The sequence below is a fragment of the Mustela nigripes genome, chromosome 3, assembly GCF_022355385.1.
Source record: "Mustela nigripes isolate SB6536 chromosome 3, MUSNIG.SB6536, whole genome shotgun sequence".
In the NCBI taxonomy this organism is placed as follows: domain Eukaryota; kingdom Metazoa; phylum Chordata; class Mammalia; order Carnivora; family Mustelidae; genus Mustela; species Mustela nigripes.
This window is the reverse complement of record NC_081559.1, coordinates 139,586,395-139,650,143: the sequence shown is the minus strand read 5'-3', so window position 1 is coordinate 139,650,143 and position 63,749 is coordinate 139,586,395. Positions and strand designations below refer to the sequence as shown.

The 63,749-nt window shown below is 36.0% G+C and overlaps 1 protein-coding gene across 2 annotated transcripts; it reads right to left on the bottom strand.

The window, feature by feature from the left end:
- Positions 1–5,140: 5,140 nt before the first annotated feature.
- Positions 5,141–47,284, bottom strand: CRISPLD1 (cysteine rich secretory protein LCCL domain containing 1). Of its 2 annotated transcripts, XM_059392890.1 has the most exons (15): positions 46,638–47,284; positions 45,304–45,623; positions 24,648–24,766; positions 24,160–24,292; positions 22,968–23,083; positions 22,167–22,267; positions 20,135–20,275; positions 19,898–19,958; positions 19,724–19,790; positions 19,388–19,518; positions 16,266–16,309; positions 16,100–16,172; positions 11,277–11,352; positions 7,595–7,725; positions 5,141–6,266 (listed from the first exon to the last, which is right to left on the bottom strand). In XM_059392890.1, exons 2-15 carry the CDS (start codon positions 45,559–45,561, stop codon positions 6,215–6,217), a joined length of 1,503 nt encoding a protein of 500 aa, XP_059248873.1. In that variant the 5' UTR covers positions 45,562–45,623; positions 46,638–47,284; the 3' UTR covers positions 5,141–6,214. The 2 variants fall into 2 exon arrangements, with proteins under 2 accessions (XP_059248873.1, XP_059248874.1); XM_059392891.1 differs by lacking the exons at positions 22,968–23,083; positions 24,648–24,766; positions 45,304–45,623; positions 46,638–47,284 and having other exon boundaries at positions 24,160–24,227.
- Between the last annotated feature and the right edge of the window lie 16,465 nt (positions 47,285–63,749).

Here is a 63,749-nt window from a genome sequence, read left to right as displayed (position 1 = left end):
CTTGACCCATATTGCAGATATGGGTCTTGACCCATATTGCAGATATGGGTCTTGACCCATATTGCAGATATGGGCTCTGCTATTCCCAAAATAAACCTTTTTTTCTGGTAAAATAACTGGCAGTTGTATTTATTTATTTTGTCTCTTTTAAAGATTTATCTTTATCTTTATTGTTAATATTTATCTTTATTTATCTTTATATAATTTAAGATAAATTTTATAATTTATCTTTATCTTTATATAATAAATATATTTATCTTTATCCCATTTATTTATTTAGAGAGAGCTGTGGGGAGCGACTGAAGGAGAGGGAGAGAAAGTCTCAAGCAGGCACCCTGCTGAGCGTAGAACCCTACTTGGGCTCTACCTCACACCCTGAGATCACAACCTGGGCCAAAAAACAAAAAACGGAATCAATCAACTGTACCACTCAGGCACCCCAACTGGCAGTTTTATTATCAAGATTAACAGACTAATTAAATTAAACCTGATTCATCCAAAAGTAGACAAGAAAAGAGGAGTAAATGGATAAAAAACAGAGGAACAAATGGAAAATATATACTAACCATAAGGGGTAAGTATATTTCAGAGCTGATCAAGGAAAAATATATAACCACAGATGGAAAGAGCACACACAAACTTTATTGGACAATGAACACTTCTGACTTGTTTGCATGTGTGGGGGGACAGCCCTCTCACAACATGAGACTGATGAGAAGCAGACGGGGGAGGAGAAGACAAGGGAATATAAACAAGGGGCCAGGGGAAAGCACGAGGGACTTACATGCCTAAGTGATGTCCCTTAGGAGCCCCGTGGGGCATTTGTCTGGTTACTGGAAGCCTCCTCTGCAGTAGATGACTTCTTCAGGGCATGTGTTTATGACAAAAAATCTTCACACTTCGTACTTATTCTGAAAAAAAGATATTTACATAAAGACATTGGACTGTCTATATACCTAACATAAAAGATGCTGGCTATGGGAGGGGAAATAATTATTTAGAGCACAGAATCCAGAACCATATTTAACAGTTTGAATCCTGGCTCCAATATTTATTTTCTGGGTGATTTTGAGGAAGTTACTGAACTCCTCTTGTCATCCACAAAATGAACATGATAGTAACACTACTCTCCTCACAGGATTATTGTGGAATGTGTGAACTGAGGTAAAAACTAGTTATGACAATGCTGGCATAAATAAACACTATGTGAAAAGGGCTATTATTAGTACTATTTTTAAAAACCATTTGATAGGCTTCACTCTTTGCCTGGTTGCTTTGTAATGTCTTTGGGAGTATATATGTGGTAAAAGATGTATTTTACTTTTTAAAAAATAAGTTCTCATGCAACAACTAAATATACTCCTAAACTGACACATTTAAATGCCTAATTAGGTTTATTTCTTATTAGAGTGGTACTCACCCTTACATGTACAGTACTGGATTGCATTGCTATGACTTTGGATATTTTCTGAAGTTTGTAAGCACGTATTCAAAGTATTTAGGCATCAGGACTCTAACATTTGGTCTATGCTCTTACTCCTGGCTGTATCTCAGGGAAATATAGAAAATATGATTGGAAATATAAAGAATTTATTTGAAATTAGTCACAGCTCTATGTGACTTTGGCCAAGGTAGTGCATATTCCATTTTTTTTTTCATCAGCAAAGTGAGAGAATAAATGGTAATTAGATGAACTCTAAGTAATTCATCTAACACAGCAACAATCTGTAACAAATGTAAATATTTACGCACACATAAACTCAACACACAACATAGGCAGAGGTATTCCAACTATAGTTTTCAATGAAACCTAAGATTTTTTCTTTTGTTTTGTCGATTAAAACCATATCAAAGTTATAGGACAATTTCCAGCACATCTGTTCTGGATTATATTACCATAATTGTTTCCTTCCACTGAACATCTCAGCAGTACCAAAGCAATAAGCCAAGTAGGAGCAAAAATCTTATTATTAGGCAGTAACAACAGTCTCCAAATCTTTTCTTCCTGTACAGTAAAATACCTGAAGTCAAACACTTCTCGTGGAATTCTTCAAATTAAAATAAAGGTCATTTGTACTTAACAGCTATAAATGAACACTCACCTCTCAACTTAGCGCAAACACAGGATCTGGCTTATTTTTATTACTCAAAGTCCAGTCTGCACCCCATCTGGGTCTGAGCAGTGGAAGATAGAGCAGGCCATAGGCAGGGACTTCAGGGGAATGCACCTAGCTGCCAAGGTCCAGAATGCCCCAAAACAGAGCTGCCTGTTCCCCCGCTGCCAGATCTCACAGGAGCTCCATAGTCTCCATCCAGGGCACTATAGGGTGTCTGCTGAGGCACCCTATAGTGCCCTGACTATAGAGACCTGACTCCCACAATGTCCTGTGTGCCCGCCCGGCACCTCGGGCTCACGTGGCCCTCCACACTAGACATGAGGAAAGCAGCAGGAGGAACCATCAGCCCCACGAGGATGGCTGGCGAGGCTGGGGTGGCCCCTGTTAACCCAGGCCTAGAGTTCCAGGATACCTAAAGGAAGAGGCTGGGACATTGAAATCTGCACCCGCGATTCGTGCTGACTTGGCACCCAGCTTCCTGAGATCTTCGAGAATCTGGGTGGCACAGAGCTAGGACAAGCCAAAGGCGCGAACATGTCCAGAACATCGGGAACTGCCAGGGTCCCTTCTCCACAACAGACGTGCTAAAGCCGTGAAAACCAGATCTTGCAATATCTCAGGGCCAAACCTCGCGTGATCTCAGAAGCCCGGGCGGGTGGCTGGGGATAAAAGAAACGGAAGGGAGCTGTGAATTACAATTGCGGGACAGGCCTTATGTCAGCAGGACCTTATGGAGTATGATGTAATCACCTTTCCAGACTCAGAATCCACGAGAGAGAGGGCCTCCCCTAGTGCCTTTCAAAAATTCAAAGTGATCTAATTTAGGCCTGCAGTCTAACAAGTTAATGAAAGGATCACATTATTTGGCTAAACTATTTTTTCAGCTCCTGAAAATTATGGTGCCTGGGTTGAAATATCACCTCAGATAAGTGTTTTTTAAAAATGTAAACAATGATTCTTTGTGCAGTAAATTAGTTTGAGCTTCAAATCTGAAGTTTGGTATGTTTTCAGAAATAACTGTTTGTTTTGCTCACTAGAGTCTTCGAGAGTTTACAGTTCTTTTAAAAACATTTTAGAAATGCTAGAGAAGGCAGTATTTTGAAATATAATATTGAATAGAAAAGCATACATTATAATAAGCCAACTATCTAACAGATTAGGAGAGAAATCTTTTTGGAGAATTCTGCTTTGCTTGAAATACCCAGATCACTTTTATTAGATGCAGGACATTAAAGAAATAACACATAGTCTGGTAAACTTTAAAAGTTGAAATAATGTTAATATTAATACCATTTTATAAGCATTGACCTCTGTTTTAGATCCACATTTAGAATGTTTATCAATGATGGGGCGCCTGGGTGACTCAGTGGGTTAAGCCTCTGCCTTAGACTCAGGTCATGATCTCAGGCTCCTGGGATGAAGACCCGCATTGGGCTCAGTAGCGAGCCTGCTTCCCTCTCTCTCTCTCTCTGCCTGTCTCTCTGCCTTCTCCTGATCTCTCTGTCCAATAAATAAAATCTTTCAAAGAATGTTTATCAATGATCTATCTTCATTAGCTATAGTGTATTCTGCTGTGATAATATGCAACAATATTCTTTTATGTCCTCAAGGGAAAAAAATTAAAGATTGTTGTAATATTCATTCAGCAATAATGACCAATCATTTATAGAATGTAAAAATCAGTGAATCTCTCGGGTAAAGAGTTAATGTCACAGTTCTCAAGGAGCTTATCACTAACTTTAAAGAACTAAATCTAATACAAGTCAAAAATCTAAAAATTGTTATGGTGAAATTAAAAGGACATATTAGAGAGCATTACTTAATTCTTACCAAGAGAATTGTAGGAAAATTCCTAGAGGATTTCACATTAAGTGCTGATGGATCAGTAATGTAGCATAGCAGATACATAGTTTCCCCAAGGTAAGTAACAAAAATGACTATAATTATATTAATAATAAGAACATATGTTTACCACAATCTATATGTGTGATGTGAAGTAGGTTATACATCTGTTCTTAGAGCAATCCCTATGAGTTGTTATTCATCCCATTTTTCAGGTGAGGTAATCAAAGTGTAGAAAGTTAAGAAACTTACTCAAGGCCACACCTTGTGTAGAAAGGATAGGTAAACAATATGGAGCAAGACTAAGGAGGTTCATAAATGTTTTTATAAGATGATTTGTTTTTCTCAAATAATGGAAACTTATGGAAAAGTGTAATTCCAGTGAAAGATTTAAAGATAGATTAAAAAGGAACAGAAAGAAACAAAATGAGACTCCAACTGGAGACATTGTAATAGTACAGGAAATTGATGGTGAGTGTCTAAACTAGGGACAAATATGAGAGTCTTTATACTGACAAAAATAAAACTACTGGGGTGGGGGGAAAAATGGGGAGCCAAAGATGAATCTGAGTAAAGTTTACATTTCAATCATGCTATGTAAGAAGGTATAATGTGTCTTTTGGGAAAATAAAGTGTTCCCACAAATCTGCTTTAAATTTTGGTGTTTTTAATCTACAAATGCTTAAGTTTTGACTACCTATATTTTGAACCACTTAATTTCTGGCCAGTGCATGGTAAGTGGTCATAGTATTATTTTCTTTACCATTTGTTCCCCAGCAATGGTCTATATGAGCCTCTCCTTTATTGTTTTTCTATTATCCAGCTCTCTTGATTTTCCAGATCTCTGGCTATGACTTATCTCCCCCTTTTCTGCTCCTAAATACATAGTCATTTATTTTCTGAAAATATATGAAGTATTTACTGTCTTGTCAATTTTTTATAACTACTTTATATCTTTCAGATTCTATCCTCATTTTATTCAAATTTTCCCTTGATACAATGCTCCCAAATATATGATTGTCTCCTCTTTCATATACAAATAGCTACTCAAGTTGACTTTGCAGACTTCTGGTGTTGAGGATGTTATTTGTATTAATGTCAATAACCCAAATTTAAAAGACTTAAAATAATTTTGCTAATTTAAAATGATTTCTTGATCAAAATAAGGAAGGGACTAAAAATATTTTGAAACATGATTAATTTTAATATGTTTACAGGGAAAGAGTAAATCCACCAGCAAGAAAAAAAAATACCATAGTTAACATTTTACAGGTTTTTAGTCTCAAAGCACAATACATTTTTCATAGAAACAAATATATCACCATCATAGGTACCATAATATGGCAACATTTATAAACAAGGCCATTTACCATTAATAAAACCAGTGGCAATGGTGATACAATACATTAGTTTATCTTTGTTAAAATTTTTACTATTATACTTCCTGGCCTGCAGGAGTATTTGCCAGGATACAAAAGAAAAATGTGTGACCTCACTTTGAACAATACATAGAAAGCTCTGGCTGCCTTTGCTTAACCCTATATTTACTATATTATCACTAGGAATGTTTTCATACCACTACTCTACCATGGAACAATAGTTCATTCCACTTACTATTAAAGCCATTCCCAAGGAATCAAATGTTTTAATAGATTCATTTGGAGATTAAGTAATTATTTTATACAAAATAAGAAGTACAATATCAGGACATAATATTTGATATGCCTAAACTTAACAGAGGAGAAAAACTATACCAGTATTAAGTGGAAAACAATTTCAGATTATTTGGAGTAGGTAATGGCAGAGTATTGAACTGGGGAAAAATGTGATAATATGGTTCCTCTCATTTTTTAAGAATTGATTATTTTTAAATGCACCAGATGATTTTCTGAAGTCCATTCACATTCACTGTTTAGATTCATTTTATTAGTGGCATATACAAAGCACCATATAAAATAACATGTGAAATGTAGAACAATCATGACTATGTAATTAACTATAGAAATAACTGCTAAGAAAATATAGCAATATTTAACACAGGATTTCTAAAACCATTGCATATTCATTATTTTCCCATAGTTAATAATGTCCCATGTTTAATTTTTACAGAATTTATCAAGATTTATAATGCATTTGGTACTTTTTGGGGGGCTGAAAATAGTTGATATCTTCTGTACAGTAATGTTACAATTTTATACAAACTTCAGAAATATGGCATTGAATAGTCTTTATGATCCTCTTCCGAGTGTTCCATTTCACACAACAGCAAATACTCTGAATGCCTTTCCTCCTGGAGGATTCTGTAAACTACAAAAAAATACAGAAAGTATATTGATGTCATCTCCACATATAATCCTCCAAATAAATCATGTTTATTTATGACAGTCAAGAAAGCAGCTCTATGAATCCAGATGGCCAGCTTTCTTAGACTACTATAGTTTATAGTTATTGGAAAGCTTGAGTGAGGATGACATAATTCTTTAAATCTTGGTTGTATGCTGGGCTGCAAGTTTACTAAAATTTAAGGTGCACAGTGGTAATAATAGTACTTTATATGTAATGTAACAGATTCCAGATCACGTTTTCCTGTGTTACCACCTTTGATTTTAATAAAGCAGAGTTAGGCAGCTGTTATTCCATTTTATTGGGAGAATATTAAGATCCAGGTTTACAACTGACCAATGTGGTTAAAAGTTAACTGCAAGTTAAGAAGACAGTGATACTTAAATAATACTCTAGAGTACTATTATTTTTGAGTACCTACTATGAATTTCCCAGACCTATAACAGACGCTAAATGCCAAGTTGTCTTTTTATTAAAAATGGCACTCAGATGGTTATGTGGAAGGCAATCTACCTTACATAGCACCATCCTTGGGGCCATTTATAGAAACTTAATTGTATATGTGAAACCTCCACTGGCAATTTTAAAGAATCCGGTAAATGTCTAAAAGTTGGGAACTTTTTTTTATCTATACAATATACATGAGTGTTAAGGTTTTTTCCCCAAGTACAAATGATTTGAAAAAATCACTATAGGTTCTTTGCTCTTAACTTTAATACTTGATAAAGTAAGTCATACTAATTTTCCCAAGCCACTAAAATATATACTACTGATGGACTGAATAGTATAAGACCAGAAGACATTCATTTATGTCATACAAGGTATCCAACTTCTAATCAAAAAGAATTTGTTTTTTGTGAAAAATCAGACCATTCTTTAGCAAATACTTTGTCATATAAAAGGATTAGAGAAATATCCAGTGCCCTTCTCAACTAGAAATAATTACATATAAAAACTAATCTAGAAAATCCAAGAGGATGAAAGAAATTTCCTTATTATAAAATCAATTAACAAAAGAGTGATTCTGACTCGTAATCCGAAATTCATGTTGATTTTTATAAGCCTGTAGGAGACAGACATCTCTGGTACTGCAGCTTTTCCCATCCCTGGATGACCAATTATTACACAGCGTGCAAAGGAAACACACTGGCACAGCCACAGAACTCCAAACCCATATTAAGGTGAGCTGGTTGTAAAGCAAGCGTAAAGGGGTATGTGTGTGTGTGTGTGTAGAGGAAGAGACTGTAAATATATAAAATACAAAATATATATGTATACATTTTAAAATTTACCTTTCTGAGAAGATTCCATTCTGAAAAGAAGCAGTGTAAGTCTTTCTTTTGTCCACAGGCATGACATCAACATAACCACCGTGATTTCGAACCACTCCAGCATGGACGGCTGCTCTGCAGATACTGGACAGCTGAAGGGACAAGGAAAATCCCATTGTTACTAGGAAATTCCTGCTGAACTTATCCAATCTACTCTTGTATTGGACTGAAGCCGGTGACACCTGTTTCTATATGGACAATCAGCGGTTACAGGTTGATGGTTTGTGCAGAAAGGAATGTTTCAAAAGTCACAGTCAAAGCCAATTCTGAGTGAGTCTGAGGCAGATCTTAAGCGTAGCTAGGACGGTAAATTCCCTTCACCATTAAATCGAACAGACACTTGCCTTTCCAAATAGCAGGCTTTGGCTATAGTGCAGCAATCAGATGCAAATTTACTCCTTTTATCTCTTGAAGGGCCCATTTATCATTCTCAAATTTCAGCTTTTGGGAGTCCCTACTGGAGCCACTCTGACCAGATATTCACGGGCTTATTATCTGTACCTCTTTTATGTTCCATTTTGACTTATAAACAAATCATAGATCTGTATGTCTTTACAGTCCCTTTTCCAAAATACAGGTGTGTATTAAATGGGGAGCTTTCTTCTATTAAGTAATGTAATCTACACACAGCAAATTTGCTCAAGAAGAAAAATATAAAGAACAATCATAGCTTCTTACCTATATTTGCAATTGTCTATCACTTTGGTTTGAATGGTCTGACGTGAAGTGCTAGGAAAGTGCTATGATTACACTGTACCAGTTATATAGTCTGAACTGAACTGGATTTCTATGGAAGAGAAAATTATTTTCAGGCCCAACACTTTAAAATGATTAACTATGGATTTCTAGAAATTGGCTCTTTTCCTTTGTCCCCCTAAAGTCTTCTCCAGACTTTGACATTTGCTTTAATCCCAATGTTCTGCCAAAATTTGTCAGTAGCTACATACAGCCTGAGGAAATCCCAAAAAATGAAACACTTGAACTGTTTCAGGATAAAACAATGCCCCTCATATCCGAGGGGTCTTTTCTGATCCCACTGGTGTGTTCCTTTTTTTTACCTCTATGCACATGTGAGCGACTTAATGTGCTTTTTAAGTTCACATAAGCATGTGCATCTTACATGACCTTGCTTTATTACTGTGCTCTGAACTTTGTGGCATCAGTCAGAACTTATTAGATCAGAGAGTCTGAATGCCAAGCTGTTTAATCCTTTTCATGTTTTTGCTATGTCACAAAATACCATATATCCAAAGCCTCGTATCCTTACTCCAAAGAGGCATTTTATTCAGTTTAAAGTCCCTCATTGTATTAATTTTGTATCCAATATGGTTCATAACAGATGAAATTAAAAACAATTCTGTACACATTTCAGTATTTTTCTTGCTCTGTTAAAAGAGTATCATCAGCATTTTCCCCAAGGCAATAAAAGTGCTTAGATATAACATTCACTAAATCCAAGCACTTGATATGTTTTGAAACTATTGTTTTGCCCACAACTATGCAGTCAGCAGGCATTCCTATTTCAGTTCAAAGGTCAGAAGAGATTTTCTCTTGATACCCATGCTTCGTAAGAATTAATATATCATGAAAAGAAAAATAATTTATCTGTGAAAACAGTGGAATATTTTTAATGGATGCAGAAATTAACTTCATTTGTAACAAATGAGAAAAGTTCAAAGCAATAGAATGTACAAGTTGTAGCTATATAAACAGAGAGAGAGAGAGAGACAGGGAGGGAGGAAGAGAAGATGTCTTTCCGTATCTTGTATTTAAAGAGACAATGTATTTTGTAAGGGGTGGGAAGACTGGCAGTTAATGCTTAAGTCTCCGACTCTGCACTAACCTCATAATAGTAATCTTTTTATTTCCAACTTACTTTTAAACGGATCTACATAATAATACATAATCACCTATATTCATTGCACTAAGGAAGATAAAATGATCTCTAAAATGATTTCTAATAAAACATTAACTCTAGAAAAATAGACGGCTGATGGATATAGAAGTGTATAGGGTATTTTGAAAGATTTTCATGAGGCATGACAAAAATTTTTAGAAAAGTTTTGGTGTTTAAACAGGTAATCTAAAAAGAATAACTTCTTTTGAAATCTTTGATGATTTTAGATAGGTTTATTCATTTACACTTATTAATTTATTTTTTCAACAAATATTTTAAAGATATTTGCTTAATTTCTGATGTCCTGTGTGCTCTAAGTTTGTTAAGGCAGGATGTAATACTGTTTTGTTCACAGGCTGGCTCACATCAAATTGTTGATTAAAAAGCGATGCATGAATTGCCTAGCTGTCACCTTCAAGGAACTTCAAAATAATAAAAGAGGTGGAGAAACAATCCTAACACTAACAGAATCAGCTAACTGCTAAAAGAGGAAAAATAAAGTTATAGGGGCCGAAAGAAGGGTCACATTACATATGTATGAGGAGATCCCCCAACACACTCCACAGAGAAAGTGGTAATAATTTAGGATGTGAAGAATGACCATGATTTTAGCAGACAGAAAGATAAGAAGAAAAGCACAAACATGAGGATCAGAAAGTTAGGATACCAGAAACACATTTAAGCTGTAGATAAGAATAGTGCAAAACTGAAGCCTGGGAAGGACTCAGATGTGGAAAAAATCTCAGAGCTAATGCTGAACTTCAAAGAAACAAAAACAAAAACAAAAAAGCCTGGACTTCAATGAACTTACCAATAGAAATAAGGTGATCAATACTATTTCAGACCGCTTTTCACGAGCCTATTTCCATAGTATTTTATTGAATATGTATTTCAAAAGTGTATTATCTGAATTTGTTTTTGCATCTCTCTGGCTTAGAAACTGTAATGGTTTCTAAATGTCTGCCACATAAAATCTAAACTCATCAGCATGCTATCAGACTCTCCAAGGACATGTTTCAAGAGCCAGATCCCTCGATCCCTCAAATCAAATTGGCTGCAGGCCCTTTGAAATTCAATGCTCACCTGTTCAGAGACAAGCAAACCTATGTGTTATGCATGCATCTTACCTGCTGTTCCCTCCCCATCTTTGTAGATGCTGTTCATCCCACCTAGGTTGTGTCCCTAATCCAATTTATCAACCCACACTTGAAACGTGGCTCAAAGAGCACTTGTCCCTATGGAAGCCCTCCCAGTTAATAGTCCTTGTTCAACCCAGTAACGTTGTCCATTATAACCATCTCAAGTGGTTTCCTTCTGTATGTATTTTAATGTACTATCTGTTCTTGATTGTATGCTACTTTTTAAATGTTCCTTTGCCAGCAAAAGATATTGTTCATATACCTGATAATTTCTTAATTATCAAGTTTACACTATAAAATACTGAAGAACCAAAAGGAAGATTTAAAAAAGAAAAGTCAATTTTCCTTCAAATGACTCTGGACTATTTCCTATGTGTCTGATATACAACAAATGGGTAAGACATAAAAATTTAGTAAAAATAAATTATTATGCACTCATATGTGCATACGGATAGTCATTTTTCAGTGTTATTGCTGACTAGCTTCTCTGAGAATATGTATATCCACATAGAATCTGTTCCCTTATTCTATATATAAATGTACATGCATTAATGCGTGTACAAATATATACATGAATACTGAAAGTTGAATAAATTAAGATACTTACATCAGAATAAACTCGAGTTCCAATTACACGAGCATAATGCGGATTTGCCTGCATACAGTTACGAGGACAATAGACTCTGAAAAATATATATATAATACTAAGTAGCTGGTTACTTCAGTCATTCTCACTAATAAGACCACAAACAAGCATACACAACAGTTAACACCATTCTCGAACTTTCTCATCTTTTTTTCTTCTGAAATAGGTCCATTGTATAAGCCAGGCAGTAGATGCAATTGCTTCTGCTTAATTTACTCACTTCCAGCTTTTGGCACAAATGTGTTCTTTTCTTTTTTAACTTAGCCAAGAAGCTTTCTAATTTCTGGATTAACCAGAAAGAAACATCAGGGTGCATCCCTGAGTATCTGGGAATTGGTACCCAATGTGTCTGTAGAATTTAGTAAACAGGTAACTTGAAAAACATGACTCATTGCCTCATACTTCTTATAGTTTGTTTCTTCTATGTTCACATCTTTGGTATCTCGTCTAATTTCATGGTTTTACTCATGATTATAAATTGTTGGATTTCCAAATTTCTATCTCCAGTTAAGACTTCTTAATTCCAAATTTGTATGACCTATTGCTTATTCAATATCTCCACTTAACTCTTACAGTCATTTCAAACTTAAGTGGGTTCAAAACCAAATTCCTAAGCTCTTCCTCTGGCCCCCCAAATCTGTTCTTTCTGTAGGCTTCCTACAATAAAGGGTAACTCCATTACTCCAGGTGCTCAGGCCAGAATCTCTTAGTCTAGCCTTGATGCCTCTCTTTATCTCACACCTTACATTCAGTCCCTCAGCAATTTCTCTTGCTTGTATGTTACAATCATAGAATTCCTCAACACCTCAGTTACTATAACCCTAGACTTCATGGTATCTAGCTATTGGTTCTTCTATGACCTCCCTGCTTCCAACCTAGCCCCATCCACTCTTTTGTTCCCCCCACTTATATAAAAGCATACAAGTCCAGTCATATCATTCATCTGCTCCAAATACTCCAGTGGCTTTCCATCTCTTTCAGAATAAATGACAAGATCCTTACAATGATCAACAAGCCCTACATTTCTTGCCCCCCCACCATTACCTATCTGACCTCATATCCCCCTCTTCTACTTTCTCCCCCAGCTCCAGTCATACTTGGCTCATAGTTATTTCTTAAACATACAAAAAACAGGCTCTTCCTCAGGGCCTTTGCACTTCTCTTTCTCTGTGCCTAGAATATTGTTTCTCCAGATTTCCTATTGCCTTCCTCATAACTGATTGGCTTAGCTCACTTAATAACATATCCAAAAGCCCTTTATTTAAACATCCAATTAGATTTAAAAATCCAATTATCACTGTTTAATCAATCACGTGTTTAAAAACTCCACTCCAAGAGTTTAAGAAACTACCAAGTGGCACTTTTTTTTTTTTTTAAAGCAATGGACTCTTCAATTCACACACATGCACACATACACAAAGACACTTGTGTACTAAAAGGAAATTAAAAACTAAAACTGGAAAAAATTCATTTTAGTAAATAGTAAATCAGAATTTCAACAAAATGACTACACAAAAATCACTGTCTGATGAAAGAATCAATGATTTTCCTAAAAGCATTCTAAAGAAACATTTAATTGCTACTACCTTTACCAATTGAAGAAACTCCTTCTTAAAAAAGTTCTTAAGAGATAGCTGCATTTCTTATTTCTAAAATCTATATAACATTGTACACTTTAGAGTATACCTGTGAATTATAACTTCTAAAGTAGAACCATTTAAATATAAATAATAAATGAGTCCAAGTTTCTATAACTTTAAAGAGCTATTTTTATAAAAGATGCTATAGGGGATTTCTAGAGGAAGAAAGTTGTCCCCATTGGCTGAGATATTTTCCCCATGTGTTTGAGAACAATTGGGCATCCACTGCCCATCCTATGGCAGTAAAATCAACTCCTCTGCCTTTAGGATCACACTGAAGGCTCTACCTTGACTATATTTAGCACTTAGTTTGTGGAAGGCAAAGGTCATAGCTCCAGACTGAGTTAGTATCTACTTAGGCAAGTTCAGGTCAAAGAAAGACTAACAGAGGTTTTTACTTGCTTGTGTTCTGATCTCTGGTTTTAACACCTTGTTACGTACTACTGAGAATGTAGATAGTGAGTGACCCGGTTGGCATTCCTTTATATACAATTTAGTTATAAGCTTTGAATAAAAATGTTAACACATTTTAATGATACCTGCTTTTACATCTTGAACAATCAACAGGTTTCAAAGACTGTGTCATTTGTAGATATATGTAAATCAGGATATGATTTCTGCCCTCCACCTCTGTGGAGGTCAGGAAAAAAAAAAAAAGGATTTCTAGTAACTCACACAAACACATGATATTTACAAGATTATGGAACTAAATAATAGAGACTTCTTATTTGGGGCTACTCTGCCTGCTACGGAACCTTTCAATGACACAATGGTACAGGTAAATATTGTTTCTTCATGCTCATCTTGAGCTAATTTCCTTTCATTTATTTGTTCTTGGCATTTTCTCCAGAATAGATTTATGTCTCAACTTATTTAAGTCATATGATATTCTGAAACAGATGTACCAACCACATGGTTCCTTAAAAGTTATAAAGTGTTATATAAATCATACCATTATAGCATAATTTGTGAAACTATTAAAAAATTGTATGAGAAAAAAAAGACAACACTTTGTTTCACTAGTGTCTAAAAGAAAATGGTGGGGTGGGGGGGGCTTTCCTGACTACCTGAGGTCAAAATTACGTATATCATTACTTCAACCAAATTGTTATGTTGGTAACAGTAAAAGGTAAAATTAATTTTTTTTTAAAGATTTTATTTTTTTTATTTAGAGAAAGAGAGATAGAGAGAGTGCACGCACAAATGGGAGAGGGTAAAGGAAGAGAGAACCCCAAGCAGACTTCATGCTGAGTGCAAGGCTGAGTCTCAGGACCCTGAGATCATGACGTGAGCTGAAATCAAGAGTTGGATGCTTAACCAAATGCCCACCCAGTGCCCTGGTTAAATTTAATTTTAAAAATTTCTCTCATGGGGGAATATTTCCCCTCCCTGGAGTAACCAAATAAATAGGAAACATTTATTAACATTTCACTTTAGTGATTTTTATTTATTTTTTTTTAAAGATTTTTATTTATTTACTTGACAGACAGAGATCACAAGTAGGCAGAGAGGCAGAGAGTGAGGAGGAAGCAGGCTCCCTGCTGAGCAGAGAGCCTGATGTGGGGCTCGATCCCAGGACGCTGGGATCATGACCTGAGCCGAAAGCAGAGGCTTTAACCCACTGAGCCACCCAGGCGCTCCAATGTGATTTTTATTTCTTTTGGAAAAATATTGCTAAATTATTCTGCAGATATTAAAATAACCATTTACTGAGTATCTACTAGAGGGATGCTTTATGCTGGGATGCTCTACAGAAATTATCCTCACTGTTTGGTCCTCATAAGCCTGGTCAAATGGCTGAGATAGAGCTTAGCATACTACAGTACACAGGGAGTATTTAATAGTATTCATAAATGGATAATTCTAAAATTTTTGTTTTTTCTATCATATGATAATGGCAAAATTTACCAGCTTCACCTACCTTAAGAAGTAGCATCACAGTCTTTTATTACCTTATGAACAACCCATCTCATTCTTTAAGTAAAACACCACTTAAGTTTCAAAAGATTCAGTGACAAATCTTTTCCAAAACAAACTTTACCATAAAAAGTAAGCTCCCTCAATTTTTAGTAATTACAGTTTATCAATTACAATTCTATCTCTAAATCTTATTATTGGTTTTTAGAATTAACATGTGATTACTTTGTATTAATGGAGGAAATGTGGATAGAAATAAGACTGGAAGAGAAGAGATCTATTTCATTTTTCCTATGTATGGTTATAACGTATGGCCATAATACTTCTAACAGTTTTCACCTTAGTGTGGTCAAAATAAATGAAGTACTTTTCATTATTGTATTATAGATAAACTCCATTATAATTTTTAAAAAGATAGTATGCAAAAAATAATAAATAAAAGAAAGGCAGAAGATGGGCTTTTTGACTTAGCAATCACAATTAGATTTATCCAATTTAGAAACTGAATAGCAATGCTTAAAAATATGTTACATCATTATAGTTTTTGTGGTAACAATTTGTTATAGACTAACTGTGTCTCTCCAAATTCATACGTTGAAGCCAGCTCCCAGTGTGACTGTATTTGGAGATGGGCCTTTATGGAGTTGATTAAGGTTAAATGAGATCATCAGGGTTAAACCCTGATCCCAGGAAAGGAGAATCTTCTCTCTGTCTCTGCCTTTGCCCCTGTCTCTCTCTCTCCCCTTCCCTACCTCTCCTGCCCTGTGAGAACACAGAGAAAACGCAGCCATCTGCAACAAGGGGATAGGCTTCAGAAGAAACCAAACCTGCCCACACCTTGATCTTAATCTTCCATCTTCCAGAATTAGGTGAAAATAAATTCCGACTTCTAACACCATTCAGTCTGTGGTATGTTGTTATAGCACCTGAGCAGACTAAGACAGAAGTCTTCACAGCACATGTGAACATGAAGAATACATCCAGCAGCTCTGGTATTATGGAAGAGCCAAAAGCACTCTGGGCTTTGGAGAAAGCGCATGAGGAATGCCTAGAGTGCAGGTAGTTTTTCGTGACCCACCGCTCCCTTTGGCTTCACAGCTCAAGACCATGTACCTTTCAAAGCTTGCAGACAGCAGAATTCCAGGCAAGAACAGTTATCAGAGAGTAAAAGCCCTAGCAATATATGTTCACTGGTCGAGAAGAATGAGAAAAATTAGAAAACATTACCTTGGGCAATGTGAAGCAGGCTTATGAAATGGACAGAGCTGTTCCACCGTTGTTTCACAAGTGATGGCCTGGACTGAAGAATTGAAACACAAAACAATAAACAAATCTTTGGCAACAATAACATGCAACATAGTCATAAGAAAATAAGATTTAAAAAAGGACTAACCTGTTACTTTAGAGACTGTGAAGGAATTAGCAGATTGATATTTGCTGAAGATAAAAACATAAACATGTCAGTCAATTTTTAGATGCATCATCAACATAATTCTTGGTATTATTTAGGTCTATGAATACTTTGTTTCCTCTTAATTTGATTCTTATTTAAATATCCAAATAAGTAGTAGTATAAGAATACATCCTCTATTTTTTTTTTTTTAAGCTTTGGTCATTTTTTAAAAAATTTTTTTCAATTTATTTATTTTCAGAAAAACAGTATTATTTTTCACCACACCTAGTGCTCCAAGCAATCCGTGCCTTCTATAATACCCACCACATGCTACCCCAACCTCCCACCCCCCCGCCACTTCAAACCCCTCAGATTGTTTTTCAGAGTCCATAGTCTCTTTTATGCTAAATCCATATTATCTTCAAGTATGAACCAAATCAATACAAACCAAATTAATCATTCTTGATATTAGAAAATGGTCTCTTCTCATGATCAGTCTCAAAATATACAAATAACAGCATAAAACCACACAGATTTATATCTATATGTTTCCTATTAAAATTAAAACTCTAGGGGCACCTGGGTGGCTCAGTGGGTTAAGCCTCTGTCTTTGGCTCAGGTCATGATCCCAGGGTCCTGGGATCCAGCCCTGCATGGGGCTCTCGACTCAGCAGGGAGCCTGCTTCCCTTCCTCTCTCCGCCTGCCTCTCTGCCTACCTGTGAACTCTGTCTGTCAAATAAATAAACAAAATCTTTAAAAAAAATTGAAACTCTAAATATATTAATCCCCTGTCACCATAGAACCAAACTATTTAATTTCTTACAATAGTAAATACAAGATAGTATTGTAAAAAGACTATTAAATCATAAGTATGTTAAAGGAATGTGTGTTATTCATTTTTGTCCCCCCAAGTATATAATAAAATGTCTGTGATGAATGAATTCCTCCTTATTATATGCTTCATGAATCATTAAAAAGCAGGAATAGAAGAATAGGTATACCATTATATATCAAAATTTTAATTGGTTTATTTATACCCAAATTTTCAGAAAAAAAAAATCTATTACAAAAGATAAACTTATTTGTAATAGTATTGGAATGACACACCTTCACATTTTAAAAGAATTTTCGTAATAAACATAATCAAAAACTAAGTTCATTCCATAGTTTGGCTATTGTGGACATTGCTGCTATAAACATTCGGGTGCATGTGCCCCTTTGGATCACTACGTTTGTATCTTTAGGGTAAATAACCAGTAGTGCAATTGCTGGGTCATAGGGCAGTTCTATTTTCAACATTTTGAGGAACCTCCATGCTGTTTTCCAGAGTGGTTGCACCACTTGCATTCCCACCAACAGTGTAGGAGGGTTCCCCTTTCTCCATATCCTCGCCAGCATCTGTCATTTCCTGACTTGTTGATTTTAGCCATTCTGACTGGTGTGAGGTGATATCTCATTGTGGTTTTGATTTGTATTTCCCTGATGCCGAGTGATATGGAGCACTTTTTCATGTGTCTGTTGGCCATCTGGATGTCTTCTTTGCAGAAATGTCTGTTCATGTCCTCTGCCTATTTCTTGATTGGATTATTTGTTCTTTGGGTGTTGAGTTTGCTAAGTTCTTTATAGATTTTGGACTAGATGTCCATCAACAGATGAATGGATAAAGAAAATGTGGTATATATACATAATGGAATACTATGCAGCCATCAAAAGAAATGAAATCCTGCCATTTGCGACAACATGGATGGAACTAGAGCGTCTCATGCTTAGCGAAATAAGTCAAGCAGAGAAAGACAACTATCATATGATCTCCCTGATATGAGGAAGTGGTGATGCAACATGGGGGCTTAAGTGGGTAGGAGAAGAATCAATGAAACAAGATGGGATTGGGAGGGAGACAAACCATAAGTGTCTCTTAATCTCACAAAACAAACTGAGGGTTGCTGGGGAGAGGGGGGTTGGGAGAAAGGGGTGGGGTTATGGACATTGGGGAGGGTATGTGCTTTGGTGAGTGCTGTGAAGTGTGTAAATCTGGCGATTCACAGACCTGTACCCCTGGGGATAAAAATATGTGTTTATAAAAAATAAATATTAAAAAAAAAAGAAAAACTAAGTTCAAACAGAATAGTAAATAGGATAAATGTTGTTTAATCCAACACCCAGTATTTGGTTTACTAAAGGTAATAACTTCTATTATTCATTTAAGGTAATTAATAAATATCTGCTGAATTACTTAGCTAATCAATAAATGCTTCTATACAGCTTTTACTTAAGAGAGTAATTGCTAATGACTGAAAACTACAGATAAAGCCTTTAAACAAAATTATATACAGAGAATGTTATTCTACCAAATTTGCAAAGGTTTTTAATAAATTCTTATCATTATGAATTCTCTACTGTGGAGTTTCATGCAATTCTATAGTTACAAAGAAAAGAAACTATGTCATATATCTTAAGAAGAGGCATTCCATATGAGGTTTAATGTTTGTTTTTTTACATAGAAGTAGGATACTAACAAAGTTATTTCAGGTCAGATTTTTCTAATTTCTATAGAGTGTATATCAAAATATATAGTCTTCTAAAATAATGCTTCATATATTTAATGTAAGAAACATTTCAAAATTTAATGCTTTTATGTTTAGTTAAATTATTTAGATGGACAAAAGTACATAATATATTACATATTTAGAGAACTTTTCAAAATGCTCTTTTACGTATTAATCGAATTTATCTTATTAACAAAGTTACTGTTGCATGAAATAAACCATTTTCCATAAGCAGAGCAGGCAGAATATGCAAATCAATTAGACTTCTCTGGGGTATTTTCTTTTATGGCTGAAAAAAATCTGTTGCTTCACATCAAAAAAAACTGTAAATTTGTACATTCTCAGTCAAACTCCAGAAAATGTGGAGCTTTAGAATGTTCTTTATAAGTAAAACTGCTCAATTTTGAATTTACATACTTCAGCTCCTTTTCGTCGTCAGAAATTACTGAGCTCAAATGAGCCTTGACGATTACCAACTTCCACATAAATCCTTCTATGCTGGGCTCTGAAAGAATTTGTCAATTCATTATTACAATTTAAAATCATCCCATCCAAAAGATCATTTGTGTACTTACCCGATTGTTTGAATACCATTTCTATTGGATTTGATGAAATAATGTTTTCTTCCTTGTCTAGTGATATCTACCCAACCGCCATCATTGTCTATTATGCCATAATGAATTGCAGCTCTACAGATGCTGGATTGCTTGGAGAAAAAAGAAAGGAGTAAAGGACATTAAAATACCAAGAGTTCTCCATAGGATACGTCTAATAACTATTTACATGACTTTAAGTTAAACATATTTGAGCAAAATATCTGTATTTATATAAATTATTATTTTTGCATTTAAAAAAATCAAATATTATGTAAAAAGATCCTATTCCCAAATGATGATATTTATAGTACTTACCATTTCATAGTGTACACTGCCAATAACTTTAGCTTTACTATCCAAACAGCCAGCCGGGCATTCATATCTAATGAAAGTAATTGAGAACAAAATTCAGTTTCTCTGAATGTCAGTGCAAAATTAAAAAAATCTCCTATTTTGTCAGGTAATTTTGAGAATAATAACAAATATTACCTATTGCAGGTTGTTCCTTTGCACTGATCTCTTAATCTTACTTCACAAGAAACAATTTGGGCTGAAAAAAGAAAAAATACCAAAATAATTTAGATAATGTAAAAGCTGCTATATTTCATCACATATAGTCTAATGTCAAGCTTCTGTCATTCTCAAACTGTCCCAATTAATAAAATAGAGTTGCATGTGCCATTTTTGTAAACTTTAAAATTTGTGTAAATTATGCAGAGGTCTTACACATTTGCTGTGTGCTTATCACTTCATTTCTGTTACTATCATCTGCTCTTGTCTGAACGTGGGTGTCACGGACTTGTGACTGCTGCCGTTCAATTTCATTTGTTTCTTCTTCTCGAGGAGGATAATAACTGTCTGATCCTTCTGTTAGAGAGAATAGATTTAAGAAATATGAGCCCACCTTAAATGTACACAAATCATCAAATAATAACAAACCATTAGATGCCTGGGTAACATTTAAAACTAGAAAACTAAAAAAATCTGTAGATTTTTTGGCACAGGTGTTGTTGGCTTAAGGTGGTGATCTTATCTACTGCATTGTAAATAAAATAAATGTATAAGGCTTTGAACTCTTGATTCATTTATGCTTCCATCTGGCTAACATTAAATAGAGTCATTTCTAAACTTGCTTTATATTTGAGCGTGGTATCAGTGATTGCCTTTCATAATAGAACCATGAAGTCTACACTGTGATCTAATGATGTAAGGGCTTGTGTATTTGAATTTGTTTTCCAAAATGAAATCATATTTTTAAGAGAATCACTTTTAAAATTTTCCAAAGGGTCACATTTAAAATTCTCCCAAAAAGAAATTCAGCTTAAAGAGGGCATGCTATGCCCTTCTAATTTACTACAATGTCAGTTTCCATGGAAATGTTTTTCTCTTTTAGAAGGAAATCCAATGTGCAGAAATTTAAACTTAACAATGGAGAATTTAATTTTTTTTTCCAGGTTGACATATCAAGGGTTTAACGGTGGCATAATGTGGAATGGTGTGTTATTTTCATGTATGTCCAAGAACTCAGAACCTAGAAAAGGAAGTATGAGTTCAGAGGAGAGTCAGTTTTAAATAAAATAGTGGTCACTGGTGGAGAAGCAAGTAGGTTGGAGGTTTAGAGATGGAGAAAATGGAAAACAGACTCACACACAATGAAAATTGCTTCCAGGAATGAAAAACGGCTCATATACCAGAGTAAAATAAATCGTGACTTCTTGTCTGGTCATTATAGTAATGGGCACTCAGTCATCAGGGAAAAGACACATCTCTTATGAGTACTTAAAAGGAGCTGCATTAATTCATATTATTTAAAACACAACCTACATTAATCTTCATTCAGTCGTCATTAAGAAAAAAGTACAAGGGAATAGAAATGTTCACTGGGATGCCCAGAAAGAGTAGGATTTTCACAAAGCTTTATCATACAATTCTTCTCTTCATGTGCTGTAAGCAGGACATCAAATTTATATGTATATTTTAGCACATCAGATGCATTTCAGAGCACTACTTTTATAACAGTCTTACAATACTATGAGAGCTTTTATTATTGGTTGTTTGGGCCTGAGAATTCATATATTCTGCAATAAGGAGCACAGAATTAGTATATTTCTTTGAGCATCATTTAGTAAGTTTCATGGATAGGTATTTTGGCAAAAACTCTTAAAGTGTTAAAAACTGTATTAGATTGCTAAATCCTTCAAAAATTAAGACACTTATAAAAATAATTCTAGTCAATAATATATTAAGGTGGCTTTTTTAAAAAAAGATTTATTTATTTATTTATTTATTTATTAGACACAAAGATAGAAAGAGAGAGCACAAGTAGACAGAGCAGCAGGCAGAGGGAGAGGAAGAAGCAGACTCTCCATTGAGCAGGGAGCCCAAAGCAGGGCTCGACCCTGGGATTATGACCTGAGCTGAAAGCAGCTGCTAACCAACTAAGCCACCCAGGCACCCCTATTAAGGTGACTTTTTTAAAATGTAAATGTGTACTTGTCACTCTGAGATAATTCCAAAGTAGAATTAGAAGTGGTTACCTGAAATACAGATGAAACTTCCCTTTAAAAACACATTTGATATAACAGACTTATTAATATTATACTTTTAAAAATATTTATAATGGCTTCAAAATATTTTAAATAGAGTTCTGGGAATTTTTAATGTAATAATTAAATATGCTTTTTGCCTTTTAAATACAAATTAATGTAGAAGTTGGATTAAAATATGAAACTGAATATTATGACACAATATCACATACCTTTGTAGCACAGATTTTCTCTACAGCCTCCTCCAAAACTAGGTGGGCAAGCAGAACAGGGCCGTCCATGTTTATAGGGTGCATGACCCCACCAGTTTCCCCTTAAAGAGATGATCCACTCTATTAAGAGTTAATCTAATATAGCATAATTTATAAGACACTGAAAATTTGCTATTTTCTAAGTAATTATTTTGGCGTATAGATTTAGAACATTTATCTTTCATCGCAGAGTCCCTTCAGTTACTAGGTTTATATATGAACTGTTGCCTCATTCTTTTGAAAATATTTAAGTCATTTGTTATGTATATTGTTAAAAATTACAAAATTAAACTTTCATAGAACAATAAGCTGTTATGGGATATTCATCCATATTCCACTTGTTTTAATGAAGAGAGTTTAGACTTAGATTTGTCCCTATGTAAAATTGTAATATTTTCAACATAGTTATTCAGTGGTCTTTACACAGGTAAAAATACATTTCTCAATTATTCTATAGTTTTTCATCTCTAAGAGATCTAAATTATTAAAACTACTTATGTAATATAGCATAATGAGTAAAACTGAAGACTTAAAAATGTAATTCCTGTCTTCACAAAGATCATATTTTCAATTTCATATTCCTTTTAAGCACTGATTTTATTAATCAGGCAACCATAATTATTGTTATATTAAATAACCAGAGTTACAACAATATCGTTAATTCAGTAATACCACTGAAAATGAGAAAAAAGATTGGGAATATAAAGTTACTTCATGTTGCTGGGAAAATTTACATATAAAAGTAATGTTTTGTCTACTTACTTTGGGGAGTAATTGCACACCAAGTAGACAGCTTTGGGCCATATCTGTCCCCAGATGTTCATGTTATGACACAAATTAATGGCACAGCCTATTCTGCTACTTGTTGCCCACACCACCTACATTAGAGAAACGAAAAGAAAGGCTCAGAAAAGGTAGGTTGAGACAAAGTAAGACAACAACATATCGCAGAGAGAAGTGTATAAAACTGAACTTGAGAAATCAACCTTTATCATTCAGGATGAAATAAAGCAATGTCAAAAGGATACTTTTTCTGAGACTGTGGGAAGTGCTTGATTCAATTTAAAGAAGAGTGTTACAGGTAAATAACTCTGTCTAACTCTAAAACGTAACCATCTTCAAAATATACATTTACTAAATAGTTCAAAAGTTACACTCTCACAAACCCAAATCCTGTGTTAGTGTGTCTATGAAGAGTCTTACCTAACAAAGGAACCTAACAAAGGAACGAAATTTCTCATCTTAATCTGTACTGAAACAAAAATGTAGAGACTCAGATGTCTTAAACAATGTGTACTTTCATAGTATGACTGCTTATTAGGGAATTACGTGCTGATTTGACTTTGTCATATGCAAAGGCAGACAGAATAATTTGCTTTATATTCACTAAAAATCAGCTGTAGAGATTCTAGTAACTCAGATCTGTTGTGAGATTTATCTAGTTGAATTTACCCTTAGTGGTTTGATTTAGAGGTTTACAACTTATCCAATACCAACTGTGAACACTGAATAAAATATATATGATGTATAAGGTGTATGTATACATATAATATATAAAATGTAGATATATAAATGCTCCACACATGTAAATATTGAGTATTGTGGTAAGTAAAACTATATTTTATATAAAATATAAAATTGAAATAAAATAAAATGATACCTGACTTTGAAGATGGTAAATTCCTCCATGTGCATTTCCTGGGGCCAGATTAAAAATGTTTCACATATAAAATAACTGAAATAATGTTTTTTTTTTTAAATTGGTATTTGGACTTTCCCTAGTAATTACTGTTATCATTTATAGAAATTGATAAGTCTATTCTACATAAATCAATATCTATGTTTTTAAATAATCACACCAAATTATACAAGACACACATTCAGTAGCTTAAATTCTGCCACAGTTACACAAACTCAACTTAGAAAAATGAGGTATAATAGACCCAAAACATACCTGTGTATAATGAGTACACACAGGACCAGAACATCTGAATGGACAATATGGGTTGCATTCATGTTCATAAGGGTAGCTGAAGTCTCTCACTTCATCATACCATGCTTGTACATGAAATGTTGGTGGCCTGTATCTATTTGAAAGACAATAACCACCAAGAGTAAGTAAAGCAGGAGAAAATGTAAAACCGAATATTGAAAAATAGATTGATAAAGTTTAGCAGAGAGATATTCTTGCATAAGTTGTTAATGTTAAATATTATGCCCATTACATTACTAATAGGTCAATGATTTAAACAAAAAATAAGACTAAAATATTGCTGGTATTTTGTTATGACATTTGTTTTTTGTTTTTTGCTTTTATTTGTGTGGGTGTGATCATTTGTTCTCCTTTTAGGCTCTAACACTTTAAAAATATTCAGTGCTGAATTAGTAAGTATTTCAAGCAGTTAAACTGTCAAAAACAAAAAACGTTATACTTTACACTACCTTCCCCAGTGCGCTCCCAAGTTCTGTCCAATTGATGGGAGCAAACTTGCAGGTCCATGTTCCCACAAACAGGTTTCAGCCCAGGATTCTGCAGATCTTTCCAGCTCTACATCCCATGTCTATAGTTTAAAATGAAAACAACACACAGATACAAACAGATAATATATTTGTTTGGTGTTTGAACATTTCTTCAGAATATAGTATCCTTCAGTTCACTTTCTTCCATTCTTACTGCTTTACAAAGTCAACATCTTAGTGTGGGTTCCCACCATCTCTCACCTACATTTTTGTACTCGTCTCCTAATTAATCTCCTTGCCCCCATATTTTATCCCTCCAATCTGCCCCACAAGTGTTCAGAATTTCCTAAGTGAGTACAAATAAGCTTAGGTGATTTCTCTGTCAAACACATCCAACAAATTCCATACACATAAAGTCCAAGACCCCTGGTCCCACTGTTCCTTATCATAAAACGTGCTATTTCGTACTCTTGCTGGCATTGGTTCCTCTGTCTAAAGCATTATTTTTCCCAGCTATTTTCTACAAAGAGCATATTCTTTTTTCACAGCCCAGCTTCAGATAATACATTTTAGACACACTTTTTCATTTCTCTCAGATGTAGGCTATTCTCTCCTTTGAGTTGTTTGGAGGCAGTCATTTAATTTACACTGGTATCTTTGGCTCATTTTTGTGTTTTCTGTCTATCATATAGACAAGGTGATTAATAAATGCTTATTGAGTATACAAATGATGAATGAATCTGATTCCTATAAAAATGTATATGCATTAAAAATACATATGCATTTTTATAGACAACATTCAATGAGGGTGATTAATTTGTAATTTTAACATAATTTACAAAGAAATATTTAAAATTACAAAATTATTACTGAAATTGTTTTGTATGTCCTAGCTTTAGTGTTCAATTTGTTAAGGTGAAAAACAGGCAGTGTAGTAGGAAATGTATTTGTAAAAACCCAGAGTTAGGCTGAGCCGGGTTCAGTCTCAACACAATCACAGAACTCTGGGCATGTTTAGAGGATAGAAATAGTCCTGGAACTGAAACAAGAGCTCACAGCCCAAGGTGATAGCAATGAAGATGGAGAAGAGCACAAAGATGGAAATCATGTTTCAGAGTTTAAATTCCTAGAAGTTGACGGGTAACTGAAGGTAGGTTGTGGGGTGCGGGGGGTGGGGGGAGATGAAGATGATGAAGGGTACCAAATTGGAAGAAGGAAAATACAGAAAGAGAAATAGATTGTTCCCATGGAAATATGTTCAATGTTTCTCAATGCAACGTGTGCTAAGGAGACAGTGGAAATAGAAGACTGGGGTTCTGGGGAAAGAAATCTGTACTGAAGATAGGAGTCTTGATGCTCTTCACCCAGAGATGACTTTCTTTAGGAAGATGATACAGAAAGAGAAGAGGAATGAAAAGAAAATTCTGAGATGATCAACCTTAAATGGGAGAAAAAAACAATAAATTAGTAAAAGAAACCAGGGAAAATGGGATCAGAAAGGTGAAGGGAAAACTGTAAGAGGATTAAATTATAAAGCAACAGGACAAGGATTCCATGCATAAAGAGCAGGCAACAAGATCAAATGCCACAGAGACTTCCAGGAAGACCAGAGCTGCTAAGTGTTAATTCATGATCAAGAACAATTTCAGATCAATGCTAGAGAGAAAATCAGGACACATGGGCACATACTCGACTAGAAGGAGAAAGTGAAGAAAGCAAGTGTGTGTTACTTTGTTAAGACTTCAGAAAGGAAAAAGAGAAATGTGCAAAAGCTAAAAAAAAAAAAAAAAAAAAAAAAAGTAACCTGCCAGGTTCTAGGGAGAATGTGTTTGCTTGCTTTGACTTTTAAAGGGTGGAAGAAACCTAGTCGTGACTGAAGGCCAAAAAAAGCACACTAGGAAAAAAAGCAGCACCAAAAAATTTTAAAAATAATAATAAATAAATTAAATAATGGCTTGAAGCCATTGTGGTGATTTTAAAACAATCTTCCCCACAAAAGTGGAGTTGAACTCCCTCCCCCTTCCCTTCAATTTGAGCTGGATAGTAACTCCCCCCCCCTTTTTAAAAATTATTATAGTCAATTAGCCAGTGTATATAACTACCTTCTAATACACAGAAGGACACTGTGAGACTTCTCAGACTAAGAGGAAATACAGCTTCTATTCAGTCAATTCTTTCTCTTTTAAGACACACACTTTGGGGCACCTAGACGGAATAGGCAGTTAAACATTCAACTCTTGGTGAGGGTGGTAATCTCTGGTCCTGCTCTCAGAGTTGTGAGATCCAGCCCCCGGCTCTACATTTAGCGTGGAGTCTCCTTGGATTTCTCTTTCCCTCTCCCTTTGCCCTACTATATACACAGAGAGCGAAAGGAATTTCAGTTGTTTGGTTTTCCTAGCCCAGGTATGAGGCTGTCAGTTTGCAAGTCCAGGTCACTGCAAACAAACATGTGAGAGATCCAAGTATGAACCACCCAACTAAGCCCTTAAAAAGAGACTAAGCCCTTAAAAAGAGACAATTATTAAATATCACTCTAAGTAGGAAGAAATAGGTTTCTAAGATTTTCTAACATTTTACAAGTCTACCTAAGCGGATAAAACTACAATAGGTCTTTTCAAAGACATGCTGAGAAAAATGTCTTTAAATAGAGAAGATAAACTTTTTCCAGAACAACTGGAAAATATAATTAATGTTGTAATTACCTAACAAGTGGAAAGAATATCTTAATATATAGGAATAATGTACTAACTCATTATACGTTTTTGCAAAATTGACACAGTTTTAATGGATTTCCAAGATGAATGCAAAAGACAAAATAGGTCTTTGACTACCATACTATTAGGTAAACTAATCAAATGATAAATATCAGTCCATGATACAATTTGCGATTTAATATGGACTTTTTAAAATCTCTATTGCTTTCTGGCAAAGTAACAATATTATGAAAACACAGTAGTCTGAAAAGGCAAATGTGTTGAAAGTCCAGTCTAGACTAGAGCTCTGGTCTACTTCCTACCATTAAAAACTAGAAATAGCATGATGAAATTATTTTTAAAAATTATCTTAGCATTTGCAATAAATTTTGACAAAAGGAATTTCACAAACATTCTTGTTTTGAGACGTATATATATGTCCACACCTAACCTGAAATACCACCCTTATATCTACAAACCTACCTCAGTCATGAGCAGTCAATGGCTGTCAGAAATAATAATAGCATGATAATTTTCGTTTTTTTTAAAAGATTTTATTTATTTATTTGACATAGAGAGAGATCACAAGTAGGCAGAGAGGCAGGTAGAGAGAGAGAGAGAGAGAGAAAAGGAAGCAGCCTCCCTGCTGAGCAAAGAGCCCAATGCGGGACTCGATCCCACGACCCTGAGATCATGACCCGAGCCAAAGGCAGAGGCAAAGGCAGAAAACAGACTTAACTGAGCCAACCAGGCGCCCAGCATGATAACTTTCAGTGGGAATGAAAACACCCTTTCCCTAGTGCTTTTGGCCATATGTAAACAAGGTCATTAGTCATAAATTTTCCTCTCATTTTCTTACATAGACAGACTAAAAATAAGCTTGCATTTGCTCCAAGTACTTCAATGGGTAATTAAAATACATGATACACCCTGGAAGAGTTTTCTTTCTTATTTAAATTATGAACTTCCAAATTTGTCTCTTGATGATGTTAAGTTTGGTTTCTGTTTCCTTATCTGTAACAATAGGAAGATAGAATAAGTCTCTTCAATTTCTTTCAGCTTTAAAAGCCTATTATTTTGCACTTACACTCCCTTATAGAATGTTCCATATTATTTATAGAATCCTGCAAGAACTTAAGAAACTGTAAAATAATCTTTCTGATGACAACTAAGGGCATTTCTAACTAAGAAACAAAAGCTGTTTTGTGATTAAAAGATGGGCGGAGGACTTGAATACGCCTTTTTCCAAAGAAGACATACAGATGGCAGAAGAAATATGAAAAAATGTTCAACATCACTAATCATCAGGGAATGCATATTGAAACAACAATGAGATATCACTCACACCAATCAGAATGGTTAGCACAAAAAAAAAAAAAAAAAAGAAATGAAAAGAAAAGAAATAACAAATATTGGAGATGACGTGGAAAAGGAGGAAACCTCCTGCACTGTCGGTGGGAATACAAATTGGTGCAACCACTGTGAAAAGCAATAATGAGTTTCCTCAAAAAAATAAAAACAGAAATACCATATAATCCAGTAATTCCACTACTGAGTAGTTAGCCAAAGAAAACAAAAGCATGGATTCAAAAAGATATATCTACCCCTATGTTCACTGCAGCATTATTTACAATATTCAAGGTATGGAAACAATCCAAATGTCTATCAATAAATGAATAAAGAAGATATGTTTCAATGCTACAATGCAATATTATTCAACCATAAAAAAGAATGAGATCTTTTCATTTGCAATAACATGGATAATTATGCTAAGTGAAATAACCCAAACAAAGAAAAGTACCATAAGATTTCATGTATATGTGGAACCTAAACAAACAGAAACAGACTGAAAGGCAGAGAACAAACTAGTAGTTACCAGAGGGAAAGAAGGTGGGGCAGAGGGATGGGCAAAATAGCTGAAAGGATTAAGATACAAACTTCCAGGTATAAATAAGTAAGTTACAGAGATGAAAAGTACAGCATACAGAATGCACTTAATAAAACCAAATTACATTGTGCAGTAAAACAGGGTAACTATACTTATATCCTAAGCACTGCCTAACATATAGAATTGTCGAAAGGCTATTGTGCACCTGAAACTAATATAACACTGTATACCAACACAATTAAATTAAAAAAAGAATTAAAGCTGTACTGTGACTTAGAAGATTGCAAAATCAAAAAGGTTTCAGATCTTCCAATTATGAGTCTAGAGAAGAGCTCAATTATTTCCGAATCATCTCTATTAAAGGAAGCTTTAATATTGTCCAAAACAGATAAACTGAAACTTAATTGAATATGATAAGGGTATATTCTCCGTAAGAAGTTAAAACCAGGCTCCTTTCAGCTCAATCCCAAAAACACAATGATAAAACATTTGAAATAAGACATAGACTTCTACATGTAATTTTTCTGCACCCCCAAAAGGAAAGGGAATTTTCAGCCAGCTAACACATTTTTGTAAAACTGATATAGTTTTACGGACTTCTAAAATTTAATGTACATGTAACATACATGTAACTTTTATGCACAGCTAAAAGGAACAAGGATTTTTAGCCAGCTTATGAATGTAGAAGTTGTTGAAGAAAACCGAAGACATAAAGAATTATGTCTTTCTAAATACCATGTACAAAAGATAATTCTTGCTGTGCCTTCATTTCTGGAAAGACAGGTTTATAAATTATCCATCATGTGTCAAAACTAAATCCTTCCCCACACCACTGCTGTGTCCTCCTATTTGAATCAGAACGTGCAATCCAAAAGTCTGACAGGATAAGTTGTCAACATGATCCTCTCCATAGCAATAAGCTGACCTTCAAAACAGAATCTGTTATTCTATGCAAGTCACACTTTTGACAGTTCATGATATTTTAGATTTAAATTCCAAATATAATGCTTCATCATACATTTTTTAAGCCACCTTCTCTGCTCCCTGTTGGTGGTATTATTCAGAATTACAATGAAGAAACTGACATCAGTGAAATAAATAATAAGCAAGTCGATCAATGTTGAAAGAATGTATGATGTTTTTTGTGATAAAGTCACCTGGTATAAAAAGCACTATGGAAATCTGCAGTAACACATTCCTTACAACTTGGAAATTACCTCAGGTGTTTAACTACTGTGCTTCACCTGTCCTGAAAAGACTTTGTAGTGACAGGGAAAATGTACAAGGCTCAGATTTCAAAGGGAACACCTGTGTTACTATGCACAGAGGCCAGGTACTGAGAAAGTAGCATTAGCTCTGGGCAATGCACTTCTAGTGTCCTGGAAGTTACAGAGATATGAGACAGATGGGGCAGTATTCTACTTAAAACACTTTAAAACAAGGCCTTAAAACCTTAAAAAATTAGCAACCTGCAATTTAGGGAATTGTCTCTTCATTTCCTTAAAACTGAAATATTTTTGAAATTTAATGTGTGGATAAACACACAAGATGATTTCAATAAACTCACAGTTTCAATATTCAATAGATATGTTGAATGCATGATGTGGGGAAGATTTTCCTTGTGAGACATCAGAGCCGCTAAATCAACACCATCCTTACATAGAAATGTCTACTGATTCATCTCATCTCACTGCCAACGACCTTCCAAGTCTGGTCATAACTTAGGAAGCTCACTTATATCCCACCCTTATTCAATAGGGACCCTCAACAGCAGACTTTACGAAATTTTAAAGAGTTTGTGGGGCGCCTGGGTGGCTCAGTGGGTTAAAGCCTCTGCCTTCAGCTCAGGTCATGGTCTCAGGATCCTGGGATAGAGCCCCGCGTCGGGCTCTCTGCTCAGTGGGGAGCCTGCTTCCTCCTTTCTCTCTGCCTTCCTCTCTGTCTACTTTGATCTCTGCCTATGAAATAAATAAATAAATAAAAATCTTAAGAAAAAAATTTAAAGAGTTTGTAAATCACCAGATCTTTTTTAAAACACAGATTCTGGGGGAACCTGGATGATTCAGTCAGTTAAGCAGCCTAAGATACAGGACCCAAGTTTTCTGCCTCAAACATACACGTATGATGCAAACTCAAATTGACAGGTATTCATAATGTACCTCTACTAAACAGAAGGCAAGCCTCTAAAAAGCTGAACTTGGATTATATTTGGAAATGGGATACCTTTGTGTTAACTTAGTGATTAATCCAAGGTGGTGATGCCTTCCTTGCTTTTATTAGGAGTAGTTAATAATCTTCAAGACTATGTTCTAGATGTTTGAGGAGACTTCAGTATTTAAGGAAATCCTTTAGCAACTTGAAAAGTACCATCAGTCAGGGGTGCTTGGGTGGCTCAGTTGGCAAAGCATCTGCCTTTGGTTCAGGTCATGATCCCAGGGTCCTGGGATCAATTCCCATGTCAGAATCCCTGCTCAGCAGGGAGTCTGTTTCTCCTCCATCTTTCGCTTTCTCTCTCTAAAATAAATAAAATCTATTTCTTAAAAAAGTACCACCTATTAGTTAGTTCTTTAGGTCTCCATTTATAACATTAGGCCAATTTATAAGTGTTAACACCTGTGTTTTAATTTATCTATAGTTCTTAAAGTTTAGATAGTCAACCCTAGAAAAATACATGATAGGAAAGATAAGCTCTCATAATAAATCACTCTACAGTATCTACTTACGCATTAGTTTATATTTTATATTTCAATTATTTCAATATAACAGGTTTGGAAAGTAAATATTTCTTATTGTTTTAGGATTTTATTTATTTATTTATTTGAGAAAGAGAAAATATGAAAGAGAGAGCTCATGGGTAGGGGGAGGGGTGGAGGGAGAAGCAGACTCCCTGCTGAGCAGGGAGCCTGATGTGGGACTGAATACCAGAGCCCTGGGATCATGATATGAGCCAAAGGCGAACCCTTAACTGACTGAGCCACCCAGGCACCTCGAAAGTAAATGAAATATTAATTGCTTTTATTTATTGTACTTAGGGATGCTTTTCTAGTTTTCAGAAAGGAAGACATGGGTTAACAAATGAACAACTTCTTCTTAGTAAAAGAAAAAGTTGATGGACACATAGAAACCAATCCGTATAATTTAGCACCACAACTTCAATTTAAACCAAACTCTAACACCAGAAACATTTAAATGATTATGTTTACAAAGTTTTAATGAAACTGCTATAGTAAGGGGCTCACTGTTTTTACAGTGAGAATTCTGTGTTAACTTTTCACTAAGAAGTCCTATTGCAGGGTGCCTGGGTGGCTCAGTCAGTTAAGTGTCTACCTTTAGCTAGAGTCACGATCCCAGGGTCCTGGGATTGAGCCCTGCAGCGGGCTCTCTGCTCAGCGGGGAGCCTGCTTCCCTCTCTCCCTCTGCATGCTGCTCTGCCTACTTGTGCTATCTCTCTGTCGAATAAATAAATAAAATCTTAAAAAAAAAAAAAAGTCCTATTGTAAGAATGATAAATTGCTCTGCTTCCCAGCAGTCAACAGGAACAACGTAAACATGGTTTCCCAGCTTCCTTAGCTGTTAAGGAAACTAAAGCTAGTTTAATAACAATAGCAATCAGGTTTTCAGGTGTCCTTTAGGAATGTCTTTAGCTTCTTCTTCTTCAATAAACAAGCAATGACTAAGATGATGATTTTAAGAAATACGGTTTTCAAAAGTCCTTATCTGAAAATCTGAGAAAGAATACCATATTTAATATTCTTCATTTGTGTCCACAAAGCCATTCTTGGTCCCTAAGTGCTAGTATTTATGTCTCAAAAGGCGCAATCCTACATACTAATTTACTTCAGGTTCTCTTGGGCCCTGTATTTTTGCTAATGGGAGACACAAACAGGAAGTCTGAGGGTGTGAGATGAATTTAAGTCTGTAGCACCAACTCTATTCATCCCCTTTGAATCCTCTGCCTCACTGTGGTGATAATGACAGTGTCCTATCACACAGCCCTACTTCCAGGCAATAGTCCTCACCAGGCTGTGCCTTCACCATTCAAGCCTGGGTGCACTCCATCATTTTATGGCTCACTTCAGCCCTGTCCAATGCTGCATGTAGACCACCAAATGTTCTTTAATTAAAAACTTAAAATATAAAGCAGCATGGCCTACTAAATAGATTATGTCCATATTCATATTTTGCTTCTGAGGTGGATAAACTGCCAATATAGAAAATATGCTGCTATAAACTGGAGGTTAGTTGCCTTAACCACACCTTATTGATTCTGTGAACTACTTAAAAGAAAAAAAGTAAGGTTCACCAGGTCATCGTTATAGGTTCTTATCTTCGGTAAGTTTTAGAAACCCACTATTCCAAGTAACATATTTGGATTGGTCCCATAATTTAATTTTTGGAATTCCTATACAATTATCTGTATTTAGCATTCAGTTGGCAATATGAACCCCAAACATACTTTTGATCTGTATCTGTACTTCATCGGTATTACACAGTAGCTGAATACTTTAAAACTCAAACCCCACTAACATGCCTTTAATCATGTCTGTCTCATCTCCAGAAGCTGCCTAGTCAAATGTCTTCACAGGTCAAGCTGGTGCCATCACACAAAGTGGCTGGAAAAGAGTGATGTGACCTATGGCAAGTCAGAGCAGGAATCAACACTTTAAATCTCCACGTTTTTTAGAAACACCTTGACATACTATATAGTAAACCTCCTCTGTATCTATTGGATATTTAAACTTAAAGCATTATGAACCGAATGAGCCAAAAACATCTCAAAACCTCCCATGCCTTTGATTCTACATGGATCTATATGCAGTATGTCTGAAATTACCAGCTCATAATGTCTTTTCCTCACACCCTTCATTCCTGCCCTCTCAATCTCTGTTGATGGCTTTGCTTTATAATTTCACTGGGGGAAAAAAATGGAAGCATCCACGTGAAAATTCTCTTCTCTTTTCTTCATTGAATACACCAAACTGTCTGCTTCTGCACCTACAGCCTCAGTATTTCCTATTACAAGAAATGAAATGACATTGTAGCTATATTTTCTCCCTCCCATTGCCAAGTGCTTTCTCAACTTTTTTATTAACCTACAAACATACTCTGAAAAAAAAAAAAGGAAAAAAGCCCCTATTCCCCTTTAGCAATAGCTAGTTTCCTTTTTCTGATTTCCCTCATAGAAACATCATCTTAAAGAGTTACCTGAGGTAACTCCACCTTCTCTACTACCTCTCCTCCAGTTCTCTTCTTCCCAGTTCAGAAAGACTTCCAGTAAGACCCCCCCGCATTGAAATTAATCTTATCAAGATCATCAACAACGTCCATGTTAACAAAACCATTGTTGGCTTTTATTCTTCATTTTCCTCAGCCTCTCATTGAAATTAATTGAAATTAATCTTATCAAGGTCATCAACAACGTCCATGTTAACAAAACCATTGTTGGCTTTTATTCTTCATTTTACTCAGCCTCTCAGCAATCCTGAAACAGAGTTGTCCCTTGCTGAACTTTCTTCTGGCTTCTGAGATACCAGTCTATCTTGTCTTTTCCTCCAGTCTTGCTGACCATTTTTTCTCAGCTTTCTTTGTTAGTTACTCCTCTGTTCAACCCCTACATATTGTGGGACCCCAAGGCTCAATACAAGGCCTTCAACTCTTGTCCATAAAAATCTCGTTGGATGATTTTGTTTGGTCAGTTAAAATGCTTCCTAATAACATCTACATAATTTCCACATTCTTATCTCTAGTTCCACCTCCCCAGTGACCGTCAAAACCCAAGGGAAGATGACATTTGGCATCACAATGAAGCTGGGCCAAAAAGAAATTTCTGATTTCATCCTCACCTATTCCTGTCTTCCTCTTAGAAAATGTTTCAGCTCTCCACAAATGTACTTAAGCAAAACCTATGAACATCCCAGATTTCTCTTTATCCTTCACGCTTCACATTAAAGCTGTTAACCAAATCATTGGCAATGCCATCAAACCATACCTTGAGCCACCCACCTCTCTCCATCTTTACCACTATCATCCTGGTCCCAGTCACCATCCTCTCACACCCAGAATATAGCACTGACTTCTCAACTATCTCTGTGTTTTCAGCCTTAGCTCTCCTTCAGACCACTCTCCATAATGTAGTCAGAATAATTTTTGAAATGGAAATGGGCCAGGGCAATCCCTTGCAAGAAATTTGCAAATGAATTTCCACTTCACTCAGGATAAAATCCAAATTTCTCTTCACCTATAACCCAAAAGGACTTCTGGCCCATTCTTCTAAGTCTACCTCATGTTCTAACACTTCCCTCATTACTGAATAAAGTTCAGTCACACTAGCCTTCTTTGTGACCCATGAAAATCCCCACTTTATTTCTGACTTGGAGACTTGTGTCTCCAAGTATTCCTTGTGTCCAGTATTTTTGTGTCCAATATTGTGTCCAGTATTCCTTCAGCCCAGATCTTTGTATTTTTGTTTAGCTGATTCCTTCTTATAACTTAGCTCTCAGGTCAAGAGCCACCAACTCAGAAAAGCCTCCCCAACTACTCAACAAGATTAGCTCCAACTCTATTCTTCTTTATCATCTCATTCTGCGTATTTTCATAATTTGTTAAACTTTTTATACAATGATGTACTCTCCAGCATCAAGAACATTGCCCGACACAAAAATACTCTACCAGGACTTGTTGAATTAAATGTTTTCTCAAACACAAGTTCATCAATAACAAATTGGTTTAATCAATATAAAAGTTTTTTTGTAACTTCCTAAAATTCTGAAGGTAACAGATATATAGGAAAATAAGGAAAGCGTTACTTAGACATACTGTAATACTTGAACTAGACAATTCATTACCACTTGAATTTGTACTTTTTCTTCCAATGAGCTAGATATTATATATATATATATATATATATATATATAGTACATAATAGCATGTAAGACATATAGGTCAGTTTTATAAATATTTGGCTTTAACTGAAATAGCAAAAATCATTAAAAATATGAGAATTTAAATTTTAAATCATGTATAATCGTTGGTTGTATAAACTCCTAAAAAGACAATAAAAGGATACAGCTAAACAATAGCAAAGGATGTTCTTGAACCAAATATCATTCAATTATGATGATAAATCATTATAAATGGTTATTTTGTTTTTAATGAAGGCATTCAGTAAAGATAAAAAAATAATTACTCAATAATTACTCAATAATTGCATTTTCCTCTTGACTGTTATTATAAATGTGGGATATGTTCCCTAATTGAGTTAAGTCTTCTAAAACCACATTGAAAATTTTTGGTTAGAAAAGAGTTAATGCAGATACCACCTGGCCCATAGAAAATGAAACACATATTTGATGAATGAGTGAATGAACACACATGCTCAATTTTCATCTCATTCTGCCCATCTACCCTTGGACCACTACGACTTCACCTAAATTAATGGTCAGTTCTTCAATGTGGCCTCCATATTGTTAAATTCAAGACTCTTCATTTCACTTAATCTATTTATAAGTAACATCTAACATAGCTGACCACCATTTCTGCCTCTGTTCATTTAGCTTCTAGAACATCATGCTCCTAGGTTTTTTGCTGTTGTTATTATTTTTTATCCCCCTAATTTTCAATTTTCTTTGCTGTTTCTCCCCACTTCTCTATCTCTATACCATAAAGTGTGTTAAGGGCTCACTTCTCAAACATCTCTATCTATACTCACTTCCTCAATGATCTTCTCTCTCTTCATGCCTTTAAATACCATAAATGCTGATAAATGTTAATTTGATGTTCCAGATTAGACTCTACCACACTGGTCTAATTGCATACTTGACAAATTCACTTGGATATTTAGCTAAATCTTAAGTTTAATGTGTCCAAAATTGAGCCTCAGCTTTCTCTACCAAGAGTTGATCTATCTACATTCTTCCCTATCTTAAAAATACCACAACTCCAATACTTCTAGTTCCTCAGGCAAAAACCACACAGCCATACACCATATCCAAAATCTGTTAACTCCCAAATAAAATAAAATCCTAATGATATACCTCATAATAAAGAAACTGGTGTTTACTGGGCAAGAACTAGGCACTATACTGTTCTGCTTCTCATGCCAAGGGTCTCATCTTCTGTTGTTAATGGAGGGAGTGAGACAATGGACTGGCTTTTTGGAAGAGAGAAAACCATATGGAAAACAGGAGGCATCCTTATTCTGGGAAGTGAGGAGGTAGAGGTTGATTTCACCTCCTCTAATCTCTTGGAATTTGGTTGGCAAATGGGTATCAGGTTATGAGGAATTCGAGAAACAAGAAAGAGGATCATAGGGGAAGGGAGGGAAAAATGAAACAAGACGAAACCAGAGAGGGAGACAAACCATAAGAGACTCTTAATGTCACAAAACAAACTGAGCGTTGCTAGAGGGGAGGTGGGGGAGGGATAGGGTGGCTGAGGGATGGACACTGGGGAGGGTATGTGCTATGGTGAGTGCTGTGAATTGTGTAGGACTGATGATTCACAGACCTTTACTCCTGAAACAAATAATAACATTATATGTTTTTTTTTTTTTTAAGTAAAAAAAAAAAAATGTGTGTCAAGTAACTGGGTGACTTCTGGGATCTCTATAACCATTTAGGAAGTCACTACAAGTTGAAAGACACAGAGTCTTCACCATTGGTATTACACTAGAATAGAAACACCATCCATTTTCAAAAAACTGCAGCCAGGAATTGATTTCATCCTGCATCAAATGCAGAAACTCCCAGACTACTGGCTGCCTGGCTCACTGAAGCAATTTCATTAGTCTTGCAATAGGCTTCCTTGAAATTTTCAAGATTGATGTTACGATTACAAAGGGGTTTTAGTGTGTATTCACACTCTTGCCACTTCTGACCACCTTCATGGTTACCAGCCGTCAGTGTTAGATGGATTATTGCAATAGCTTTGCCTCCCTGCTCACACTTTTGCCCCACCTCGTACCACCTAACTTCTGTTCTCAGCAAACCCAGGTGATTCTGTAGAAGTACAAAATCATACTATTCCTCCGTTCACACAGTTCAAGTGGTTTCTTACCACTCAGACTGAAAGTGAGTTTCTTTTTTTTATTTTTTTCAAGATCTTCTTTATTTATTTGACAGAGGGATAGAAAGCACAAACAGTGGGAGAAGCAGGCAGAGAGAGGGGGAGAAGCAGGCTCCCCATAGAGCAGGGAGCCTGATGTGGGGATCGATCCCAGGACCCAGAGATCATGACCTGAGCTGAAGGCAGACGCTTAACTGACTGTGCCACCCAGGCGGCCCTGAAAGTGAGTTTCTACAATGATCTAAATCTGTCCTTCTCAGTTAAATTTCTAATCTCATTTTCTACCTTACTTCCCACCCTCCCTCGGTATAAGGGCCCTTTGCTGAGTATGGTGATTTAGGATCTTCACACCAATCCAGACAAAGAATGTTTGTTGTGTTTACTTCTGGGTCCTAGTGGTACCTCCCATGTAGTAAACCTCTAATACCTGCTGAATGGAGGAGCAGATAAAAATAACAACTTCAAAGTCTTGTGGCATTTTCTGGCTTGGAGTGCTCCGTTCTTCTTAAATTACTTCTCTCCTCTTTCCTTTCTAAGACCCTAGATTTGCTGTTTACATTTAAGGAGGTATCTTTAATCTCCCCAAACTTCAGGGTAATAACTAGATTATATAAAACTGGACTGTAACGTCGTTTTCTTCCTATGGGTATGGCGATTTACAATGCAACTTCTGAAAAAATACATTAATTGTAAGTTCCATTGTCTTTAAAAAACAATAACCATTTATTTAAATTATGGTTTTGAGATGTTTTTAATTGTGTTGACCAAGATACCGAGAGCCATATATAACTTCATTATATCTAAATAATACTATTAAGATAAAATGCTTTAGGAAAATTAAAGAAGCTGTTTTAAATACAGAATAAAAGCCTTAATAACAAATAATGATAATATTCTTTGAATCAAGAAATATTTAATGTACCTTTAACTGAATGAATATTATATTGTATATCAATAAAAGATGAAAATGTTTAATTTTTGAAAATTACCAAGTAGGCACCAACATACACAGGAAGAACAATTGCTTTTGGTATCAAGACTTGTAACAAAACCTTAGTTGATGTGAATTCTTGTCACTTTTAACAAGATAAAAAATGTAACATGGAGCTTTGGGTAAATGAGTTATGATGTCATCATTTCATCACCTGCATTTTATTCTGGATATATGTAAAAGGTGGCAAATAATGTCAGAAAATATAGATTATTGAGAGTAAACAGAGCAACTCATAAGACAAAGATCACTCTTTCAGGTCTGGATTTAGGCTAGACAGAAATAGGGCAGAACCCAGACTAGCTTCACCCTGTTTAGCAAACTAGGTTGTCTCACGTTGTTTCTAGGATTATCTGCTATAAAGAAGTACAGGAAAAAACAAGATCAATAACACCTTGACTTCCCATGTTAAACATGACCTTAGGAAAAATCTAAGTGACAAACTGGAACCAAGTTATTACAACATGCACCATGGACCAAAAGTACCACTGGTTGTTTGGCTCAGGGCCTCCAGTTCCCTACCAAAAGCAGAGGTATCCAGATGTATTTTGTTCTACATTTGGAAAAGTGCTATGCCAAGGTTCTGCCCATAGTTTTGCCTCTATGTGAGGTGAGAACAAGCAGCCACAGCTATCAACCCACCCAGCAGACTGTCTGTCAACAGTTCCTTAAAAGACATGGAAATAGCTGTAATACCAGAAAATGGCTTATATAATTGAGCCCTGTGTTCTTTTTTTCAGTAAAGTAATCTGGCTGCTAAAGCGCATTCTAGACTTAGGTACACTTTGCATCATAGTGAACCACCTGGGATCAGTCACTCTATAGTGTTTTAGAGGCTCTATGTTAAACATTTGTAGCAAGAGGTAAATATCCATTAACTCATTTTAGTATTTGAATTCCATTTGAATACATTTATTATTATCTCAGTAGCTCCATATTACAGGATAATTTTTGATGTACTACCAATATTTCAAATATTGAATTATTTGAAACATTCATTCCTTCATCTCTAGCATTTCCAATTTCTGTGTCAGTATCTCCAGTGTTACTGATATCCTACCTTCCAGAACTTTTATTATTTTAACTCCTCTCTCTTACTGTCCTGTCTTCACATTCATCTCATATATAATCTCCTCTATTTTCCACCCATCCTTTCATTCAACAGATTTGTTGAACCACCAACAATATTCAATCAATTAATATTTACTGAGCACTTCTATGCATCAGGCACATCAGAACAATTATAAACATTAATAAGGTAGGATGTTTACCCTTCCAGAAATTTAAAGTCTTGGAAGGGAAAACAGATATGTAACTATTTAATTGCACCAAAACTGTTATACTTTCAATAGGTTTGGATAAAATACTTTAAGAACACATAAGTAATAGGACAGAGGGTTGGGTGCACCAGAGAAAATTTTGCAGAAAGACAACATTTAAGCTTAGTCTTGAATAAGAGATTATGTGGAGGAGACAAGAAGCACAGACATTCAGGGCAGAGACGAAACTGATGAGCAAAGAGACACGAGGAAGCACAACCACCTTTAAGAACAGTGAAAATAGTTCGATGTGAACACAGATCGGGATATACACAACGGAGTTGAGGGCCATAGGCAGAATTGACAAGATGTGTCTCCTTAATTATACATTAATCAAAGTGGGCTTCAACTTGAGAGCATCCAGAAGTTAACAGAAGTTTTGAACAGCCGAGTAACCACCACAGATTTGTTTGAAGAAAAAGACAGATTTAGTAAAGTAAAAAATAAAGTAGGAACAGACTGGTATAATCTGTTGGGTGAGAAGCTGTGGTACCAATCTTGAGGTAAGATAACAAGATAAGGTTAGGATGAATTGGAAGAGATGAACTCAAAAGACATTTCCGAGACAGAATCTACAGCATTCGGCACGTAACTGTGTATTTATGTTTGCGTGCATGTTATGTGAAAGCGGGAAGAAAGAATGACAGTATGGCAAGGGCTGGGCAGATGGGACCAGTTTTCTATTCTGTGGGATATTTTGTTTTGTTTTGCGTTGCTTACAGAAAACTGAGCTGATGCTGATGAGATCCACTAAGAATCCAGGAAAAGAAGTAGGATCCCAGGCAAGGGTAGAGGGAAACAGGTAAGGCATTCATTTTCTTTTCAGACGTCTTAAGGCTGAAATAGCTGTGCAGTAATATCACACGGAGATGACCCAGTAGTCATTTGGAAATATGAAAATGAAGCTCAAAGAGATGACAGTTACATGGAGATACAGACTAGGTATGGACGATATACCATCAATACACAGATGGTATTTACAGTCAAAGGAGTAAAGAATATCTTATAGCAAGGGAGAAGGCCAAAAGGAAAAACCTAAGAAACAAAGTCTTACAAGATGAGCTGGAAAAAGATCGCATTGATGAAATGACCAGAAAAATAAAACAACAAAACAATAAGATGAAAAGCCCATGGAAAGGAAAGGCCTGAAAAAAGAGCATATGTGCAACAATATCAAATGTCTTATCTCCTTTCGGCTTGTGGTTTTATTCTTTACCCAATTTTACCACTGAGAAAAGCAGTGCCCTGAAGGGTTGCTGACTGTCAGAGGTCACATACCAGTAAGCGGCACAGGCAAATGTGAACCTGCTGCTATGGAGGGCCAAAGCTAGTGTTTTTTCCTTTAAAAATCCATTGCCTCTTCCAGCAACAGTTTCCTTTGGTAATGTTAGAGCTCTAGTTTCTCAGCTTATCCAGAAGTAAAAGTGGGTAACCTCTCTCTTTAATGTGCTTGTCTAAAGTAAAAACTTGTAGGACTTTTTCATTTATGAGCTTTTCAAAAAGAAAGGCAACTAGGGAGCCTGTCCAAGCATCACTGGTTTCAATAACGAATAACTCATTTCTCCCCTTCCTGATTCTGCCCCAGGTCTGTGCTTTCCTTAACCTACTCTTCTAGAAGGTTCCATGGAAACACCACCTGCCTGTCTCTCTTCCTCTAGGTGAGCTATGTCCTCCAATTCAGGATCCTGACCACCTTCCAGGAACACCATAAACCCCACTTTTCCCACCGATTAACTCTCACCATTAAGAATATTCCATTATTCTGTACTCCCTTGGCATTATTCACACACCTCAGCAGAGATTTTATGCCCTTGTTTACTCTAACATTTTCGAATGTGTCTATTCTTTCTTCTCAATCAACCTATAAGTTCTTCAAGGGAAGATGCGGCATTCCAGAGTCAATTTTTAACTCTAGTAGTTAAATGAGGATAAGACAGGGATAGAGGGGTGCCTGGGTGGCTTAGTGGGTTAAAACCTCTGCCTTCGGCTCTGGTCATGATCCCAGGATCCTGGGACCAAACCCCACATTGGGTTCCCTGCTCAGCAGGGAGGCTGCTTTCCCTCTATCTCTGCCTGCTGCTCTGCCTACTGTGGTCTCTGTCTGTCAAATAAATAAACAAAATCTTAAAAAAAAAAAAAAAAGAGTAGGGATAGGAATGTGATGTTAGTAAATGTGGATGTGGTTTGACTGCTATAGGTTCAAGTACAACAAATACACTAACATGAACTCCAAGCGTAAATAAGGTTACTGGCTGTTCACATTTTTAATGTGATGTGACATCTAGCATACAAGCAGACAAAGTGGTGGCACTCTAGGTTATGGCAGACTTTACAGGAAATAACTCTTGAAGCCAAATTTTAATTTTGCTTTCTCAGAATAAGTACACTTTCAAATAATTATGTGAAAAAATAACATTTTCACAAGGTTGATCAACATCTGTACTTCTATTACTATGCAATACATAAGTCAACTATATTTCACATAAAATAGTATTGTTTTTTAGGCTTTCCCCTTAAATGTGTATTCTAGAAAATGTGTTCCAGTACAGCTGGGCAATGAAGTTCTTTGCGGCCGATTAATGGCCAAGACACAGTTCCAGTGCTAATAGTATCTAAGGGCAACACAACATAAACCCTGGCTGGTTTCTAAATCTACATTTCAAGGATAGAATGAAACCAGTGAAACTAAAAAGAAACTCCTATAAACACCCCAGACTAGACATCATACAATAGGCAGTTATTTTCTTTGGAAGTCAGACATAAAAACGAATCACAGAACTGTTCTTCCATTATTTCCATATTATTTAAAACACACACAAATATTCTCAGGTTTCTTTTTGTGGGTTCAAACTCCCAAGTTCTTCCTTATTTTAAATAAAGCAATGGAATGCCTATCCACATGGAATAAGCATAAAGTGGCCTACTTGGAAAGGCTCCATAATTGGCTCTTGCTGTTCTAAAGCTCACAAATGAAGAAGTCATAGAATATTTTACTTTGGACAAACGCTTTAAAATATGCAAAAAGCTGAAATGTGAGACATTACAGATGTCATGGCCCGCACAGAATTTTTAAAAGAGCTAACGATTTCCTCAGGTATTTTATTTAAACACTATGGGGAGACATAAAATTAACTCTCAGTCATAGTCACATTTACTGAGACCTTACAACATACCTGATGAGCTAAATTTTATAGGTTATCTCATTCAATCCCCACAACAACTCACTCTAGCATGTGAGTACACATGCTAGACAGGAGGGAACAGAAGTAGAAAGAAATTAATTTGCTCGAAGTCACACAGCTTGTGGGTATCAGTGCCGGAATTGAAACCCAGACCACCTGATTGTCAGGCCCTGATTCTTAACCTCTGATGAGTTCTATTGAGTGCTACCTATTTTCTTCAGGGTAATTTTTTTTTCCCTAATGAAAGTTAAAATAATATGCTATAAAGTTAAAATAATATGCTATAATATGCTAAAATAATATGCTACCCATTTTGTAATGGGTAATGTGAACTTAGAACTTCCATATATCTTTTAAGTTGCCTAGAGAATACTCAACAGCACTAATGTAAATGAAGAAAGAAAACTAGAATGCATTAAAATTAATTATACCCTACAATGTATCCAAAGGACAAATGTAATTCCCAATTTTCACTGTATAAGCATTGCTATCACCAATAATTACTTACCAGTTTTGCTAGTACATTCCTAATTTTAGTATAATAGATATTTGAAAATGTTTTACATATTTGAGATATAAAGTAATACATTCATTAATAAGTAATATCCCAATAGCCTTTAAAAAGTAAGTTTGTGGGTTGCCTGGGTGGCTCAGTCAATTAAGCGTCCCACTCTTGATTTCCACTCTGGTCATAATCTCAGAGTCATGAGATCGAGCCCCATGTACAGCTCCACTCTGGGCAAGGAGCTCACTTAAGATTCTCTCACTCCCTCTCCTTTGGCCCCTCTCCACCTTTCTAAAAATAATAATAATAATAATAATGATGTAAGTTTGTTCCCCAAACTTGCTGTTTTACTCTAAAAATAAATACAACGTTAATATGGATAAACCACATTTAAAAAAAAATATTTGTCCAGGCTTTTTTTCACATGTCAAAGTGCACAAATAAACCCACAAAAAAAAAGTAATTGCCAAAGCACTGCTTCCCATAAAGAACCACGGAAACATACCCTTTACAATGGGTCATTCACATATTGGTAAGAAGCAAGGACCCATTGGAAAGTTATCAATAATCCAGAAAATTGCTTTAAGTTATTGGTCCCTGATTTTTCAGATTCACCATTCTTAAGGTCCATCGGTTAGGAATTAGGAAGCAAGTGTTCTACTAAGTCACTTAAAAGCAAATGCATGAGCTGTTCAGCATTTTCAGTATAGGAGTCTTCCTGGTAAGGGTAGAATTTAGAGATTTTAGTAGGAACATTGCATCTGAAGATATTTAGTTCTACTCTGAAATTCAAAGAGCTCTTAGAATAAAGGGAACACTAATAAAAGAATATGCAGATGAAGATAGTCCCCAAGAAAGTCTGCCTTTTTTTTTTTTTTTCCTAATTTCATACAGGACAAATGGTAATGATTAAATAATAGCATGAGGGAATTTAACCAGGAAGACCAAAAGCATTAATAAACATTTTTTGTACATACCATTTGAAAAATGTCCTTACCATATACTGCATATTAGACGCTGTTGGATACACCTGACTTCGTAATTTATTATGAAGGTCCAAGATACTCTGCATGTCATTGTCCGTGATGGCCCTTTTCCCTCTCTGCTTGGCCATCCACCACTCACCATCCTCATCCATGTACTTTTCCAAAAGTTTCTCCAATAAAGTAGCATTAGGAACTACCATGGCTGGAATTGCTCTAGCCATGAATAGCACTGTGGTTACTCTGAGCCACTCCTGCGCGGTACACTTCATAATGAATGATCTCAGGATTTCCCCAGGAAAATCTCCAAGACAGGTTCTTCCTCTCCTTTTGGCTATAACGACATGCGGTGTGATTAAGGTGAACATCGAGGCAGATATTAATTTTCTAATAACAAAAGTAAAATAAGTTGCAAAGGAAGTGTGCCAGTTTGATCTGTTTATATAATGTCAACGAAAGGACATACATTTTTTCAGAATAAATACCTCCAATCCATTTTTCTCTAGCGGATTTTTCACAATGCATTATTTGCACAAAATAAACAATTATATGTACCAAGATAACATGCATGAGGCGAAAATAAATGGAAAAATTAGCCCGAAGAGTCCAACCTTGAAATCAGTTTCTGAATTGAAAGGCTTTATTTAAATGGCTATATACCGCATGCAGTCTGGCAAGGGTATTAGCTGTCTACAGTGTTTTCTACCAATCTAGGGGTCCACGTTTCTGTGTCCTAAGGTATCATTCTATATCAGTGTCCCATCTCCGGCTCTCAGACAGTCAGACACATGTCTACAACATGCAGAAACTGAGGTGAATGTTTTCAAGTACATAATGTCATTCACACATATATCCACGGGTTCATCTAGAAGGCCCATGAAACTAATGCCAAAGAATGGTCTGGGAGGAATCTCCTCTTACCAGGCGCAGGGCAAGAAGAATTCAATCATTTCCTGGAAAGTGTGTGTCCAACCTGTGGCCGGCACCCGATAAAGCTAATAGTTCACCAGCAACTTCAGCCTTTCCTCCCACACGCCGCAGGCGCGCTCTTCACTTAACCCAAACGGAAAGCGCGCGGCAGGAGGAGGGGAAGGTGAAACCCACAGTCTCTTGCAAGCACAAGCGCCCGCAGATCTCCATCGCTGCAGCTTTGCAAGCAGCCCCCTCACTCTCCGTGTCCGCTCACTCTCTACAAGTTGGTTTTTTGTTTTTCTGGGTTTTTGTTGTTGTTGTTGTTGTTGTTTGTTTGTTTGTTTCCTTTTTTAAAAGACGGGTTTTAGAAGAAAAAGGCAGGTAGGAAAATGTGGGAGCCTGACGACTCGGTGATGCGTTTTAGGAATGCCCTTACCTCTCCAGCGTGAAGTTCCGCAGGAGCGCGGAGCGGAGCACCACGTCCGGCCTCCCACAGCCGCCCCAGCCTGTGCACGCGACCGCACTCACACGAGTCGGGTCGGGAAGGACCGGGGCGCGGCGCGTCCTGGAGCGACGAGGGCGCTGATCAGAGGGTGGCCGCGAGCCTGGGCCTCCGCGGCTCCGTCAGGACCTGCAGCAGGCGACGCGCTCCAAAGTTAGAGCCTGAAATTCGGGCCGAAAGGGAGCCTCCGGGCTAAGCCACGGTGGGCGCCACAGCTCCCCCGAGCGCTTTCCGCAGGAGCAAGGGGCGGGGACAGGAGCCGGGCTGGGAGGCCAAGGCTGGCGGCCACTTCGCGCTCCCGCTCGGAGAGGCCGCTGTGCGCAGAGCCAGGAGCCGAGCGCTTCCGCCGGTCCCCCGAGCTCCCGGGCATTTATTGCGGTCCCGGCGCGCGCACGTGACGTGAGCGCCCCTCCTCGCCCACCCCCACCTCTACCCCGTCTGGCCCGCTGCCTGCTTCGGAGCGGGGAGCAGCCGCCTTGCTTCTCCCCCGGCCCAGCGAAGTCTGGGCGCTTGGCCTTTGTGGGCGTACTTTGGGCTTCAGAGGCCCGGCGTGCGGATCAGGGCCCCGTAGGAGGCGTAAGCAAGGACGGCCCCAACTCCTCCCGCCCCTCACAGCTCCTCTGCTTCCAGAGGGCTTCTTCCTGGTTGCTTCCTGAGATGCTCCAATGACTTTAACAACCCTTACAGAAAAGGAGGCGCCCCAGAGACCATGCAGTAGGAGTGGGGATGGGTTAACACCTCAGATCCTGGAGATGCAGAATGTTATGGGGAAGGGGGGTTGGGGGTGGGCGGAGGGCGGGATGGGGGAGGAAAGGCTTTTTCTTTGATTTTTCCAGGAGATCACTTCTGTTTCCAGGACCCAGTGTCTAGAATTGAGTTGTTGTTCTTTTTGACTCCTTTAAACCTTTACGATGACCAGATGGACAAGGCGTTTCATGGAATGATGGAATGATCTGTCATTTGGGATTGTCTGACAGTTGAGTCTCACTTCATCTATAAAATATGTGGCATTCGCTTCCCAAGGTGACCAGAGCAGTTTGTTTGTTTCATTTATAATGATGTAGATATTTTTGGAGTTGCTATATAAAGGGCCCCCTACATTAATTCATCAGTGCTATATTAACAGGAATTCAAAACCCAGCCCTAGACTTGATAGTGAAAGAAGTGCCAGTTTCTCTGTTGTCCATGTTATAACTTGGAGTACGAAAATAACTAGTTCTTTTAAATTTTTTAAATTAGTAAGCATTATTTAATTCATTTACCTTTGCTTCCTTTCTGCAGTAAGCCATAATTTTAATTCTTTATTTCTAAATGCTACATATATGATCAAATGAAGTAAAACGTTTTGATAGTAACTCCCAGATCATCCCACACTGCTACTTGTCTCTTTCCACAATACAATTACACTTTATGAAACCTAAAAACTGACATTTAAGCCTCAAGTCAACTTGAGACCTTGATTCCTCTCACAATAAAGGGAAGCATCACCTATCAAAAGGTCACAGAAAGTGAAAAATTTTGGTGCACATAGGACTTTCATAGGTGTAATTTTCGCAACTTCATAGCAGTTTAAGCACAAAAAGACTGTTGCCTTGTACTTTTCAAACAGTTATTTATAACTCTTCTGCACAGGGTTCAGAAAATTGGCTTTTCCTCCTGGAAACAGGAGGAAAAGCCAATTGAAAAATGAAGTAGCATTGAAAAATATGCTGAGTATCAAATAAAAGAAATCTTAAAAGTAATAACAGCACTTAAAACGTTTTCAAAGTGAATTTGAACTGAGAAGAAGGGAAGTAAGATGATAAGGACCCAAAGGTAAATGCACTGACTCTTGAATGTTTACATCATAAGCCTTTCCACACAATATACAATCAGAAACCTAAAGGCTTACATTAAAGAAAATAAGATTTGGTTTTAAGGTTTTATTTCCAAACACTCCAGACTAAATAAATAAATAAATAAATAAAATTATCCCTTGTCTCAGCATTTACATTGGCTTCCAATTTGGTACTTCAAGTTATATTTTTATGTAAAAGAATGATTCAAACATTCATTATATTAAGTATCAACATTTTGATAACACAGCTTATCATATCTGATTTAATATATATGCCTGAAATGTTCTGAAGAGAAGTGACAGTATTCTTGAATACTCAAAGATGATACTCTTCACGTTGTTATTTGTGATTGAAAAATCTGTATGTAGACAAAGCGAACATCTTCTCCACACTGAATTCATGTAAAAATGGCACTTTGGTTTGTGGCTAAGGATGTTACTTATAAAGCCGTGGTTGTTTTTAGCATTACTACTTTCTTGTGGCAGACACTGTTGATTGCCTAACCAACAACCAGGCTTCCACCCCTTTCTTCCAAGACTGCAGTTTACTGAGGGTGGTCATACTCTCACATCCTGCCCAGCGGGCATCTTTAGGAGATGAACGTTGATTAACTAAAGCCAGTCATCACAATGTAACCCTGCTGGCAGTGATTGATTTCCCATGGACATGCCGTGCAATCCTGGCTGCTGAACGGATAGAAGAAATTGTCTTAGGTATGAGGAGAAGGGTTGGTAAGATTTTCTTCTGTAATAAAGAGAGATACAAAAGGCAAAAATGTTCCAGCAAGTACTGATAAGTTTGTGAAATTTAAAGATAAAGCCGTTACTGTACAAAGAAGAGGGGCAAGCCTGAGAGCAGGGACCTATCATCTGGGCTGAATGGATGGACGGATAGTGTTGTCATCTCTTTGCCATTGGCCAGTCATTGAACACCTGCCTACAAGAAAGATAATAAATGCATTGTTTAGTTCACATTGACTTGGGTGCTCAGTTACTTGCTGCTCAAAGTGTTCTAAGAGACATATTGCGCAAAGAAGATAGCTTTCTCTGGAAATGTCATTTTGTCCATGCTGCTATCATTTTCTGCTAATGTGCATACTTAGATGCTATCTTTAAATACATTCCTATGCATTTTTCTGTCCCTGCCCTCGCAAAAGTAGGTATGGGCATACCTCAGAGATACAGTGGTTTCATTTCCAGACCATTGCGATAAAGCAAGTAGCATAATAAAGCAAGTCAAATGAGGTTTTTTTGTTTGTTTGTTTGTTTCTCAGTGCATATACAAGCTATGTTTATACTATACTATAGTCTATTAAGTGTGCAATAGCTATGTCTAAAAAACAATGTATATCTTAATTTAAAAATATTTTTAAAACATGTTAAGGGTCATTTGAGCTTTTAGTGAGTCATAATCTTTTTGAATGTGGAGGGACTTACCTCAGTGTTGCTGGCTGCTGACACATCCAGGGGTGGTTACCGAAGGTTGGTGCGGCTGTGGTAATTTTTAAAACAACAATGAAGTGTGCCACATTGATTGACTCTTTCATTCACAAATGATTTCTCTGTAGCTTGTGATGCTGTTTGAGAGCATTTACCCACAGCAGAACTTCTTTCAAAATTGAGTAAATCCTCTCAAACCTTGCTTCTGCCTTAACAACTAAGTTTATGTGATATTCTAAATACTTTACTGTCATTTAAAATATCTTCACAGCATCTTCACCAGGAGTAGATTCCATCTCAAGAACCACTTTCTTTGCTCATCCTTAAGAAGCAACTCCTCATCCATTCCCGTTTTATTGTGATGTTGCAGCAATTCAATCACATCTTCAGGCTCCACTACTCGTTCTGGTTCTCCGGCTATTTCCACCACCTTTGCAATGACTTCCTCCACTGAAGTCCTGAACCCCTCAAAGTCATCAATGAGGATTGGAATCAACTTCTTCCAAACTCCTATTGATGTTCATATTTTGACCTTTTCCTATGAAGGTCACATGTTTTTGAGGGCATCTAGAATGGCTAAATATTTCCAGAAGGTTTTCAATTTACTTTGCCCAAATCCTTCAGAGAAATCATTATCTATGGCAGCTATAACCTTATGAAATGTATTTTTTATTTTTTTATTTTTTTTTAAGATTTTATTTATTTACTTGATAGAGATCACAAGGAGGCAGAGAGGCAGGCAGAGAGAGAGAGGAGGAAACAGGCTCCCTGCCAAGCAGAGAGCCCGATGCGGGGCTCGACCCCAGGACCCTGGGATCATGACCTGAGCCAAAGGCAGAGGCTTTAACCCACTGAGTCCACCTAGGCGTCCCTGAAATGTATTTTTTAAATAACAAGATTTGTAAGCCAAAATTACTCTTTAATCTGTAAGTGGCAGAATGAATGCTGTGTTAGTGGGCATGAAAACAATATTAATCTCATTGTACATCTCCACCAGAGTTCTTGGGTGACCAGAAGCTTGTCAATGAGAAATAATTTTTGTAAGTAAGCTTTTTCTCTCAGCAATAGTCATAACAGTGGGCTAAAAGTATTCAGTGAACCATGTTATAAACAAATGTGCTATCATAAAGGCATTGTTTCCTTTACAGAGCACAAGCAAAGTAGACTTAGCATCATTCTTAAGAGCCCTAGGATTTTCAGAATGGGAAATGAGCAGAGGCTTGGACTTACAGTCATCAGTTGCTTTAGCCCCTAACTAGAAAGTGAGCCTGTATATGAAGCTTTAAAACCAGGCATTGACTTCTCCTCTCTAGCTATGAAAGTCCTAGATGGCATCGTTTTTCTGTTAGAAGGCTGTTCTGTCTACATTGAAAATCTGTTGTTTTCTGTAGCCACACTCATTAACTGTCTTAGCCAGATGTTCTGGAGAACTTGGGGCAGCTTCTACATCAGCACTTGCTGCTTTACCTTGAACTTTGATGTTATGGAGATGGCTTCTTCCATAAAACTCATAAACCAATTTCTTCTAGCTTCAAATTTTTTTTCTGTGGCTTCCTCACCTCTCTGAGCCTTCAGAATTTAGGAGAGTCAGGGCTGTGCTCTGCAGGAGGCTTATGCTTAACAGAGTGTTGTAGCTTATCTGACCCCCTATTCAGAACATTAAAACAGTCTGCGTATCAGCAACAAGGCTGTTTTGCTTTCTTATCATTTGTGTATTCACTGAAATGGCACTTCTAATTTCCTTTAAGACCTCTTCTTTTACATTCACAATTTGGCTAATTGGCGCAAGAGGCCTAGCTTTAGATCCATCTCTGTTTTCAGCATACCTTCCTCACTAAGCTTAATTATTTCTGTTTTCTTTTTTTTTAATTTAAAATAAGAGGTGGTGATTATTCTTTCACTTGAACACTTAGAAACCATTATAGGAATTATTAATTAGCTTAATTTTAACATTGTTGTCTTTCAGGAATTAAGGAGGCCCCCAAAAAAGGGAAAGAGACCAAGCAATGGCCGGTCAGTGGAGCAGAGTACACACAACATTTATTGAGTTCATAGATTTGCAGGGGCGTGGTTCATAGCACCCTAAAAGAATTACAGTAGTACCATGAAAGATCACTGATCACAGATCATCATAACCAACACCACAACAAAGAAAAAGTTTGAAATATTTTGGGAATTACCAAAATGTGACACAGAGACAAGAAGTGAGCAAATGCTTCTGGAAAAATGGCATGATAGCCTTGCTTGACACAGGGTTGCTGCAAACTTCAGTTTGTAAAAATTGCATTATCTGTAAAGTGCAATGAAACAAAACACATTAAAATGAGGTTTGCCTAAATATATGTATATATGTATCTGTATATATTCCCCTGTAGGCATATCTGTATGATTTCATGACCCTCAAACCTGGACCTCAAGCTGAGGCACTGGCTGTTTTGGTAGTATACCATTGATAAATCCTCCACTAGGGGATATAGAGATATAGATATAGATATAGATATAGATATATAGATATAGATATATAGATAGAGATAGAGATAGAGATATAAAGAGATATAGAGATATAGATATAGAATTCCTGTCTTGTTTTAAGAGGTGGACTCAGTATAATGCAATGTTTTGAAGTGTGGAATTTTAAATTAAGTTGCTGGAGCTAGCTGTTACTAGTTGTGGGATCTTGATTATGTTTCTTGGCCACTATGAGCCCCTAACCTTCCTCTTTAAGAGGAAAGAATAATAGTAGCTAGCTTAACCCTTGTCACTTTGTGTACTAAGATGAGTTAATGGGGTACCTGGGTGGCACAGTTGGTTAAGCATCAGACTGTTGGTTTTGGCTGGGGTCATGATCTTGGGTCATAAGATCCACCTGGCATTCGGTTCCACACTCAGTACAGAATCTGCTTGAGACTATCTCTCCCTCTCCACCGTGCACTCTCTCTCTAAAATAAATAGGTGGATCTTTGAAAAGAGAGAAAGAGAGAGCATTAATGCATGGGAACACTTAAAACAGTAACAAAAAAAAGTTCTCAACAAGTTGAATATTATTATAAGAACTAAACTAGAGACTTCATATAGGATACTTTATAAACTCAATGGGATTTAATCAAAGTACTATGCAGTTTAGAAGTTTAACCTTTAAATCAAAAACAAATAACTGGCTATAGACATGATGAAAACAATCTATAATATTTCTGGCAACGTGCAGTCAATTTTATTCTCATTGTTCTTATGGTATTTAATTCATCTTACCATAAGAAACAGTCTACACTCTTACTCAAAGCAGCCCTTTGTCTCTGCTCAACATCTGAATATCTGAAATATTCATGTATATGTATGCCAGATTTTAATGAATGCCATATATTGTCTTTCTACTCTAACTGCACACATGCAATCAGTTATCAAACCTTGATTATTGAACTGTAATATATATATACATTAAAATGCAGAAATCTTAAATGTGCAGCTTGATGAAATTTTACAAAGTTAACACACCTGTGTGAAAACCACTCAGATCCAGATAGAGAATATAATCATCCTCAAAGCCTATTTTGTGCCTCTTTCCTGATATGTCCTCCCTAAAGATAACTAATATTCTTACTTTTTATCTATAATTAGCTTTGCCTATTTTTAATTTATACATAAATGGATTCATACAACAGATTCTTCCATTATCTTATTTCTTTCAGATTCAGTATGTCTTCAAGAGTCATCCATGTTGTTGTATATGGCAATAATTTGTTCTTTTTCTTTGGTGAAATTACCACAATTTATTTATCCATTCTGTTGTTCAATATTAGAGTTGTTTCCAGTTTAGGAGTATAAAAATAATCCTGCTAGGAACATTCCTGTACATGTCTTTTGGCACACATATTTACACTTTTTTAATTGGCTGTATAGCTAAGAGTAGAACTACTGAGTCCTAATGTATACTTATGTACAATTTCAGTAGATAATACTGAATTGTATACCTTTTCTTATTGATTTGAAGGAATCTTTTGTAAGTGTCAGTGGTGTCTTTTTTAGATATAAAATATTCATTTCTTATTTCTCTCCTTTTATTGACTTTTCTCTCTTGTAATCATGTCTCTTGGTGATCACAATGTCTTAATTTTAATGAAGTTCATTTTATCAATCCTTTTTCTTTTGGTAAATGATGTGTGTGACCTGTTGGAGAAATATTTGCCTATCCCAAAGTCATGAAGAAAGTTCTCCCATGTTATCTTCTGCCTGTTATTTTATACTTTACAAGCAGGTCTTTGACCCACCCAGAATGGATTTTTGTGTTATGCTATGTCAAAGGAATAAGTGACTTTTTAAAGAAAGATTGCAATGATTATATTGAAATCTGCATTTCTTGTAGCCATCGCTATAAAACTATGAATTTGTTCTGGAAAAAAAAGGTAAGTTTCAGAATGGAAAGAGAGAAAAATGTCATTGTTCTTGAAATCTAGAGTCACTATGATGCCTTGATCAGATTATTTAAAACATAAATGCTGAGATTCATATTGATGCCATAATCTGCAAACGCTTTAACCTGTTTCCTGAAGTCTAGGAAAGTAACTATTTTAAGCTTATTATTAGATTTTTGGAGAACCTATTTTGTCATCTATTTGATATCTGACCCATCTACATTCACTAAGTGCGGTGATTCATTTTAAAGATATTTTCTTTTACCACCCAGAGCCATCCTACATTATCTGGAAAAAACAAAAGTTCAATAATTTCCATAAATATTTCTGAACCTTTGTTGATCCTGTTCTCACTGCTTGGAGTCTCCTCCATTTATTCTTCTTTGAGCACCCAATCTCTAACCATTCTTCTCCACAAAGATTTTAACTGATCCAGCCAACCGTTATCTCTATTATTTCATTTTTCTCTCTTACCAATATCTATTGCGTAAATGATAACTATTGATGTACTTATCTTATCTCCAACAATGCTAAGAGCTCCTAGAGAAGGGAGATCATGTTTATGTGACTTTGTATTACTTACACTTTATGTTAAATAAACAAATGAATTTGGATTTTTGGAATATTCAGTGTTTCTCAGAATGGTACACATATATCCCTGGATATACAAGCCTGTTATCAGGAGAACTAGAATTCACAAAACAAAGTACATTATACTAGAGATGATTTTCACTTGGAGCTCTTTTTTTTTTTTTGAGGGAAAATACAGTAAAACCAATGTTCATGTCATAAATGAATTACAAAGCAGGTGGGCAATTCAGATTGATTTTAAAATGAAAACCAAGCATGGCATTAACTTAAAAAAAAAAGAATGCACGTTTAAGCCATGCATTCTTTTCAATATATCATTTCTAAACATTCATAGGAAAATGATGTTTGCTAAGGTAAAGAGAAGCAAGTCAAATATTTATTAAAAATTATATTTCAGAATGATACATTACTTCATTGATGTCCTACTGTGTATGTTTCACCTATTGATGGATTGCTTCTATTTCCATAGGTCTCTTTACAGTTTATATGAAGACCTGGCACCTGTGTATCGTTAGCATTTGCAACATTGTAAATTCAGCAGGAGCCAGAGATGTGAAACTGGAAGACCTATTCATTGATATAACTGTCCACCCTGGTTGAAATATTATATTTTCATTTCTTTAAATTAGAATATCCATAACAGCTAAAAACATTTAAAAATAAAGAAGTGTCTCTGAAGTGCTTTTAGCCTCAGAAATCATGCTGCAGCTTCATCTTTGTATTTTAAGCTTTTATTTTAAATCCAGTAGTTAACATACAATGTTATAATGGTTTCAGGTGTACAACATAGTGATTCAACACTTCCTTCCAACACCCACTGCTCATCACAAGTGAACTCCTTAATCCCCATCACCTATTTTGCCCATCCCGCCACCCACCACCCTTCTCATAACCATCATTTTGTTCTCTATAGTTTAGAGTCTGTTTCCTCCCTCTTTCTCTATCTCTCTCTTTTTTTCTCTCTTTACTCATTTGTTTTGTCTCTGGAATTCCACATTTGAATGATATCATTTGGTATTTCTCTTTCTCTGACTTATTTCACTTAGCATAATACTCTCTAGCTTCATCCATGTCATTGCCAATGACAAGATCTCATTCTTTTTGTGGTTGAGTAATATTCTGGTATATATATATACCAGGTATATATATATATATATATATATATATATATATATATATATATATATTGCACACACACACACATACATATATTATATCTTCTTTATCCATTCTTCCGTCAATAGACACTTGGGTTGTTTCCATAGTTTGGCCATTGTAGAACTACCCTATGATACAACAAGTGCACTACTAGGTAGTTACCCAAAGAATACAAAAACAGTAATTGAAAGGGATTCAGTTTCATCTTTTAATAATCATTTTATTTCTAGATCTACAGAAGTGCTTCACTATGTGTCTGGGCTAGAGGCTGTATTTCAGGTTCATCAGGAAGGGATGTTGAAAGATGAGCATTATAAAAAGAAAAGTATTCACACTTTCATCTACAGAATTAATGTCGAAGACAGGTTTTTCATCCTAACATAAGGAGAATGAAAATGTTCTCCACTATCATTAGCTAACAAAAACCTGCAGTCCACTTTTTTTTTTAAGATTTTATTTATTTGACAGAGAGAGATCACAAGTAGGCAGAGAGGCAGGCAGAGAGAGAGAGAGGAGGAAGCAGGCTCCCTGCCGAGCAGAGAGCCCGATGCGGGACTCGATCCCGGGACCCCGAGATCATGACCTGAGCCGAAGGAAGCGGCCTAACCCACTGAGCCACCCAGGTGCCCCTGCAGTCCACTTTTAATGGTAATTTTAAAGAATCAGATTGAACAAAAGTGAAACAATTAAAATATCTAGTGTTCTCTGCAAAAAAATTATATATATGGGTGCCTGGGTGGCTCAGTTGTTTAAGCGACTTGCCTTCAGCTCAGGTCATGATCCCAGAGTCTTGGGATCGAGTCCCGCATCTGGCTCCCTGCTCCATGGGGAGTCTGCTTCTCCCTCTGACCTTCTCCCCTCTCATGCTCTCTCTCACTGTCTCTCTCACAAATAAATAAATAAAATCTTTTAAAAAATTATATATATGATTAGAAATACAAAAATTACATATATAAAGTGTGTATACATATATGCATGAATATATAGCATCTGAATGTTAAATTCATTATTTTGCTAGATAATGGGAGAAATGGAGAAAATTTAATTTTAAGTAGATAAGTTGTAAGGGGAAACACTAGAAATATGGAAGAAAATGTGCAACTTTTCATCTGCTATGTATTACCTCTGGCTATTCTCCTGAGTGTAAACCCAAGAATTAACATAGATTTTACAAATGCTTCGATCTTAAACAATTGAAATAACAACAAACTAAAGGCTTTGATAAATAGTAACCTTATAGAAAATAAACAGAGCACATGGGCAAACAAAAGTATGTTGAAATAAACAGCTTTCAAGAACAAATGTGAAACATTCATAATCTCAGTATTGTGTAACTGCATTTACACAAAGTGACTTTTGCTTCTGCTCCTGTCTGGCTTCATGCTGTGCCCTTAACTTAGGTACCCATTCTTAGTTCTCACTGCCTCCTAAATATTACTGCATTGATGCCCTTTGCCCAAATTCTTCCCCAAATTATAACATTACTCTCAATTGCTGCATGAATATCTCTGCCCCTCTTTCAAGGTTTTGTTTCCAATCTTGATTCTTCCAAGAAATCAACCTAATTGTCCTCATATAAAATTTATCACTCTAAAATCTCTGTATATCTGAAAACATCAAAGGAAAGTCTGTGTTAATAGTAAAAACATGCTTTTTAGACCTGAAAAGGCCAACTTTTTTAAGTGGAAGTGTTCGTTACACTGGTGATCCAGATATTAGAATCTTAAGATATAAACTTTTTATTTAAAAGAAATACTTAGAAATTTGAAGACAGAATAAACTCAAATTAAGCAAAATGAAATTTGTTATGTACTTGCTAGAATTTAGGTGAAAAGTCACATTTTAGGTATAAAATTACTTTTTAAGGAAGCATCCTTCTTTTTTTTTTTTTTAAGCATTCATTGAAAACCTAGCATATTTTAGCTGGTGTTAGATTGAATTATTTGCCTACAGATATTTTTCTTGCCATTGATTTTGGTTTGGTCCATATTGCTTTGCTCAGCAGAATGCAGGTGGAAGCTAAGACCACTGGAGGCTTGGTAATTTCTACCCACCCTTTTGGAGCTTCTACCTTCTGTCTTGAGAAGGGCATCCCCAAGCAGCTGTTGCTTTTTTAGTTCCTAAACCTTGGAGTCCAGCCTAGTCCAAGTGAGGTCAGCCAAGACCAGAGCCAACCTATCAGATTTATTTAGAAGTAAATATTTCTAAAGCTCCTTGGGTTTTGTTGTGTGCTGCACAGCAAAAAAGCTGATGATTAAATACTTTTATAGTTAGTGTATCCACATTATAACAATTCTGTGAAATATACATTATTGAGGTTCAGAAAGATTAAGTGACTTGCACCGAATGATGATAAATCTTTTCCTCAAGACAAATGTGCTCACTACAACCTCCCTCTTGCTGTCACCCCTTCTGCCCCAACCCCTCTGCTCCTTTCTTTTTCAAGTACAAGTGAAGAAACTTTTGAAAATGAAAAAAAAAAAAATCAGTAGTAGGGAACAGGAGATAAAGAGTAGCAAACTAATAGAGAATATCTGTGCCAAACATTTTGTTTTGAAGTTTGTAAATCTTGTGCATGGCTAAATACCCTCATATGTGACATATAACACATGAGAATGTTTTTGTGAACCTTGGCAAAATGCTGACTGACATATCTTAACAAAATCACACTATGTATAAGTAATGCTGTAGATGTGATCCACAGGAAGATGGTGAGTGAAAGCACGTATCATGAAACTGCACAATTTTCAAGGCTTTGAGATTGTTTCTCTTTAACAGAACTGTATTACTCCCCTAAAGAATTTCTTGATTTAAAAATTTTGGGGCACCTAGGTGGCTCAACAGGTTAAAGCTTCTGCCTTCGGCTTGGGTCATGTTCCCGGGGTCCTGGGATCGAGCTCCATGTCAGGCTCTCTCCTGCGGGAGGAGCCTGCTTCCCCCTTTCTATCTGCCTGCCTCTCTGCCTACTTGCCATCTCTGTCTGTCAAATAAATGGGTAAAATCTTAAAAAAAATTTTAGGCAAATTTTTGTTTTAGTCAATCCCAGGATAATGTTATATTTTAAGAAACAATGGTGCTACATTTAAAATATATATATATATATATATATATATATATATATATATATATATATTTTTTTTTTTTTTTTTTTTTTTTTTCCTACATTGTAGAAAAACAGCCTTGGGAGACTGGTTCGATCCTGAGCAGGACTGTTGAGTTTAGAAGGGTCTGATGGTGCAAAGAAGTATATTCAATTAACTGAAGAAATGAACAACAGGAAGTGTATAGGCTTGAATCCACGGCAAGACATATTTCTTGATATTGGAAAAGGGAAAATGAAATACAAAGGCTCTCTGCCCTTAACAATATTATATAAAGGAAGTTGTGTTCTGAAAAGTCAGGTCATGCTGGTGCCAGGCAGGAAGAGGTAGGTGTGCGTGTTTTGAGATGTGAAGAATGGCTGTTATCCAGATGGCAGACAGGCCGACTGAAGGAGGAATCAGAAGAATTCAAGACATGTTTCTCGTTTTGCCAAAGCAGCAGACTATCCAAGTTTACTCAAGATTTAATACTTTAAATGTGAGGTGAAACTTTAATTATACATTTGAAATATTTGAAAATTAAGATTGCCTGTAGTTATAAAAAGAACATCTGGAAAAAGAATATGTAAGAAAAACCATTACTTCTGCAAATCCCATAAGACAAATTCAACTTCTATTTCAAATTAACAGCTTATCTGTTAGTAACAATTCAGCTCACAGACCATCTATTAACAAGATGAAGCACTTCTCCCACATGTTGAACAAATTGCCTTCGTTTTATCAAACCAGGTTTCCTGTTCCACTTCTGGCTTTTCAGAATTTGTTTAAAGTCTGCCCTTGGCTTACTTTGTTGGACCAAGGGATAGGAATAGAATTAAAAGAATGCAAACACAAAGAAAATGAATTCCAAGTTATACAATATACTCTTTCTTTCACTGTTTCCCTTTTTTACTATTCTATCTGCTATTCCCCTTTCCCTCTTTTAAAAGACAACTAATTTTTGTATCATTTTATTTTACTTTTAATATTAATGTATTTATAATTTAAACATGCATTTAACTAAGAATCATTTCTGCCTTTTAAAGCTATTTAATTTGGTAAATAATTCCTTGCTATTGATCTTCAGTCTGTGGCATAATCCTGGCTTCCTTTACTACTGTGGCCATCTAAGAGATATTATAATACCTTTAAACAGAAGTAGCTCTGTCTTGGCACTTCATGAATACTCAGTAATTATGACTTACTGATTCATAAGTCTACATGACTTTGGTTGCTTTCCGTTGGCAATCAACGCCATGAAAATACCTACAGAGGGCTTCAATAAACCCCTGGGAATGTATTTTATTTGTTACTTTAGTTTTTACTTACTCACCTATTTTATAATAACATGATAAATACCTTCACATACAAAAATGAATAACTTCAAATTATTATAGGTGTAATGATATATAAAAAAGCATAAAGAATTGTTTCTGAGTTATAAAGAATCATAAAGAATTTTTATATAAAGAACCTTATAGAGAATTTTCTTTATAACTTTTTTATTACTTTCTTTATAACTTCTTTATTACTTTTGAAAAGTAAGCTCGAGTAAAAAAGATAGCCATTCACCATTGTTTATGCACATGCATTTACTCTGCCAACTCATTTGCAAAGCATTGCTAATTTTTAAAAATTAAAACTTCACTGCCTTAGAGAGTTTTATATTGGGAAAATGCCATAATTTGCTTTGACTTGGTCTGTTTTCAGATGTAAGAATCATGTCTTTCATGACTATGAGAAAAAAGTGAAATGATCTAGTCTTCAGATTTAACCATAGAAAATACTATCTCAGAAGACACAAGTGTCCCAGATATCAATTTCACTTTTTTGTGCATTTAATTAATTATGACAAACTTAAAGGCTATCATGTCTGCCAAGGGCAACTAAAAACATTGATTCCATATTCTGAGATAACATTCCCACCTATTTTGACAGCTTTACCAAGACTATTTTCTTTTTGATTCATAGCTATTTCCAGATTTCCAGTCTAAGAAACAACCTTTGTTTCTGGACTCAAGTCTGACAGAATCATAATTTAACCAATAAAATTGAATAAATTCAAAAGGATAGAGGACTCAGTACATGAACATTTTCTATAGCCTTTCTTATTTTTTATAGACAAGGTATATCTTTTCTAAATTGAAGAATACATTTCTAATAAAATCCAATCAATCAGCTTTGTGTTTATTCTGTCTAAAATAGAGCGGTAGCCAAGGTACCTTCTCCTTGATTGAGCTTCTAGTGGAATTATTACTTTGCTTTGTAGAAAACTTGAGTATTAGTCCTCAAAGCTGTATTAGAAGAGGTTTTCAGGCATACCTTGACAGTGTGATGGCCTTTTGCCTACTATCAGGAAGACACCTCACCTGCCACAGGTGCTCATACCATAAACGGAAGTGAGAGAAACATCACTGGGGAAATGAAGTTTTGATGAGCTTAATTGAAACTGTCTGATTATAAAACTAGTTCATTGGGTTCCACTCCATTACTCTATCTGGGTGGCAGGTTTTCAGAAATATTGTAATTGTTTTTTTACTAAGCCCAGTTTATGGAGATGAAAATTCCATAAATGTATGAGGATTTCACTTCCTTCCATATAGCAAAGTCATATTCTTTTTAACTTCTGATCTCAAAGCAAGTAAAATACATCTACAAACATGTCAACTCTCCTAAGAACAAACCTTGAAGAAATGGAATGATTCTAGCTACAAATTCAGTTGCTTTTGGAAATTTGTGTTTTGGGGAAAAGTAGAAAACAATTCCAGTCATGATCCAAAAGAGGTAACTTTAACGAGCCCTTCTCTTCTCTGGTCAGGACAGTTATAAAAAGAGTACATATTGGAAAAAAGCAAGACTTGTTACCACAAGTTGAAGCAGCATGATTGGCAAAGTTTGATGGAATTTGTTTAACACTTTCAGTAGATTTTCTAGGATTCTGTCTCTGCAAGTTCATACTCCCCCCACCCCCCCAGGAATCAAATCTGTAAGTGAACACCATGATCAGTGATTTGGAAGCTCAGCTGGATTCTTGTCATGTGTCTTTCCCAAGGATTTTAATAACCATTAAAGTTGTCAGCAAGTCAAGAATTCAGCACCAAGTTGGCAAGGAGCCACTTAGTGTTTAGATAGCATCCCATGATGATTTCTGCACAATGGAAGTGAGGTTGCTAAAGATCTCTAAGAAAGACCTGAAGGAAAAATAGCCAAGGCTAGCCATGTGTTTGGCTGCAGAACTTCTTGTTAATTACAGTCTATTAACAAAATACTTTCTACCTGCCATTAACTATGCTCACCCGTTCAGGTATTAATTATTTGAACCAATGAGTCAGAACACTGTAAGCCAAGGCATATTTGGAAACTTGGTATATAACAGGTATGGCATTAAATATAAAGAAGTGGGACTGGATCACTCCATACGTGATCCTGTGATTGTGGAAAAGAAATTCTGTAGTGATTTCACATCACAAATAAAAACAATATCAGTTTTATTAGAGACATTTGTGGGGAACTTGAAGCTTATAGAATATATATAGGTAGAATGGTTTTTTAATACTAGGTGAGGAAAAAAATTTTTATAAGATAGAGAAATCACAATATCCAAAAGAAAAGTTGACCTACTTAGCTACAATAAAAATTAATAGCTTTTGAATAATAAAAGAACCATTAAAAGAGTTAAAAGACAAATCACAGATTAAAAGTAGGTAATTCTAGCTTATATAACTGATAGATTTGTAATCAGAGCAAGCAAAGAAACTCAAAAATTATTAAGAAAATCACAAATGACCCACTCAGAGAAAATGACCTAAGAATAGAAGAATAAAATTGAATAGCTAACAAATTTATGAACTGTATCACCCCATTATTAATGAGGGAAATGAAAACTAAAATAACCAATACAATTTTAAATATTCCCATTGACAATATCAACATTTGACCAGGCTGCAGAGAAAGAGAGACTCATACTAACATAAGATTTATTATACTTACTATACACCAGAGTCTCTGCTAAGCACATACCATTACTAACACCTATTTACATATGGATAAATTGTGAAACATGTAAATACTATTCAGTCATAAAAACAATGAAATCTTGCCACTTGCAACAATGTGGATGGAGCTAAAGAGTATTATGCTAAGTGAAATAAGTCGGTCAGAGAAAGACAAATACCATATGATTTCACTCATGTGGGAATTTAAGAAACAAAACAAACAAGCAAAGGGAAGAAATAAGAGAGTGAGAGAGAAATCAAGAAACAGACTCTTTATGATTATAGAGAACAAACTGATGGTTTGTTCGGGGCGGGGGGGGAATGGGTCAAATTGGTGAAGGGGATTAAGGAGAGTACTTGTCCTGATGAGCACTGGGTGATGTATGGAAATGTTGATTCACTATGTTGTACACTGAAACTAATATTACACTCTGTGTTAACTGGAATTAAAATAAAAACTTTTAAAAAGTATAAAACATGCATGGGCAGCTTGGAGTAGAGACTGCCCTTAGGCGTAATGATAAAGGAATATAATC

Coding starts and splice junctions, on each gene's coding strand:
- CRISPLD1 (XM_059392890.1), bottom strand. CDS start 45,561: ATGAAGTGTACCGCGCAGGAGTGGCTCAGAGTAACCACAGTGCTATTC. Junction 22,268..22,967: donor GTGTGCAATTACTCCCCAAA/GTAAGTAGACAA, acceptor CATCTCTTTAAG/GGGAAACTGGTGGGGTCATG. Junction 6,267..7,594: donor AATGGAATCTTCTCAGAAAG/GTAAATTTTAAA, acceptor ATTTTTTTGTAG/TTTACAGAATCCTCCAGGAG.